General features: G+C 25.5%; 3 protein-coding genes across 4 annotated transcripts in view; 2 read left to right on the top strand and 1 right to left on the bottom strand.

Annotated features, from left to right (window-relative positions):
* Positions 1 to 18,725: 18,725 nt before the first annotated feature.
* On the bottom strand, positions 18,726 to 33,693 carry LOC145836140 (uncharacterized). The gene is made up of 11 exons (XM_082943951.1): positions 33,605 to 33,693; positions 33,040 to 33,236; positions 29,992 to 30,080; positions 29,001 to 29,076; positions 26,823 to 26,947; positions 25,310 to 25,398; positions 24,671 to 24,938; positions 23,959 to 24,164; positions 22,977 to 23,120; positions 22,528 to 22,614; positions 18,726 to 19,062 (listed from the first exon to the last, which is right to left on the bottom strand). Exons 2-11 carry the CDS (start codon positions 33,079 to 33,081, stop codon positions 18,878 to 18,880), a joined length of 1,311 nt encoding a protein of 436 aa, XP_082800077.1. The 5' UTR covers positions 33,082 to 33,236; positions 33,605 to 33,693; the 3' UTR covers positions 18,726 to 18,877.
* An 8,504-nt stretch (positions 33,694 to 42,197) lies between these two features.
* LOC145836040 (uncharacterized) lies at positions 42,198 to 60,457 on the top strand. 2 transcript variants are annotated; one of them, XM_082943830.1, is made up of 13 exons: positions 42,198 to 42,416; positions 44,299 to 44,499; positions 45,726 to 46,016; positions 47,147 to 47,182; positions 47,903 to 47,938; positions 48,208 to 48,363; positions 49,170 to 49,208; positions 49,432 to 49,485; positions 50,719 to 50,883; positions 51,282 to 51,391; positions 54,181 to 54,338; positions 57,271 to 57,453; positions 60,095 to 60,457. In XM_082943830.1, the coding sequence occupies exons 1-13, from the start codon at positions 42,218 to 42,220 to the stop codon at positions 60,165 to 60,167; spliced, it is 1,701 nt and encodes a 566-aa protein (XP_082799956.1). In that variant the 5' UTR covers positions 42,198 to 42,217; the 3' UTR covers positions 60,168 to 60,457. The 2 variants fall into 2 exon arrangements, with proteins under 2 accessions (XP_082799956.1, XP_082799955.1); XM_082943829.1 differs by having other exon boundaries at positions 48,205 to 48,363.
* Positions 60,458 to 63,967: 3,510 nt separating this feature from the next.
* LOC145835752 (cystine/glutamate transporter-like) overlaps positions 63,968 to 72,089 on the top strand; it is a 13,182-nt gene continuing 5,060 nt past the window's right edge. Inside the window, exons 1-6 of the mRNA XM_082943462.1 lie at positions 63,968 to 64,247; positions 64,991 to 65,210; positions 67,586 to 67,739; positions 68,858 to 68,988; positions 69,485 to 69,681; positions 70,522 to 70,709. Coding sequence (XP_082799588.1) covers positions 64,037 to 64,247; positions 64,991 to 65,210; positions 67,586 to 67,739; positions 68,858 to 68,988; positions 69,485 to 69,681; positions 70,522 to 70,709 — 1,101 coding nt within the window. The 5' untranslated portion in view covers positions 63,968 to 64,036. The remainder of the gene's footprint in view (positions 64,248 to 64,990; positions 65,211 to 67,585; positions 67,740 to 68,857; positions 68,989 to 69,484; positions 69,682 to 70,521; positions 70,710 to 72,089) is intronic.

The following is a 72,089-nucleotide window of genomic DNA, read 5'->3' as shown; positions in this document are numbered from 1 at the left end:
TAGATGCTTCTGTAGATTGAGTTGTCTCTGCAGTAGATGCTTCTGTAGATTGAGTCGTCTCTGCGGTAGATGCTTCTGTTGATTGAGTAGTCTCTGCAGTAGATGTTTCTATAAATTGAGTTGTCTCTGCAGTAGATACTTCTGTAGATTGAATAGTCTCTGCAGTAGATGCTTCTGTAAATTGAGTGGTCCCTGCAGTAGATGCTTTTGTAGGGTTTACAGTAGGTTTATTTGGCCAGTTTACCAAAGGTCTACTTTGAGGTTTTATCATAGATTCTTTTGTTAGTTCTTTTATAGATGTACTTGTAGTTTCAATGTCTTCAACAGATGCCCTATTGAGTACAGTTTTGAAATTTTCCTTAACTAATAGATCATGAAATTTACCAGTACTTCGATGAGCATCCAACAAAGAAGTAAGCACTACCATCATAAATATTATTCGAATCTCCATTTTACTAAGTTTCACAAATTCAATAGTTATTTAAAAACGTTGTAAAACATACGTGAGTTCTAAAGTTCAGTATTTTTTATCTAATTGCAATAGTAATAGTTTTAGGCTAGTAAAAAAATTAAAATATTTGTGCTTTATAACCGTTATACTGTATTTTAATAGGACTTTGAAGTTTAATAAAACTTTTTGTTATTTATTATGTTTTCGGTCAACAAATAAAATCCGTCTAAGTAGACAACTGTTTTGCATAAAAGTTTTGTTAATATAAGCAGGAAAACTAAAACTTTTAATTTACATATAAATTAGATACAATGTTTTAGATTCAATTTTAATTATAATGCTTAGATTGAATAGAATGGTTTACCAGTATTATTAATTTTATTTAATCATAATAAAAGTCTCGTAAAATAATTAGAACACCTTTTAAGTTATTATTCTATAATATTCAACAAAATTTTAATGCCTTTGTATTTTATATGGCTTTATTATTTGCAAAATCTTAATGAAAGATAAGTTATAACTAATAAAAAATTAAAGTTCTTCTTTTTGAATAAATACATATATGCAATTCATTAAACATTTTTATTTTATAAATAGCAAGTATAACTAAAAAATCGCTAATGAATAATATAATCTGAACAAGTAAAAAAAATTACAAGTCTCTAAATTAAAAAAGTTTCCGTGTAACTCAAAATAAAGTCTGATACAAAATAAGCTGAAAATGTTGTTTTGTTGTGTATTAAAACAAACAACACTTAAAAACCACGATTAAAGTCTACAAAGCTGTGAAATTAAGTCTTGTTGTGTAGGCTAATATTTGTTTATTTGTATTTGTTTATGACTTTTTTTTATTACTTATCTCATATCACTTGAGCTTTTTAATAAAACTACTTTCAACATTTTTGCGACACGAGTTTGTGATGGTAGAAAGCTTTAGAAACGTATAACAATTATAAAATAATCGATTAAAGTCTACCAATTTACGAGGCGTCAACTTGTGTTTGTTCTGTTACGTTTTGTCACGTTTTAATGTTTCACACAAATTTTGTTTGAATTGTTTCCAAATGTAAGTTTTCAATGGTAGTGAGCTTTAGAGAATGGGTCGGCAGCCTTATATAACTCGCAGGATTGAAAGTCGCTCGTTTGCCGCACTAGATATAGGAAAGTCTTCTGCGAGCCGCAGTCGTTTTACTACAACTGTAGTATTGATGTAGTACACAATATTGATGTTTTAAACCGTGTTGCGATAAAGCAAGCAATGATAGAACACTGGTAAACAGTATGTGTCAAATTAAAAGCTTGAATGTAAGTTGAAACCATGAACGTCATATTGCTTCTTTGTTATGTTTTTCATTTGAAAAGAACTTTCCAGGCCATTGATTTTTGCTTTATAGATCGCTTTGGGCCCGCGAACCGCAGTTTGCCGACCCTTGCCTAAGAGAATATAAAAAACTTCTACTTAATTGTTAAGTTTTTATATAAGATTGATCATAAAAGTATTATTACCTATATTGGTGCTGCACTAAAACTTAAAATTAGGAATATTTAAAGTATTATAGAAAATAAAATCAAAACTGTTATGCTTTACAAAATCTAACAAACACTTATTTAATTAAACCTCCCTTTTAAATCAGTAACACACAAACAAATATTAATAGTACCAGCTACTCACATATGATTATACGAATACAAGTTATTACGAAAGAGAATTAAGAGTATACCAAAATTATAAATATCCCTATAATGCTAATTGCTAAACTTTTTTGTTTGTTTGATTTATTTTCTCTATTCTTGTTTTATTTTAATTTTAGACTTGCTATTACACTAACCGAATTGAAAAAAATTATGGTTGTTTACTTTAAGCATTTACTTTTTAACTACTGATGAATGTACTTTTTAAATTTTTTTAAAGCAAAATATGATGCATTTTACCTTAAATACTTATAGTGATAACTAAAAATCAACAAAAAATTATTGGTTTAAATTAAATAAATTGTTTACGGTTTATGTATATACAGTGAAACAAACATAAAGAGAATTTGTTCTAAGTCAAAACTATAATGAATGAAAACTATTACTACACCATTAGTTTATTCATATGTGTCATTAAAAAATTGTCTTTTTTAATTTATAAACATTAGGAACAAAAAGTAAAAATCTTTTTAGTTGTTTAAATATCAAACAAATTCACTTTTTTCTAAGTAAATACTGATTTATTTTTTACTTTAAATGTTCAATCGTCGCAAGTAAACTTTTTAAACTAATTTAATTTTCAAATTACCTGATATTTATACTGAATATAATAATTTATGTAATTATAACATATCATTTTTCTCGATTTAATCTTAAGCATATCATGATGTCACTTTCAAAGTTTTGCTAAGCAATAGAATAATCTTAAAGCAGTGTTGAAGTTAAACTAAAATTCTTTATTCTGAAATTATTTAGTTGGTTTGGTCTTATAAAGTTCTTTGATGAATTGTTTTTTTTTTCTTCGACCCGAGGACCTTGTGCACAAAAATCCTTTCGGTTTATTGAGTCGCACACCACAGATACCTTTTAAGGTCGTGTCCATTTATGTATAAAGCTAACTATTATTTAGTTTTTTATATATCTAAACTTTTAAGTAATTAATCGTTTCATGTTACAAGCAATCGTAAATTTTTTGAATTTTATTAGTTTTTATAACATGAGTTGTGAAATATTAACAAACAAAGTATTGTATTCTATGTCGTAAACTTTTTAATTTCTTATGTTATAAGCGTGTGTGCTCTATAACATTTCTCATAAGTGTTTAGAAAGTTCTTATAAGCACATAAGCTTATCGCGGATAGTACTGTTAATGTGTTGGTTTTTGATGAAATGTAACATTTGTTTTTATTTGTTGACAAAATGCTTGACTTATATGGACTATTCTTATCGGAAGCCGAGAAAATAAACATAGAAATAGTAGCTACTAATCACGTGATAATAAAACAAATAAAAGTAACTGAAGAAGAAAAAAGTAAATATAAAAATCGTTTGTCTAATTTAAACTGTCAAGTTAAAAACGACTTTTTGAGATAATACAGTTTATATGTGTTTATTTTTGACATGTCTCTAGTTCAAGGGACGGCTAACTTTGGCCTGTGGGCAAAATAGGGTGGCTTCAAACCTCCTCTGCCGTTTTTGAGTAACTTGAAAATCATGCATATAAGTTGTTATCTGCTTATAGTTTAGTTAAAATAAAAACATAATATAATGTGAAGCGACATAATATAAAGTTAAGTTGTAAATTTAGTTGTAAGTAAAGAATGGTATTAACATAATGGTTTGTTAGTAACTTTGTTGTTAAACTTTTTTTTTTTGTAAAATTTTAAATAAGTAGAATTTCTTACTAAAGTGTGTCCAATCCGGCTGGTCTGTAGTTAAAAAATATATAAATTCTGTCGACTTGAATTGCCAGAGGTTTAGTTTTTATAAAACTTATCTTTTTCACTGGTACATCGATATGTTTATTTTAAGATTTAAAAAACACCCAATATTTTATACCTGCTAGTTTTATTGAAGCATGGTTTTTAACGAGTTTGCTGTTAAAAGTATTTATTAATAAATTGTATCAAAAATACTTTATGCTACCTATCCCTGTTTTTAATTTAACTAATGTTCATTCAAAATTGAAAGTAAATTAAAATAACACTTAACTTTTAATATTTTTAAAGGTATATAACAACATGATCCATTTCGTTGGTGAAATGGAATTCATTTGTATTTTTATCGTACATATTCGAACAAAGGATTTCAGAACTTTTAGTTGTCAAAGTTTTTTAATACATTATTGACTTAGTTTTACTTTTGAGTTTGTTGGCATTATTAGTGTTAATATAACTTTGAATTATACTTAAAGTTCTTAAATGAGCAATGATAGTTCTTTGCTTGTATAGATACAAGCAGATAAATTGTTATTATCTTTGCAAATCAGTGTATTATATTATTGTTTATTGAACGACAAAAAAGCGCTAAAAAAGTTTGGTCTAAGAACCTGGTGTACAAAGGAACCTTTCGGTTATCGAGTCGTACACCACATGCTTATAAAGTTTCTAACTGGCTAAAAAACAAATTATTTTTTTAATCTAAATATTTAAACCTTTATTAATACAACAATCAACTAAACGAAATGAAAGAAAAGAAAACTAAACGAAAATTAAGTGAATTTTGTGTTTGAAGTGTACTTGAAAACCTGAAAAAACAACATAAGAAATAAAATATAAATATGAATAACTTTTAATTAACTTATAAAAAGAGATAAACAATACTAATAGCAAATATGTGAATATTTAAATGAAAGGTTACAACTTCTTTAAAGGAGGTAAAAATGTAACACACTGAAAATTTTTAACGTTACATTTTATCAGTATTTTGTGTTATAAGTGTTACAGTTCTTTTTTATCTAATAAACATACTTGAACAGTTAAAAGAATTTTACATTTGAATAGATAAATAAATATTGCATAGTTTTTTAATACTTTCAAAGAAGTGAATTTTACCATAATTAAATTCAAGTTTTATAAATGAAAATATAAAGACAAGTACTGAAGATTTATGCACTTAGTGAAAAAAAAACAACAACAACAACAACAACAACAACAACAACAACAAAAATTACCTATATTGTTAAATATCCCTTTTTGTATTTTTAATGCTTGTCTAAGTCTAAAATTGTAATAAAAGAAAGCAAACAATACTTGCAGACATAAAAATTATTTTTTTTTTCCTTCTGCTGTTTTGAGCTCCTTAGAAAAAGAGATTTTTTAACGTAAGTTTGCTCGAAACAGTTATCTCATCTTACGATCTAAATACTTAGTTTTCTGTTAAAGTATATACAACTGTTATCTGCGACCTAACAGGACTTTTTATTTTATTTGATTCGTCTGTCGTGAGTAGTTTATTATCTTTTGGCTTATATCGTGACGATGGCCTAGCTTTAAGTGCGAAAGTGAAAGTTCAAAAATAGCAGTTAGAAATATATTCAAGTATTACGGATTCCTTTGAGTGCAATCTAATCCAAGCGGATTTTTTAGAATTTAGCATGAATTTAAGCAGTTATATTTTTTCACCATATAAAAAGGAAAATTCAAACGTAAAATACATAAATAATGGGTCTAATCACCACAAAATAATAAGAAAAGGCATAAGTCCAATGATTATTAACAGACTAATCAACCTCTCTAGTAACAAGAAGATATTAAAGATCATGAAAAAAAATTACAACGAAGCACTAACTTCAAGCGGAAATGATAAGCTAAAAGACTACGACAAAAATGATCCGAACTGTATTAAGTAAGAAAAACATAAGGTTGAGAAATATTATATATTTTAACCCTCAGTTTTTCGATTCTGTAAAAACTGATATAGGTAAGAAAATCTTGGACCTTGTTCGTCTACATTTTTCCAAAAATAATAAGTTTCATAAGATTTTTAACAAGAACACAATTAAAATCTCGTATACCTGTTAGTCCAATACAAGAAGCATCATCAATTCACACATTAAGAAGATTTTAGAGGCTGATAACAAAACGTATAGAACTTGCAATATAAAATAAATAAAGCAAAAGTTATAGATAAAGAATACATTGGTTCTACGGAAAATTCATTCAAAATAAGGTGGAAACAACACAAGCACAGCATTCTCAAAAAATTACAATCAACGGCCCTGGCTAAATTTACTACATCAAACAATATTGAATTCTCCGAAATAGAATGGCAAATATAATCTAAAATTAATTTCTCAGTACTCAGAAAAACAGATAATTGTTCAATTTGCAATCTAGAAAGAATGGCCATTGCTGAAGCGGACAGAGATAAGGCACTAAGTGTAAGAAAAGAACTAACTCCGATATGCCCCCACTTTAGATCTAAATATTTTTATTTTAATTTTGATATATATTTATTTGTTGTCGTAATTTGTTTGTTATACCATCTTAGGTTTATCTATTTATTTATTACTATCAATTTGTTTGAAAGTAATATTTTATTTGAAGAGATTTTTTGCTTAGTTTCGTTTTACAACTAATTAATTGACTTTCCTTGTATTTTCTCAACACGCAATTACTTATTGATTTATAATCAATTACTTTCTCATTACCTAATCTCATCATATATATTTGTGTGCTTCATATCATTTTAGTGTCACTTAAAAGCTCTGAAGACCCTTCTGGGTGAGACGGCGTATGCTTAAGTTGACAACTGTTTAATAAAATATATTTAATAATTAAGCTCATTTATATTGAGCACTCTACTTTATATATCTTAAAAAATATGTAACCAATTTTTATAACTTTTAAGTTAAATTTTTCTTAGTTAAGCGAGTTACTATCCAATTCATAATTGCATAAAGTACACATCTGTACAACATAAAGTATGAATCATAAAACATGCTGAAATTAGGCAAAATTATTAGCCAGTTTGGAAAAATTTAAACATTGTTTTTAAATAAAGTTAGTTTTTTTGTTGCTGCAACAACCTTACTTTAGTTTCATATGCACATGTTTATTATAAAAGAAAATTTCATGTTTTAAAAATTGTTTTATTACAACTACGTCATAAATAAAAACTAAAACTTATTATTTAAAAGACTGAAGACTTATAATTCTGTTTCTACTGTTGAATCTAAATACTTATGTCAATGTGAAACAAAGATAAACAAAAATGATAACAAATAAACAAGTCTCCTTAGACTCTGAGGCGATAAAAATGTGCTAAATTACTTACAAACGTAAAATTTAAAAAACATTTCTCATCATCAAATGTCTTCCAACGTTTAAAGTTATAATTTATGTTACTTTAGTTTCAAACTGTACACTATATAGTTACTTATAGTAAAGTAAATTGAACAGTAATATTGATACTTAAGTTTATAACAGTCAGTTAGTTCTTTTTTTTGAGTTGCTAATTTTTCTGTATTTTTTTTTAAACTGTGTTATTCTAAAACTATCAATAGATATTAATTTTTACATATTTGTACTGATAAACAGTTTATGAAAATATTTCAGAGTTTAAATATTTATACCAGCTTTAAATCTGTTTCTATGATATGATTGATTAAAACTTAAATGTCACAGTTGCAATGAGTAGACAAGATAAGGAAGTCATAAGTATATTTTTAAAATTCTAATTACTACAGTATTTTTTGTTTAATAACTCACAGATTTATTTTGCAAAAGGTTTTTCTTATTTCTAAAATTACATGTTTTGTAACATACTCTTATGACCCTGAAAACGTGTATCTATTAAAGTAAACATTTTAAAGCTAATGCTTTAATAATACTAAAAACAAATTGTCAATTTTAAATAAATACTAACTGCACTAAGTTTTTTAAGATTTCATAAGTTTCTTTATTAATATTTGTTCAAGCTGAAGAGTTTCTTAATCAAATTAAACTTATAGCAGATTAGTAAAATTCAATTGTATGGAATCTGAATAGTCTTAGTTTGAAGAAAACAAAAACTCAAAAAAAGAAAATTTTTATAGTATTAAATAAGTTGCTTGGTACGAAAATAATCTATGATAGATATTAAATAACGCCATTTTGCATAAACTAGACTAACGGTTTGTAGATAACCGACTAAAAATTCAATTACAACTGCTTCTAGAGATAGTACACCTCTCATTTAAACAACTTTTAAAAAAAGATATTTTAAACATTATTTTAGAAAAACCGAAAGATGCAAACACAAAAAACTTTTGCATCTTTGTTTACCAAAGTGCTTTTTATTTTAAATTTGAACTGGCTGAAGATTAAAGACAATCTTTTTTGTCTTTATGAAACAAATGTTCCAGTATTTTTAAAATTGTCATTTAAATAAATTATATATATATAGTTAGGCAGGCTTCACACTCCGATGTAAAGATAAGGGTTCTGGAAACATTTTTTAGCAAAACAGAAGCTAATATAGAAGCAACTTTAAGCTCTTTATAGTAAGAGTTAGCATATACACTTATTTTTTTCTTTAGACCATACCAATTTTGTTACACACTTACTGTTATATACATAGTTATTTATCTAAGTAAATAAAGATGTGCAAATTGAATAATCTATTTACAACCAGGTTTCGGTGCACATTTTTACTTAATTAACCTGTTTACATTTTAGTAAATTGAGCAACATTTTTTAAATTAAGACAAATAACTATATTGTTACGTATAATAAATCTTTTTTTAAATATATGACCCACAAAAAAAAATTCAGTTAATCTAGCCCGTTTTTTATAAAAGATTACCGGACAGTGATGTAGTCACCGCTCAACAAACAGACCTCTTATAAAAACCGTAAGTCCTAAAACCAACTTAAAATAGAAAGTAGTGTAAAACTCACTTTAGAGTAAATTATATGAGTCAAACCTGAAAAGTATTTTAATAAAATAGTTACTTAACTCTACTTCGTTTTAATCCGACCTTATTATTAGCAGTATCGGCTTAAAAGCGCTATCTATGACTTTTACTTAAATTTTATGCAAAAAAACTTAAGACTTTTTTTTACCAGTCTTTCAAACTATAGCTTTGTATATTTTAGTATATCTGAAACATTTAAATATATACATAAAGCTTATTTATTTAAATAAACTAAAATTATTACATAGTTTAAACTGATTGTTACTTACACAAATACTTTAACTTACTTTTACTGATGCAATTAAATTACGAAACTTTTATAAGCTTTAGTCTAAAATATTATGTTCAATCAAACTTTTACTTGCTGAAAATGTTTAGTAATTAACTGAAGTACCTAATAATAAGTTAGTATAAAATGCACAGTTGGTTCGAAATATATGTAGAGCTTTTTAAAGTCAATAAACAAGTTTACTACCATGAATTTTATAGCTTAACCACATCTACTTTGGTTTTATTATACTACTAAATTAAAGTATAACTGAACAAAACTTTTTGATTATTTACTATAATTTATATGATATATGTAGTATCATTATTATATTTTTAACTAAAAAATTTAAACATAAGTCACTCATTTAAAAGGTTTAATAATTAATCTCGTTTAGGTAATCATTAGAATAAACTTGCTAAAAACTGATAATATTATAGTGTAAATTTAGTTATTAAACGGTAATTTTGAAATATCTAGCTAAAAATTGTCACGTCATGAAGCATAAAAGTCCGTTTAAAATGTTTAAATTAGAGTTAAACTATACTTATGAATTTGAAGTTGTTTGCTAAACAAAACTGTTTTAAACAAAACATTTAAGATAGTAGAAATGTTACCTGAAAAAATATTAAATAAAAGTACATTACAAAACTACAACAATAATACTAAAGAAGCTATTTATAAAGTTTTAAATTGTAAAAATCTCTCTGTTTGCAAACTTTCGGCTCACGAGTTCTAATAAACAAAGATTTTAGAACTGAGAGATGGTAAGTGTTTCTCTCTCTAGATAGAATTTTGAACCTACTATCCAGGTAGTTCTCAGCACAAACAGGGTTGTTGAGGAGGTGCTGATGAATAGATGACTGTTCACCTTTCGGCTTAACGTCGTCATAAAACGTAGGTCAAACACCTCAACGTTTCCACGTCAGGCGAGAGCAGCATATTACGAAAAAGCTAAACAGGTTTATTTTTAATGACGACGTTAAGCCGAAAGGTGAACAGTCATCTATTCATCAGCACCTCCTCAACAACCCTGTTTGTGCTGAGAACTACCTGGATAGTAGGTTCAAAATTCTATCTAGAGAGAGAAACACTTACCATCTCTCAGTTCTAAAATCTTTGTTTATTAGAACTCGCGAGCCAAAAATTTGCAAACAGAGAGATTTTTACAATTTAAAACTTTATAAATAGCTTCTTTAGTATTATTGTTGTCGTTTATTGTTGTATTTTTGTAATCTACTTATTATTTAATTTCAGGTAAAATTTCTACTATCTTAAATGTTTTGTTTAAAACAGTTTTGTTTAGCAAACAACTTCAAATTCATAAGTATAGTTTAACTCTAATTTAAACATTTTAAACAGACTTTTATGCTTCATGACGTGACAATTTTTAGCTAGATATTTCAAAATTACCGTTTAATAACTAAATTTACACTATAATATTATCAGTTTTAGCAAGTTTATTCTGATGATTACCTAAAAGAAATTATGAACTATTTTAAAATGAGTGACTTATGTTTAAATTTTTTAGTTAAAACCAGTACCAAAACCAAACTATCATAGTTTTGTGAGAACTTCAGATCGCCTTTAGTGATTTGAATTTCTCAAAACTTAGCTCAAATTATACTTCAAGTGTAATAAATCAAAACATATTCTACTATGCATTATAACTTTAAGATTTTTATTTCAAAATACCTGTTTTGTTGTAACTTTAAAATTAACTTTTAGTATAAGCATTTGTTTTTAGCAAAACAGCTAGCCTAAAAGACCAAAAAAAGCATTAGCAGGAGTTTGTGAAATAGTTCAAGGCTTTAAGAGAAAACTTTAAATTTTACTACCAAGCAATTATGTATACTAAAAAAGCTGTAATAACAACAAAAAACTATTTAGAAGAAAAAATACAAGTTTTAAATTTTTTAAATGACTTTGTTGTCATCAATACTAGCCTGAGATTTGAAAATCATAACAAGCCAAAGTTTTTTAAAATCTTGTCTGAATCAATGACAACTCAGTGTATAGTTTAACAAGTGTTGGTTATTTTATACTGTAAAATATGTTTAACCAATTTAGAGTCATAGTTTTGAAAAGTGTTATACAACACTAAGATTTTTAATCAACTTTGTTTTGATATTATAATTTTATAACTTTTTATTTTAACAAAAACACAATTAAATTGGTAAATACTTAAAATACGTACTATTTAGAGTTATATGTGCAAACGTTTTATCAGAAGTACAATTGATAAAAAACAAATTTATTCTAAAACAATTCTCTATAAACCACAATTTAAAACAAATTAAATATCATCTCAATCCATTTTCCAACAAATAAAGCTTAGTTCAATGTAAATTTTAAACTATTGGTTCAAGCACAAATGTTATAAGAATTACAAACAAATATTAGGTTTAAATTTACAATCCAAAAAATCTTTTTTATCATTGCAAAATTAACTTTACCAAAACTCTTATATAATTTTCTAAAAAAAATTCAATATACATATTTATTCTATATTCGTCAAATTCATTGAATTTCTAATCACAATCACTGAGACTTTACTACATTTTTATCGTAACAAGTATTTTTGTACGATAATTAAAAACAAGTAGAAACTTCTCAACAAACAACAAACATTCTTACAAGTACCAACTTAATAAAAATTTAATCACTGTCGCTGAATGTGACTTATACTTTTTAGTGTAACAAGTATTTTTTGTACGATATTTAAAAACAAGTAAAATTTCCCAATAAACAACAAACATTCTTACAAATACCAATCTTATAAAAATATAATCGTTATCACTGAGAACTTTACTACATTTTTATCGTAACAAGTATTTTTTGAACGCTAATTAAAAACAAGTAGAAAGTTCCCAATAATCAACAAACATTCTTATAAATACCAAAATAATAAAAAATTTAATCACTGTCGCTGAAAGTGATCCTGGTGCCTTCGAACTTCTTTATAGCCAGCTGCTTCTTCATCTGCTGACTCGCCTGCCAACTTCCGTGCACATCTCCTTCTGCTTGTACTTGCTGTGCTGCTGGTCTGCTTTCCTGCTTCTTCGGTTGCTTCCCTCCCTTCTTGAACGGTTTCTTCGTAGCTGTAGAAATTTATTATTCATCAAATATACAAGTACAAGCAAATATGTTTTTTTTCTAATTTTATTTATTTAAACAGTCGAGCTAAAAACGACTTTTTGATAAATATAGATTATAAATGTTTATTTGTGAAATAACTCATAAGTCTAAGGGTCTGCTAACTCCGGCCTGCGGGCCAATTAAGTTACGGTACGTTTATCCATTTTTATTCTTTCTGTTTAAATAAGAACACAGTATAAAACAATATAATTTAAGTTTACATGTATGTATTTTATTTAGTTGTGATAAATTGTGCTTGTTTAATGGTTTCTTATTAATGTCATTGTTAAATAATTTTTCTATAAAAGTTTAAATAAGTAGGATGTTTTACTAAAAACTGTACGATCAGACCGGTCTGTTTATTGGAAGCTCAGTCGGCCACAATTACCATAGTTTGAGTTTTCTGAAGTGCTATCGTTTTCACATGTATCTCGATACGTTTTGTTTTGAAAAGTTAAAAAAAAACTATTTTTAAACCGCTAATTTTAATGGACCAAATTTTTAACAAGTTAGTTGTTAGAAAATAAACTTTACATGACTCTATGCTACCGATCCCTATTTTTATTTAACTGATTTTTATTCAAGAAAAAAAGTAAAACTTGAATACAACTTTTATATTATTAAATGTATATGACAACAATATGGATCCACTTCGTTGCTAAAAAGCAATTTGTTTTTCTTTTTTATCCTATAAATACAAACAAAATCAAAATGTTTTAGTTTTTTTTTTGTCAGACTTTAGACGGGGACTTGTCAAAGCGTTTTTATAATACATGATAGACTTCATTTTACTTTTTAGTTTGTTATTATTATCGTTTATTCTTTAAAAACTTAAACTAGTAATCTAAGTTTAGGTCAAAGACCTTATCAGTATTTACATTATAATCTAGAAAAAATGTTCATCAGTCATGGAAAACAGTATATTAACTAAACCAAAATAAAATTATCTGGAAATAAAGATCTTTGTATACTATTTTCAAAATATCAAAATGTGTAATATTGTTTTTATTATTATCATGATTATTATAAGTTATGTTATATTATACTTTAATTTCTATAAAGAAGAATAAAAAATCTAAATTTGTATAAATATAAGGAAAAAAGTTGTTGATGTCATTGTAAACCAGACCAGTGTATTATAACTAAAAGCTTTTTTTGATAAAACAATTTACTATTCTAATTCAGAAGTGCAAAAAGTACATATCAGTGCTATACAAAGTATAAACTATAAAACATGCAGAAATTGTGCAAGACTATCAATATAACCAGTTTAGTACTGTTTAAGTTTTATTTTAATGTTTAAAATAAATGAATGCTTTGTACCTGTTATCTACAAAATCTTAAATTTAATTAACGATGAAAGAACGCTTTAATTTTTGTATAACAACAAAAATGTCTGCTTAAGTTAAAAGGGAATGGTAAGAAACAAAACGCTATAACTGTAGAACTTGTTGTGTTAGGTATAAAGTTTTTTAGTTTCAGTTAATGTCCATATGCACAGATTTATCAAAATATCTTTAAGCTTTAAAACTTTCTTGGTAAAAAAGACTGGTATTTTTTGTTTAAAATACAAAACAATTATAACTATGTTTCTATTGTTGAATAATTAGTAATCTAAAAATTTTTGAAAACATGAAAACAGCAAAGTACAAAAATGATACAAAATAGACAAGTCTCTAAAGACTTAGAGAAAATAAGAATGTAAAAACTAATTTAGTCCCACGTAAGTTTTAAATAAATATATATATATATATATATATATTCATCAAATGTCTTGCACCCTTTAGAGCTTTAATATATAGTACTTTAATTTTAAACTATACACTGTATAGTTATTTATAGCATGGTAAAAATTAATGAATTGGACCTTAATATTGATACTTAAGGTAATGACTGCCAGTTTTTAGTCTTTTTACAGTTTAAGTTGCTAGTTTTTCTATATTTTTTCTTATAAAGTGTTATCTAAAAGCTTTTAATAATTATTAATTTATATATCTTCGTACTGAAAAAGAGCTTATGAGAAAGTTTTAAAGTTTTGAAAGATTTATACCAGCTTTAAACCTGTTTGTTAAATAACTCACAGTTTTGTATTCTAAAATGATTTTATTTCTAAAATTACATAGTGATGTGACATACTTTCATGACCCTGAAAACGTTTATCTTAGAAAAATTTTGTTTTTAGACTGAAAAAATTGTCATTTTAAATTAGCACTGACAGCACTAAGTTTATTTTAAGATTTCAGAAGTTCCTTAACTATTATCTGTTCAAGATCAGAAGTTTATTAATCAAAAAAAAATATAGCAGGTTTTTAAAATGCAATTGTGAGGACTTGAATAATCTTAGTTTGAGGAAAACAAAAACTGAAAATCTATTTATATATATCTATGTCTTTATAGTTTTGTTAAAGATATGTTGCAGGCAGAAAAAAAGTATTTGCTTTCTACGAAAATGATCTAAAATTGCGCCTAGTTTCTGCATAAGTTAGGCTGGTGTATATTTTGTATATAGCCTACTGAAAAGTAAGTTACAGCTGTTTCTAAAGTTAGTAAATCTCTCATTGAAAACTTCTTTTTAAACAGATACTATATTTTTTATAGTAGAAATAAGCAATTTGTTACTATATTATAAATTGATTTTCTTTCACAAAAAAAAAAGAAATTTAAAGGATAATATATCGTTTTTGTCTTATATCTAGTTTAATGGTCCGCAAACTGAAGTCCTTGAGTAAAATTTAATAAAAAAAATTATTGGTCTACTACGTGCTTTTTAGCTTAAAACAACTGACCTTGAAAGCAAACAAAAATAAGAAAGAAAAGAAAGCAACAAAAACATTTTAAGATTTTTTATACTATTGAGTAAAGTGTTCAAACTATTTAGTCCTAACACCTGGTGCAAAAAAAAACCTTTGGTTATCAAGTTGCTCACAAAAGTGTGCTGATAATTTTCTTTTTATTTCATTATAAGTTTACTTTTTGGTAATTAAATGTAAATTTCTTCAATAATAGGGTGTTTATTAAAAAACTTTATTTGTTTGTTGAAACTTGGCTTTTTTATTTTAATAATTTTTTGTTATTGTTGTTGAAGAACCAGTAATGGACAAGTTTTAAGCCCACCCAGAGTCTAACTTCAAATGTTTACTTATATAGTTTTAAAATTAATAATCATATTAGTTTTAAAAACCTAGGTTGTTTAAAACGGTTGTATTAAATTGAAGCTCTACCAAGCATCATTTCTAAAAATTTAATAGACTTCATACTGTGAACTAAAATTATCTTTTAATAACAAAAGTTTGTTTTAAATTGCTGATGAAAAGTCCCTAAATCATGCTTAGAAAAAAAAATTTACACAATTAATTTACAATACCTGAATCTAATAAAATATAAATAATTTGTAAACTTCTTTTTTGGTTGATGTTGATAAGTTAAAGAAATTTATTAAAAAAATTGAGCTTACAAATAAGCTATACCATTTCTGCACCTTCAAAATAGTTTAAATATCAGAATTAGTCAAGTAATATATTTAATATACATATAATATATGTACTTGTATATTATATATAACTTGACTATTTCTGATATTTTAACCATTTGAAGGTGCAGAAATGGTATAGCTTATTTGTAAAATAACATAAATATATACATAAAATGATGGGGACTATTTAAACTTCATCACTTTTTACAAAGCCCGCTTGATGGGCTTTTAAATAGTTTATTAATTTTTATATGTTCTGGATTTTAAAAATTGCATTTTTCTAATAAACTATGTATGTTTATATATAAAAATATATAGTTAGGCAGGCTTTACACTCCATCGTAAAAATCAGGGGTCTGGAAACATGTGTTAAGCAAAACAGCAACTTTATGCTTTTTTATAGTAAGAGCTATCAAATACGCTTATTTTCTGCTTGTGACCATACTAGTTTAATTGCATATTATCTCTTATATACATACTTACTTATTTTTAAATAAAACCTTTCAAAAAAATATGACCCGCGAAGGATTTTTTCAGGTAATCTGGCCCGTTATTTATAAAAGGACCGAATAGTGATGTAGTGTTGACCACAAAACAAACGAGAAACTGAACAAAACAGAAATGCTAAAACTTAATTATACTAGCTGTAAATAAAACACACACTTGATTAAACTAGATGAGTAGAACTTGAAAAATATTTCAACAGTAACAAAATTAACCTGGTTACATAGTTCTCCTTCGTTTAAGCCAACTTTAATTATTGACAGAATTCAATTTAAGCTCTTACTAAAATTTTAAGCAAAAAACTATAAACTATTAATATTTTGTCAGTTTTTAATAATATAGCTTTATATATCAATCATAAAATTATTCAAACTTTTCAAGCTATGATTTGTTACACGTGTTAAATTATAAAGCTATATTTGAGTACATCTGATATAGATATATTTAGAGAGAGAGTGCTTGTTAATATAAAAAAATCAAAATGAGTATATAGCACTAATTGATTTTTAGTAAAAACATTACTTAATTTATAATCCTAACTTGCTTCAAATTTTAGTAATTAACAGCAATAACTACTCATAAACTAAAAAGCATAAAAAGTTTAAAATATATGTAAAGCTTTTTAAAAAAAAATGATAAATGAACAAAACTTCAAGATAACTTTTATAATTTATATGTAATATGTATAAATAAAAACAAATTATACAGTAATCTTCCTTTATTGTACCAACATATGTTTCTGTGTGTTAACGAATCAACACACTTCAACTGGGTTCTGTAAAAAAATAATTACTGTAATGAAAGAACAAAAGCATAGAATAAAGTAGGTGTATACATGTTTTCATTAAAATAAAACTATTTCTACAGATTTTTACAGGTTAATAGTTATTAATAGACAAAACACTTAATGTTAATTCTGACTGTTATAAAACTATAGAATATTTGTAATTATTAAGTGCTTAATGATATTATTTACTTAATAATTACAAATATTATTTAGTTTTACAGCAGTCGGATTTAACATTAAGTATTTTACATATTATTAACCTGTAAAAATTTAAAACATGTATACACGTACTTTATTCTATGCTTTTGTTCTTTCATTACAGTAATTATTTTTTTACAGAACCCAGTTGAAGTGTGTTGATTCGTTAACACACAGAAACATATGCTGGTACAATAAAGGAAGATTACTGTATAATTTGTTTTTATTTATATTCCAGTGAACTTGTTTCACTAGGAACTTTTGTTGGCAAACGACCAAAGCTATATTTTTGAACAGTTATATAATATCAACAAAAAACATCGGCGAAATTCAGCAGAGCAGAAGCCTGGACTTTCGTTTGCCGTGAGACAAGCTCAAGTTTAACAATAGGGTTGATCACGCCTATTCGATCATCAGACCACAAGTTTCGAAAGACTGAGTCTCAGTCTACCGAAACTTGTGGTCTGATGATCGAACTGGCGTGAAGTTATATAATATGTGATATCATTATCATAATTTTGTTAGAATTTCAGATCATTTCCAATTGATATGAATTTATCCGAAACTTAGCTTAAGTTATACTTCGAGTATAGTGCATTCTACTATGCAATAAAACTTTGAGATTTTCTTTTCAAAACGCCTGTTTTGTTAAATTTTTTTTTTGTTACATGCATTTGTTTAAAGCAAAACAGCTAGCCTAAAAGACTAAAAAAACATTAGCAGGATTTTGTGAAAAAGCAAAGGTTTTAAGAATAAATAAACAAATTTACTATTAATCAACTATGTATACTAAAAAAGCTATAATAAGAACAAAAACTATTTGTAGCAAAAATACAAGTTATAAATTTTAAAAAGTGACTTTATTGTCATCAATGCAATACTAGCCTGAGTTTTTCAAAAAAAATTTACAAACAAATCAGAGTTTTCTAAAGTATTAATTTGGCCTGAGTTTAACTCTGATTTAAGTTTAACATGTTTTAGTTATTAAATATATTAATCTAATATATAAGTAAATTGGAGTCATTGGTTCAGAAAACAATATACAAAACTATTATTTTTAAAAAATTTTTTTCGGATATTTTGAAAATAAAATCCACATATTTCAAAATAAAAGCATTATTACTTTGATATGTGTGTAAAATACATACTATTTAGAGTTATTTTTGAGTGCAAAAGTTTTATTAGAAGCACAATTACTAAAAAATCAAATTTATTCTAAAAAAATTTTCTATAAACCACAATTGGAAACAAATTCAATATTATCTTTTTTCCTTGTTCCAACAAATAAGTCTTAGTTCTATTTAAGTTAAAACTATTTTTAAAGCATAAATGTTAAATGACAAAATTTTAGATTAAAATTTAAACAAATGTATTTTTTATCAGTGTAAAAATATACTTTGCTAAAAACAGTCTTAATTTATATATTTTTTCATATTTGTCAAATCATTAAATTTCTAATCACTATTACTGAATGTGTTTTATACTTTTTATCGTAATAAGTATTTTTCGTACGATAAAAACAAGTAGAAACTTCCTAACAATATTTTTAACAAATACCAACTTTAGTCAAACACCTAACTGATGTGATTTAAATTTTTTAGTGTAACAATTTTTTTTTGTACGACAATTAAAAACAAGTAAAAACTTCCCAACAAACATTCTTACAAGTACCAAACTTAATAAAAAATTTAATCACTGTCGCTGAAAGTGATCCTGGTGCCTTCGAACTTCTTTATAGCCAGCTGCTTCTTCAACTGCTGGCTGGCCTGCCAACTTCCGTGCACATCTCCTTCTGCTTGTACTTGTTGTGCTGCTGGTCTGTTTTCCTGCTTCTTCGGTTGCTTCCCTCCCTTCTTGAATGGTTTCTTCGTAGCTGTAGATATTTATTAATCATTTAATTTAAAAAATTTCAAGCACTTGATCTCTCCAGCAGTAAATATTTATTATATTTAATTAAATAAATTAAACTGAGCTTATTTGAAGTCTCACTTGGAATATTTCTCCACTAATTTCCTGTAATATTTATAATGGAATATTATTAGGTGCAGTTTGACAAATATTTCGTGCCAGCAATCATGTTTACAATCTTTAAGTCTTTGAAAACAAGCGCACCAACAGATAAAGAGTACTCTATCATGTATTTTAAATCTATAACTACAATGGTAGAGTATGAAAACAGAAAATTTAATATTTCTGCTAACTACACTCGGTTTTTTTGTTAAAAACTTCAATACCGTCAAACTTTAGAGAATAAGTTTACCGCGTTTTCCACGGTTTCAAATGAAACCAACTTTAAAAGCCTTGCGTCTTTGTTGGAATCATTTTGTATATATATATTAACTAAACTGTACACCATGGTTGCCACTGATCAAGCTGAGAAAAATTTCCTGACTTTTTACCAAAATTTTCCTGACTTTTCTTAATCAAACTCTTAAATTAAACTTATTCTAAAATACATAATCTAACACTTGAAACTATATAAAGCTTTCAATCTAATTTAAATACAGGTTAAAAACAACAGTTTTTTGCTGAATTCTATCATCCAACTTCCAGTACATCACTTAAACCATCTGTGTATGATTGATGTTTGTAATAAACAGCTCTATCAGCAAAATACTTGTACTATTACCTTAAAACACAGCTTGTCTGAAAAAAGGCACGATTTTTTAGCATTTCCTAGCACAAATATATCTAGATAAACAAACGACAAAGAAGGAACTTTTACAATTAAAACCTTGAATCATTAAGGAACTTTCACAATTCAAACCTTAAAACAATAACGAACTTTTACAATTAAGGCCATAGGGGGGGTCCACTTTGATTTTTACAACTTGATCTTATTTTGTAGAATTTAATCTGAGCTATCAGACACTTTTAACCGCTTAAAAAAACTCAAAGTAAGTTTTGAGATATAAGCGATCAAAGAAAGGGCATTCAATAGGTTCCTTATGGAAGGCAAAAACTAAAAATGCGAAAAAAGACTATTTCACTAAAAATCTATCTCCTCCTTCATTTTTTGAGTAACCTTTCTCAAATTTTTACAGAATGTGTATCATTAAACTTTAAAGAGAACTATTGTAGGATTTTTTTTTAATTTTGAGTAAAAAAATAATTATTGTCAAAAAACTACCCTTTTTTTTAGTTTTTTGTAGATAAAATTTTTATTTTTCAAAATTTCAAAAATTCCAACGTTCAGACTCTTCAAAATATTAAAAGGAACATTTTCTGAAAATTTGAAGTCTCTAGGTCAAAAAATGAAGGAGGAGATAGGTTTTTAGTGAATTTTTAAATTTCCGAGAAAATTGACCCCGAAAAATTTGCGGTCCATACGTTTGTATCGGAAACTTTTTACAAAAAATAAAATATCTCAAAAGTTAAATTATATTTTTGAAATCTATAAAAACAGGCTTGTAGTTTGTATTTAAAGCTTTCATATAAAAGCCAAAGTTATTTTTTGTAAAAAAAAAGTCGGACCCCCCCCCTATGGCCTTAAAACATTAAAACAATAAAGAACTTAATCAAATACTGTTTTTTTAAATGTATGTACTAAAATTTATTATTTTTGTTTTTTATTAGCACTTCAACCTCTTCATCTAATGAAGATATGGTTTCCTTCATCTGAACTGCATTCCGCTTCATTTTCTTGGCAGTTAAAATCATTTGCATCATTTTATTTAAATCACTCTCATCTGCTGCCCCTAAACTTGTTGAATAGCATCTTTTCTCTAAATCAAGCCACAACTTGTGGGCTTCATTTCTTTTCTTTGGACACTCATTTATTTTAACTTTCATTTATAAAATAACTCCTCTTATTGTTTAGTATAAAATTTGTAACAAATAAATATACTCTTATTTACTTTAAATACTTAAGTTACTCTACAAAAAAAAAACAAACAAACTTAATCTTGGCATATACCTCTCTTATAACTTATTTTATAAATTTAAACAACTTTGTAAAAATTATAAAGAGTTAAAGTATACACATTAACTTGTTACATAAAATACTAAATTAACTGCTTAGTTATAAAGAACTCAATTATTTACTTAAACAAAAAACACTTTGATTCTAAAATTATGCTAGATAAACTTTATATATATATCACAGTTTAACTATGGAAGTATCCTTGCTACAGATCATTAATACTAAAAAGCTTACAAAATCTGCTTGTTCAATATGTTTATAGACAATTTTTGCAGTTTTGTAATGGATATTTTACTAATTTATACCAGATAAAGGCATTGGAAATAAAATTAAATATATTTGTAAATTTCTAGGAAAATTTTGGAAATTTTTTCTGACTTTAAAGGACTTTTAATTAATTTTTACCATTTGAAGGCTTTGGAAAACAAGGAATTTTGTAAGTTTAAACTGACAAAATCTGACTTTTTTTTTAATTTTATGAAATTTCCTGACTTTTCCTGACTTATTTTTCAAAACCCCCCATTTTTTCCTGACTTTTGTCATTTTTTTTAATTTTTCCTGACTTTTCCTGATTTCCTGACCGAGTGGCAACCCTGGTACACGCAACTTGTTGTAAAATGTAATGACATCACATAATGAGAAAAAACTTTACAAATTTTATTGAATTGCAAACCTATGTGAGACAGTAAACTTTATTTTAAATAATTAGGTTAAACTAAGAACTGAATTATTTTCTGACCAGTTATTTGGCCTTTTATAACAAAATTATTCATTAAAAAAAGATTTTTTTCTGAAACTATTTCAATTTAGTAGATACAACACATTATGTTCTTTCTTAATTTGAAGTCTATATTGTAATATTTGTTACATGGGAATAATATTAAAACTATTCTATATTTTTTCACCTTTATTTTATTGTAAACTTGATTAATGTGAGAATCTTAAATTTATATGCCGAAATGAATAAAATCCTTATTTTTCTAATTCACTCTACATTTTTGAACATCTTTCTTTAAACACAAGGAAATAAAATTTTCACTGAGGGCGTTTTAACTTAGTGGATGAACTTAATAAATAAATTTAAGATAATTTTTTACTAAGATAAAACTTTATACTTGGAAATGACTTTTATCCTTTGACTGTTACCTCACCAGAATTTTAAGAGAAAATAATTTTTAGGATCTGCTAACGTTGCAACGAAAAAACTGATCAATATATTTTCATTATTATATCAAGTTAACTTGGTAATGTTTTTATCAGAATTATTTTCTGTTAAAACTACTAGTTTTTATCTCATGATTCATTTGAGAATAAACCTTGTATTATAACAAACTAGCTTAATAATATTTGATTCTGATTTTTTTTGTGCACTAATGACTTATTTTTGCAGATATTTTTAAATTACAAATAACTCACTAGTTTTTATATCAGGGTTCATTTGTGCATACAACTTTTTTCTTTCTCTCTGCCCGAGACGGTTCTTTTTCTTTTTGGTAACTTTGCCTAAAATATATGAACAAACTAATATTTATAAGCATAAAAAATATAATTTTATGGTAAAATAATTTAAATATAAGTTTAAATATTTGTTTCGGTAACTTTACCTAGAGCTATTTTTTTAGTAAAAATATTTGTAACTAAACTAAAATAATGTTAACGGAGTTAATAGTATATTCAAATATAAACTTATGATAAAAAAAACTTTAAAAATCATTTTCATTGTTTTCAAAAAAAGATTGAGATATTACAAAAATTATAAACTAAATTTTTAAGTAATGCTATAAACAAATGAAAAACAATTTTTGAATGTGCTTGTTGCTAAAGTGTAAGCTTAATACAATTAATTTAAAGGCGTAAAAAATCACCATTGTTAATTGGAACGTCTTTTTGTTTTTTCTCTACTTTCGACGATTGGGCTTTTCTGGTTTTTGACTGAACATTTTTGGCTGGTTGCTTTTTAGTTTTGCTTGGATTTTTTTCAGCTCTAGCTTGCTCGGAGATTGTTTTTTCTATTAAAAAAAATAAAGTTTTGTCCTGTCTTATTTGTTTTTTCAAGGCAAAATAACAACAAAAATAATAACAAATAGATTATTTCTTATCAATGTTAGCAAAGATAAACCTTTATGAAGTAATATATTGTGTGGGTAAGTTGTTATAAAGTAATAAAATAATACAAATAAATAAATGCTACTTAACCAATACAAGTATAAATTTTAAATACAAGTTTAATTAAAAAAATTATTAATTGTACCAAAAAAGTTATACGAACAAACAACAAAAATGCCAATATAAAAAAGTTATAATATTTTTGTATGGAATAAAACAACTGTGGTATATTCGACTAATTTTTGTTAAGCTAAAATGTTTTAACAGGTTCTCCAGAGCTCCATATAATAATCAACATCCAAAAATAATCATACTTTTATCTTAAACAGGGTTGCAAAGTGTTTTTTTGTTAAATTTTCTCCAGGTTTTCAAAGTACACATTTTTGGGTCTAATTTTAGTTTAAAGTTAAGTTTAAGGTAAGAAACGGTGCTAAGTAGTATAAAAACATTAAAAAGATACTGTAAAGCTACTTTATATGTGATTTTTAATAAAAAAACTAGATGAAGACAAATATTTTTATCTAAAGTATAGATTTTTTATGTCAAATCGAAATTTTACTACTGAACATGTTAAAACTGTTTGAATTTCCAGGTTTTTTTTTATTCTCAAATTCCAGGTTTTCAGGCTATCCTGGTTAGAGCTACGTTACTTCTAATTTTCAGTTGTAATTTTATAACAGAGCACTGTATATTTACAAAATTTAATTAAATATTTTAATAAAATAAATCAGTAAAACTAACTTGCAAACTTCTCGAGGTTCGCGTTTGTAAAAAATCCATCGCCGCCGTCGTCAGAGTCGTCTTCACCGGAACTTTCGTCCGAATGTTCGTCGGAAAGTTCCTGCGAGACTTGATTGATTTTCATTTCCCCGTCGTCGTATTTCGACCCGACGTTTTTGAGAACGTCTCCGATGTTTTTCTTCTTTGAGATCATCTCGTTGAAATCCCTGCAAATAAACAAAACATAAATGATTGTTTTTTATAATTTTAAAAACTAACAATGAAAATGTTTGGAAAATATTGTGCTGCAAAAATCTGTTTGTTTAATAACTCATTGGAATTCCTGCAATACAATTAAATAAAAGCAGTTATTGTTTAGACTTTCACATAATAAAATTTTTATTGAAAATATTGTGGTACAATAAAAAGTAATTTGCACACAACAATTAAAAAGAGTAGGTAGTTTTAGCAAAGCGTATTTGAGTTGCAACTTTATTTTTGATAAAGTTTTGCAGGCTTTTCAAAATACTCCAAAGCATTTTCCTAAATTATCAAATTTTAATGTTTATGTAGAAATAAGTTGAACAAATCTGAAAAACATTTCAACACAAATAAGAAAAGGATAAGAAAATAATAAAACAACTTGTCCAAAATATGCAACAATAATTTAAAATGATATAGTTCAAGCAAATTTAAAACTTTTTCAAATCAAAAACATCAAAATAAAACTAACATGTCAACCGATTCATCGCTGCTCTCCGAGTCACTTTCTTCTTCATCAAATTCATTTTCTTCTGAATTTTCTGATCCAACTTTTTCCAGATATCCTTCTTCTCCGTCTGATTCATCCTGATCACTATCATCAGCCGGTTCCGTCGTCTGAACTTCGTTTTTCTCGTTTGTCATTTCATCTTCGTTTGTCTCATTCGTCATTTCATCTTCGTTTGCCTCATCATTTAGTTGAGGTTCATCTGATGAATTTTCATTTTTTTCTGGTGCGCCTGCAATTATTTTTGAATTATCGACTGCAAAAAACTGAACCATCAACAACAGTCCATGCGACATTCTGCGACCTTTTTTTTTGTTTACAAAGTAGACATATACACTATGAACAATTTCAATTATTATTTTTAATTTTGAACATACGATGCAAACCAAAAGAGATTCGATAAAAAGTAATAAAACTTTTATGTTCGAGTTCGTTAGTAAACTGAGTTTTCAAACATTACCTTTATATTTACCAAATCAGAAAAAAGAGTTGTGTAAAATATGTTGTTTTAATTACTTTAATAAACCTTAAAGAAAAAAAGATCAAATATTTAGTTGTAATCATTTGAAAATACATATTAATGTTTTATGTAAAATTACCAACTCAAGTTTTCAGATTGTTGTTCCAAACAGGCTGAATTTTTGTCGTGAATTTCAGTAAAGTTTTCCACTTCTAATCTTATAATTTTCAACCTGTAATTTTTAATTAAAAAAAATCATTAAAAAATTGATTATAAAATCTAAAAACTAGTTAAATTATTCAATTTTAAGTATAAGAAATTTGTAGGCAATCAATTTGTAGATATACAATTAGCATTAATACAGTTTTTATAAGTTATACAGCTCGTATATATACACCTAGTATAAAAATAATTAAAATTACATTGTCTAGTAGTTCCAGATAAAATATGAATAAATCTATGAAACAAATGCATCTAAGTAGTAATACCATAAGTAAGTCCATTAACATTTTTTATACAAGTTGCTTTGTTTATATTAATCATGTAAACATGTAGTATAATGTTTACTTAGAGTTTTTACAATACTGATGATATTTCAAAATTTATTTTCTTGAAAAAAAGATATTTTAAAGTTTAAGCTTTAGGCATTTTAATCAAAGTTCAAAATTAACTTGTGTAAAAAACAACTTGGATAAAAAATGAATAACTGTTTTTTAAACTTTAACAGATTATAAAAAACATTTTGACCAACGAATCAAATAACTATAACTTTTATACTTCAACTTACAGACCAACAATAAAAAACAAAATAATATTATGGTATTCATTTGATGTTTAAAGTTAAGTAGGTATGGTAATTTGAAAAAAAAAATTAGTACAATGAACCTTAGATATAATATTCCATATAGGCTACAAGCTAATATCAAATAATTCAAATTTACTTGTGTTGGATTTTAGATTCAGATACAGGGTTGCCAAAAGTTTTTCTAAATTTATTTCAGGTTTTTTGAATATTTTTTAAGTTTTAAAAAGACAAGTTGTTGGTCCATTTTTAGCATAAAACTAAACTTAAGGTAAAAATAACTGTCTCAAATAGTATAACAACATTGAAAAACAAGTGTAAACCTATTTTAATTGTGTTTTTCAATGAAAAAATATTAAATGAAACAAAAAATTTTTGTCTTGATGATAGATTTTCATTTTCAATCGAAATTTTGTTACTTTGCATGTGAAAATAGTTGAAAATTTAAGATTTTTCAGGTTTTTTGCAAACTATCTCAAATTTCAGGTTTTTCCAGGTTTTTTCAGCAACCCTGCAGATGCCTTCATTTAAATTTATTTCAAATGTAAAACAAACTCACTGCTCTCACTCAACTGTTTAACTTGATAAGTTTAAAAAATAACATTCCATTGTGACCACTGATTACTTCAAAAGTTATTAAATTTTGTGTTGTCAAATTTTAATTAGTTATGCCTTTACGTATCAAGTAATGAGTTTAGCATATTTAAAGCAAAGTTTGTTTATTACAAGCTAATTATCACTTAAAATCATCTTTTATTTGATATATTAATGTTAGTTTTGTAAATGTCTATATACACATAAAATTTTAAAATACATAATAATATTTTTAATAACTTAGATCAACTGAAACTTACTTTTGCTGAATTTTAGAATCTGACGATATCTTATCAAACACCTCCATTGTTATGGGATCAATCCCCCCTATTTGTTTCCAGTTTGAGTTTATTATTGTTTTGAAAACCTCATCCGCATTCAGCCTCTGTTTAGTTATTATAATTACGTTTCAAACAGTTATGATTCTCATAGTTTGATTTTTGCATTAAATTTTAAATTTAAGTTAGTTTGTAGCAGAAGGTTAAATAGATAAAGACACATATAGCTATTTTCATATTTTAAAACTTTTAATAATGGACTAATACTTTATTCTTTAAAATTTTTAAATTAATTGGCTTTTAAAGATCATTAAGTTAACATTATTTTATAAGCTACAACAAAAAACAAACTTCATTTCTACAATGGTTGATAGTTGAAGTTAACAGAAAAATCATATAACTTACACTAAACACTATTTAATTTTTCAATTAGTTTTAGATTTTATTTTGACATAGAATACTGATAAAGCTTTAGATAAATGGTGTAGGTAGCTGTCAAATATACATGATGGCACGTTTTCGCACCAAGAGACGTTTGCAACAAAGGTAACTACTGCACAAAGACTTTTTTGCACGAGTTAAATTTTTTAATTGTATTTTCTACCAACTTATTTTTACTACAACTGTTACCCATAACTCTTACCCTTCGTTGATGACTCCGTTTTCTTATTGTTATTTTATTTTTATCATTATCTTTTTTTTTTACTACCACTGATAATCCTAACTCTTAGCCTTGGTCAGTACTTTTATTACTACTATCTATTTTGTTATATGTTTCTTTTTGTACAAAAATGTACCTTCGTGCAAATGTGTCCCTTCATGCATATTTGACCCTTTGTGTAAAAGTGTCTTTGTGTATATTTGACCAGTCCCAAAATGTTTTAAACCAATAACAAAAAATTGTTAAGTTTATACAAAAAAATCTTCTTTTAATTAAAAGGAAGCTTTAGTTTGGTTGAAACCTATTATTTTGTATCTGATAAATAACTTTTAATAACTTCAAAATATTAAAATTTGAACATATATGTAATTAATTCAATAGTAACAAATTATACAGTATGCTTCTTTTATTACACTGACATATGTTTCTGTGTGTTTAACGAATAAACACACTTTTACAACTGAGCTGGGAAAAAATAAAGAATAGAAGCTAAAGTATGGAAAGCTTTTACTATAATTTATTTAATTTCGACTTAATAATTACAAATATAATATAGTTTTATAACAGTCGGTTTTAACATTAAGTATTTTATCTATTATTAACCAAAAAAACTATAGTTATTATTTTTTTAAGGACACATGTATACCCCTACTTTAGCTTCTATTCTTTCCTTACAGTACTTATTTTTTACAGAGCTCAGTTGAAGTGTGTTGACTCGATTAACACACATAAACATATGTCAGTGTAATAAAAGAAGGATACTTTATAGTTTGTTATTATTATATAAATTCCAGTGAACTTGTTTCGTTAGGATCTTTTGTTAACAAACGCTTAAATTTTTCTTTTGGATAGTTATAATTAATACATTAATGATCTAAACCTGAAAAACGTGAAACTATATTCAATAGAAAATATGTATTTCAGTTCAATATTTTTAACATTTTGCTTACACATGTATAGTAAATAAAAGTTACAAAATCTTATAAAAATTAATTTCAATTAAGTTAAAATTAAATTATTGTCTTTTTAAGTAAACAAAATTTGCAACTTGAAGCTTATGCAAGGTTGTTTTTTAATTAAAAAATAAAAGATTACTCATTTTTAATGCTTGTTTTATTTTCATCAAACAAACTTATTTATTAAAAGAATAATTTTTAGGGATATTATAGGTTTATAGCTGAAAAAACATAGTTGGTTTAACCATAAAAAAAATCAATTTAAATATGGTTTTACAATCAAAAAATTTATAAAAATGTAAATATCTCAAAAACCAAATAACAATTGAAAATATTGTTATAAAAAAACTGTTTTAAAAAGGTTAAATTTATATTTAAAAACTTTAAAAATACAAATAAATTTTAAAGATTGTTATTTTATATTTAACTTAAAGTTACTTTAAAATTTGAAAAATAGTTAGTCTACTGCTTAATGATATATTTTATTCACAAACTAAAAAGTAAACCAAATAAATATGTTTTATTTTTAATTAAATAACAAACTTTATAAATATTTGCTTTGTCCTTCATTCTCAAAGCCCGACGTTTAAATTTTTCTTTATCTGTATCTGAGCTATTTCTGTAAAAGTAACTGTTTTAGTAAAAGTTAAAATAACTTTGTAGTAAACTTTACATAAATGTTTATATGTTCATAACGTGACTTCTGTAACTGAAAGTAAAATGATTTCAAAAAATAATAAAGATCTAGGATTCAATTTTTGAGAAGAAACATAAGTTAGAAGATATTTTAAGGACATGGGGGGTAGACATGTTTTTTTTTTGAAATTTGATCTTATTTCATATAGCTTTTACTAAGCTACAAAAAGCTTTTTACAGATTTAAAAAAATCAAAATAATTTTTGAAATATAGCCTGGTCAAAGTTGGAGGCAACAATAGGTTCCTTATGGGAGGCGGAAACTAAAAGGGTAAAAATAGACTATTTCACTAAAATCTTCTCCACCTTTTAAAAGATCACTACTTCAAACTTTTTGAAAATGTTTCTTGATATATTTAGAAAATTCTGATAGAAAGAATTTTTTTAAATTGAAAAATAAAAATTTTATATATAAATAAACAAAAAAAAAGTTATTTTTCGTCTTTTTGTTATAAAATTTTTATTTTTCAATTTTGTTTAATTTTGTTAAAACAGAATTTTCTTAATATTGCAAGAAAAATTTCATAAAAATTTGAGGTAGTTATCTCAAAAAACGTAGGAGGAGATAGATTTTTAGTGATTTCTAGTTATTTGCCATTTTAGTTTGCGCCTCCAATAAGGATCCTATTGTTGCCTCCGACTTTGACCGGCTATATCTCAAAAGTTGTTTTGAATATTTTAAACCTGTAAAAAGCATCTTGTAGCTTAGTAAAAACTGTATAAAATAAGATCAAAATTCAAATAAAAAGTGTTCATCCCCACCCCCCTATGCCCTTAAACTTTCACACTTTTTTTATGTGTAATTAACGTATATAAGTTTTATTAAGATGTATACCAACTTTCTGTTCAAATACTTGTTAGCATCTCTGTTCAGTTTTCTGACAAACCTGACAGCAACATTCTTTATATCCTTTCTCATTTTGATCATCTGGAAAAAAAATTGTATTTTGTAACAAAAATATACTTTTTTACTATAATGAAGTGTAATAAATAAAGATATTATTACAAAAATATCGTTTTGTTTCAAATATATCTGCACAACTATAAGACGTTTAATTATCATAACACACTTTCATTTTTATTAAAATTATATTCACAACTACCTTCATTTTTATTTGAGCTCAAGAAACAAAAACAATTACTTAATTTTTCTAAAGTTTTAAGCTATTAAACTTAAAACTGGGTTGCCAAAGGTTTTTTGAAAATTTTCTCCAGGTTTTCTGAATTTCTTACAAGTTTTTAAATAAAAAGATTTTTGTTCTATTCTTAGCTTAAAACCAAATTAAAGGCAAAAAACTGTCTTAATTAGTGTAACAACATTAAAAATATATAGTAATGCTATTTTAATTGTGTTTTATAACATTGATCTATTTATTGATAACAAAACAAAAATGATATATTTGACTTTTTTCAAATCTAAATTCCATTACTTTACATGTAAAAATTAATTAAAATTCCACAATTTTCCAGGTTTTTTGACAACCCTGTTAAAAAAGGTAACACAGTAATCATATACTTTTCATAACAGTAATTTCATAATAATTAAAACTTTAATATGCCATTTGGGTTAATGCATCAGAGCAAAAGTCAGCAACTCTAAACTATAAATACATATTTACAGACACTTTTGGCAACAATACTTTTTGTTTTAAAGTAGTCTTATTTTTCACATAAAAAAATTAACTACCATTTGCTTTTTCCAGATTTTTGAAAGTTAAACAACTTTTGAGATAAAAGCAAATTTAATTGTTTAAGGGCATCGGGGGTCTACCTTGTTTTCTAAAAGTTGATCTTATTTTGTAGTTTTATTTGAGCTGTGAATTATTGTTTATTGCTTAAAAATCAAAGTAATTTTATTACACAATCAAAATCGGTGTGCTAAATAGGTTCCTAATGGAAGGCCCAAACCAAAAACATAAAAAAACTACTTCACTTTAAAGTCTATGTTTTACTTCATTTTTCAACCAATCTTTTCCAAATTTTCACAAAAACTCCATTTCTAATAATTAAATCAAATGATTACACGGTTTTTTTCTGTTTTTGATAAATGAAAATTCTATTAAGAAATTCACTTATACTTTTTTTATCTAAAATTTTTATATTTTTATATTTTTAAAATTGCAATATTCAAAATATTTTAAACTATAAAAGCAACATTTCTTAAAAATTTGAGGTCTATAGCTCAAAAAATGAAGGAGAAGATAGATTTTTAGTGAATTTTTAGATTTTCAAGAAATCTGACAATGAACCAATTGCAGTCCATCAATTTGTAGAGAATTTTTTTTTTTACAAAACATTTACATCTCGAATTTTATATTCTATAGAAACTGACTTATAGTTTATATTTTTTGTTTTTATATAGAACCAATTTTAAAATTAGTAAAATAAATGTTGGACCTCCCCCCTTATGCCCTTAATAAGTTCCTTTTTGAGCTCACATACCAAAAAGACGCAAAATATATAACCAAAAAGACTACTTCATTTGATTTATCCTGCTCTACAATTTTTGGCTTTTTTTTTCTAACTTTTAAACTTAGTTACATTTTTAGGGAAAACGTAAATAATGTAAATCTAGTTTATATTTTTCAAAAAAGATAAAATATAGATTTTTTACACTCTAAGTATTTTTTTATAATTTAATCAAACATAGTTCTTAGTATTAAAGGGATATTTCCTAGTAATTGTCAACCAATTTTTCAATATTAGAAAAAATTGTCTTGAAAACATCTTCTCTAGAAAATTATATGAAAAACTTTATCTAAACTGAACCAAACATAAAAATATAGTTGAAAATTTTTTGATTGTGTTAAAAATATCTTACAGTTTATACTTATAAGGTTTCAATTTAAGGATCAATGTTAACATTTGTAATAAAGTATTAAATCTAAGGTCTTAAAGCTAATACACTAGAAATCCATATTTTCTTTAAAAAGAAACAAAACATACTTTATCAACAATAATATTTAAGGCCATAAGGGAGTAAAGCTTTTTTTTACATGCTGATCTCATCTTTATGATCTTCAACTTGGCTAGCAAATGCTTTTTACTGTTTTGAAAAATTCAAATTCGTTTTTGAGATGTGAGGACACAAAGCTGAAAAGCTCAATAAGTTCCTTATGGAACGACTGAACTAAAAAGGCAAAAAAAAGAATACTCATTAAAAATATATCTTCTCCTCAACTTTTTAAGCAATCTTTCTTAAAATTTCTCGCCATAATAGCAATTAAATAATATAAATCTCTACTATATGATTTTTTAACATAGGTATAAACATTTTTATATTGCAACAATTTTTTATCAGTCTGATTTTTTTTCTGAAACTAGCCTTACTTATAGCAAATTTTTTTTTTACATAATGAGAAGTTTTTTATTTTGTAAATACAAAGTTTAATTTTTTATATTTAGTTGATAAGATGTATTTACTGCATATATCAAAATAAATCAAAAATAATTTTATAGTAAACTACATATTTTTTGTACTAGAAAAAAACTATACCTTGTACACAATTAATAAATTTGAAATATTTAAATAGTAAAATCTATTTAATGCTTAATAAGAAAAAAATGAGCTATATATTGTACTTTGTCAAACTAAAGCTAATATTTCTTAAAAGTAAAAAAAACATGAAAGTTTAAGGGCATAGGGGGGTCCAACATTTTATGCCCTTAATATTAAAGTCTTGTCCAGGACAACATGTTAAACTGTATCCAAGTTATTACTCCAAAAGGTTTTTTTTGTAAACCAGGTTCTTCTACCTATTTTTTTTGAGCTTTTTTTGTTGTTCAATAAATAATATATATATATAGCAATAAAAAATATATAGAGTAAAGATGAAAAAAGTTCTGATTAAAATTTTCATAAAATTTAACTTAGAAACTATTCTTACCTCATTGTTGAGCATGTTGTGTTTAGCACGATTAACAGTCATTTTTATTTAGTATATTCTTCTATGTTTTACTAATATAGACTATGTTGTAACTATTTATGTTTTTTATAACAATTTAACAATATGCTAGCATGTGGAAGCAGCTAATATTATGGTATTCTTCTCTTAACGCTTGAATGAACACATTATTCACCAATCTAAACAAAACTTTCTTAAGATTTATAATATATGGTAGATGGAAACTTCAAATAAAACAAGAAGTTAAATATTTATTTTAACCATCAATAAAAAACACTTTTATCTTAATGTAAAGGTAGACATAAACTTTTAAAGGAAAACAAAATATTTGTCCCTTTTTACTTTACTTTAATAGCAGTGAAACTTTTTTAATGTCAGTACTAGGTATATTTAGTGTCTATGATATAACAACTTTTTATTTTGGCTTTGAAACTTTATAAACTAGTAGTAAATTATTAAGCTTTGTTTTTATTCAAAAGTTCAATATAAAATTGTTTAACTAATAATTAAAAGCTGTATCCTGTAATTTAAACAATTAATGCCTAACTTATAATACAATCAGGATTCGGGTGGGGGTGCTTCACTAGTCAAGTTTTGACGACTCAAATTACAAAAATTAGCATTCGTACAATTCAAGTTTTTACACCTTACATTGAAAGAACTCACATTCCGACAATTAAAATTCTGAAAATTCAAAGGTCGACATTTTAAGTTTGGACCACTAAAGTGCGACAATTCAGCTGTAGTAATAAATCAATCTTAAATATCTTAAATAAATCAATCAAACAGTACGTGAGATCTACAAGGAAGAGTTTCAAAGAAATATATAGATAATATAAATTTTAATTCGATAAATTAAATAAAAGACATAGAACAAAACTATTTTTAGGATTTAAAAGACAGCAATACAGACTTTAACATAAAATCAGAAATAAAAAGAAAAACAAATTTCAAATTCAATAACAGATTTGGTTTAAGAATTTGGAACCTAGAAAAGATTTAAATTGATAAATCAGATAAAACTAAATCACTAAACTCATAAGCGGAAGGCAAAATACATGTAGACACTATTAATATCTCTTTGTATTTTAGTCAAATTTAACCTAATAAATCTAAAATTAAAGTAAAAAAAAGCTGCGCACACAAACAGTTAATTTTTTTTTCCTTTAATATTTAAAAAATATATTTCATAGAAATTAACTAATTAGACTATTACAAAATGCACAAGTTCTTTAGTCAATAATATAGCTTATTCAGCGAAAAAAAAAAGACTCTTAAAATATTAGGTCCTAGGACCTGATGCGGGAAGAACCTTTCGATTGTCGCGCCACACACTTTGGATAGCATTAAACGTCTTGTCCAGGACAACAATAAATAATAATTATAACAAAACGATAGGCAGCATATTTTCAATCTTAACCAATAGTACTTTACAAGTGTTATAGATATTGTGATGTTAAAATTTTTTGTACCATTCTGTATAACAAATTGATTAAAGTAAAGTTTTTCCGAAATTGATATAAAATCGAAATACTTCAAGGGTGAAACATATTTAAGAAACTGTGGTTTTTTGTACAATTAACTAAGTACAATATGTTTATTTAAACTTTAATTGAGTTATGTTAAATATATATCAAAAAGGGTTCTGCTTTATCAACATTTTTATTTATTTTATTAATATAAAATGTTCATATATTAGTGTACCGAAAAATACATTATTGTCATTTCTAACAAAACAAATTAAAATAAACTATCCTATAGTTTTTTAATAGTATAAATGTGTACATTACTTAACTGGTGAATGTGTAAGTACATAAGTGGTTAAGTGCTTTCTTATGTATAAATTAACATAAAATTTCTTACAATTTCTACTTAGCTTAACTGTATTAACAGTTGTATTTAATATTTTTTTTCTTTTAATTTTCAAAGGAAAATAGTTTAAAAAGTTTGAAATATTATCAAAATAGTTAAAAATAATAATTTCTTTACAAAGATATACTTTAATTTGAATAAGTATGTTTTAACAATCTTAGCCAAACAGATATAATTCTTTTAGTATAATTAGTACATATTCAAAAATTTGCCACCCGCGAGCTTCTTTTCAGGCAGAAATATACATTTAAAAAACAAAAATTAAAGATTTTTAACAAAAACTTACAGTTGGGCTCTTAATTCAATAAATAATCTTTATTAGTGCTCTAATATTACTTAATTTATCATGTTTTTGATCTCTAATAACTTTTTTTACTGATTACTAGAACCTTTTTTAAATAAATGCGACCCGCAAAGGATTTTTTATAAATAGTGGGCCCGCGAGCAATTTTTTCTCGGAAAATCGGCCCGCAAGTTACATAAGACCTCTGCACTAAAACGAAGCATAAAGCAAAACAGTGGTAAGTTTTTATTTTAACGTTTATTTTTATTTAAAGCGTTTTGTCATAGTTATATAAGCTCTTTACAGTCAAAAAGTTTAGCAATACCTCTATAGTCATATTTAAAACAACAGTATTTTATTTTTACTTCAACTATTTATATAAAGTCTAACTTTTAATCTTACAACATATTTAGCTTCGAAACTTTAAAGAAACATATATCGAAAATAAATGAAATATATAAAAGTGTTTAATCAAATGAAAATAATTTTACTCAATGACTTAACTAGTTTATAAATGTTTTCGCAGCTTTTACTATTTCAATTTCATTATAAAATTAAATCAGTTTTATCAAAATACACCAACAGTTTTTCTAAGGTATTCTAAGATAGCAATGTTATTACAACTTGCACTTTATCAATTTACTTGATTAAAGTGTATTAAAAGATCAAATACTAAAAAACATACATCATTTATCATCAAATTATTTTTTTAGCTTACTAATTTTCATTGGTGTTAATGAGTTATTTTATAAAATAAAATAAAAATCTGCTGTAAAACAAAAAAAATGCAAAAGTTACTAAGCCAAGCTTCATAAAGAGAAGCTAATTCATGTTTAATAGCAATAAAAAAACTTTGTTGTTGTAAAAAGTAACAGTCAGGCTTATTGTTTAACAACTAGTAAACACCAGTGCTTTACTATTACATATCTTATCATGTTTTTGAATTAAAATCATGTTTATTATTGGTTCCTAAAATTATTTTATATAATTACGGTGACGACCGGCAAAGTATTTTTTCTGCACAGTGCGGGCCATGAGCTACTTTTAAAGGTAAAAAAAAATCCTGTTGCTAATAAAGTCTGCCAAAAACTGAATTTTAACGAATCACCTTCAACTAATTAATTAAAACCTATAATGGCAAAGTCTACTTAGTCAGACCTCAGATAATTTTTTTTAAATATTTACTTTGAGAATCTACAAAAATTGTATTTAGCTTTTTTTAAACTTCCACATAACTTTGTAATTTAACAAAAAACAAGTTTAAACAAAAGTTCAGATATACTACCTATCGTTAATTTTTTTTTTATTAAACAAGTTTATTAAGCTATATTCAAAGTCTTTATGTATTGTAGCTTATATTTATTAACTTAATATTGGTTATTGTTTTGTGACTTGTAGTATGGTACAAGGTTTACAGTAGTGTCTTTTTTTCTGTTTTTTGTGTTTTAAATACAAAGCACAGTTTAGTTTACGCAAATACTCTATAAAAAGTGTCTTTGTAACACCTTTCAACATTTTAGCTTTTATTATGTTAGCAACAAAGTCATTTGGTTTATTTTTGTGATAATAAGTTTTAATAAAATTAAATATTGAAATGATGTTATTTTGTCTTAAATTTTTTAAATGTTATTTTCAACCTTTATTTTTTATCAATACTTATTTATTTTTCAAGCTAGTATAGCATACTATTTCTAAATGCATTAACCTAAACATATTTCAAACCAACTCTATGATAAATTATTGGTTTGATAAAATTTTTCAAACACAAGATTATTCATGGTAGATTATAAATATTTTTTTTAATTTTTCATGCATGCCTTTTTGAGTGATATGCACTATGTGGTTAAACAAATACGATTTTATAAATCCTGTTAGTGTTATTTTTTAACAACATGACAATTATGCATAGAGTTTTTAAAAAGTCGTTATAATTGTTTTGCAAAGCGTTTCTTTTGAATTGAAAAATTTACAAAAGTCAATGTGGTTTTTTTCTTTTGTAAAATTTACTGAAAAGCTCCAATTACTTTTGAAAAAGACGTAATTGCATTGTACAGTAAGTTTATAAAGAAAGGTTAAGTAAAGATTATACAAAACATAAATCATTAAATTAAACCAGTCAAACTTATAAACATTACTTCCATGATTTTGTTACTCAGACATTTAAACGAATTGTAAAAATACTAAAAAAATAAAAATACAAGTAGCATCTGTTTTAATTGTAGTATATTTCATTTAAATAAACGAAATATATAATTAATAAAAAATAAATAAATCAAATAAGATCAGTATAAAAAGCTTCACCCCAAAGATTTACAAACGACATATTCTAAATAACAAAAATGTTTTGTAAGCATAAGGTTTTTAATTTTAGTTATAATTAAACCGCATTTTTACTAAATAAACTTTTAATAAGCAATATTTTATATTACTAAGTTCACTCGATATTTCAATCACTGTTTAAGTAAGTCGTAATTTCATTGCTCAGCAAATTTAAAAGGAAAGATAGGCAACGATTAAAGGCAATTTATAGCAGTAAGGGAAAAGCTCTGAGCAACACCTTTCTGTTTTCAAAAAACAATTTTTAAAGTTATAAGTAGTTTATTTTAATTCTTATTCCTATTTTTGTAGTTCAAACAAACTGTGAACTGCGAAGATGAGAGGTAATTTAAATCATTAGAGGCAAATTTATTAGCACAACTTTTATGTTTTTACTACTGAAAATACTTACTTGTAAAAACAATTTCAAAAATTACAAGTAGTTTATTTTAATTCTCATTCAAATTTTTCTACTTCAAACAAAATGTGTACTGCAAAGGTGTAGCCACAAAAATTACAGTTTTTGTGAGAAACGAAATGAATTTCTCACAGTTTTATAAGACACATACCCGTTTGAACTTTTAATAAGTTTATTTTGAATTTTCGAAAAAATTAGTTTTAAAGTGCTTGTGTTTTGTCGATTATCAGAGAACAATAGTTTGCATTTAAATTGTTTACAAACTTTTCAAGTGTAACTAATTGCATCTTTATCGTTTTTTGATTATTTAAGAATGTTAACTTTGTTACGGCTTCAGATAATAAACTACAATTATAATTAAAAATTTAGACCGTTTATTTAATCTTGAATGCATTTTGAAATAAAGCAATGGTTAGAAGTGTTTTAAATGTTATTTTTGTTTGTTTATTGTTTAAAGGTTTTTAATAAACTTTGTTATCTGTTTATGTCTTTTTAATGCTTATTACAAACACCTGTTCTTGAATTTAGTCAGTTAAAATACTTTGCAAGTACTTTTTATTTATTTATTTTAAAAATTGTTTATTACAAAAACCTTTTATGCATATGGTCTACTCGCAAACATTGCAAGTTAATAATAGATAGTTGTAGTTTTGATATTACAAACATCACAAGTCTTACTTAATTTATTCCACACAATTTTAATTGTACAAAACTGTTTACAAAACATAAACAACAGATAATTTATACAACTTTAAATATGTTTACAAAACAAACAGAAACATCAGCCATCTGGGCAACTCAACCAAAAGGATCTTCACTCGTCACGCGTGAGCGATTTTGTGCAAACTTTTACTTGCAGTCTCGTCGTAATGACACTTTGTAATATGCTGTTTTATGTAAAAAAGTGAGAAAGGTGCAAAAAAGGCTCCGGCGGGTTCTTATTTGCTGGAAAAGTTGGGGCATTGTTAATGATGCTGCCTGTTGTAGTGTGCTGAGTCTGGGTAGAAAGTTTTGAGTTTATTTATTAAATTTGTTTGATATGTTTTTTTATACAACTCTTTATGGCTTTGTTTTAAGTTTTATGTATTTTTTTTAACTAATAAAATTTAGTATTCAAATAGTAAAATTCTTATCAGTTGGACTTAAAAATAAATAAAAGCATCAAAATTGGTAGGTATAGAAATAAATTAAAAGCTTAAAAATTAAAGACAGTTAATCTTATTAACGACTTTCTTCTCACTTCTACTTCAACTGGTAGATTAAAACTTTCTTCTCAGTTTGAAGTCGCCCGAGGTTTCAGACACGAAAGTGATTAATAGTTTTGTGAGCAGAAGTTGAAAAAACACTTAAATTATTTATTTGTATTCAGTTGTCTGAGGTTTACACAGTTTTTGTTAGTACAAATATAATGTTAGATGTTTATTAGTAAGTATATCCAGTTTTTTTGAAAACTATATTTTTTGTCTAGTGTTTTTTTGATTTAAAGTCTAACAAAATTTTGTAAACTTTTAATATTATTTTATATATATTTTTTGTATATAATTTTAGGTTAAATATTTTTTATTGCGTATAAAATTAAAAGTAAGAAGCTCTAAAGTACAGCCTAACTTGTACAAATGCTTTTATTTTTATTCTATAAGTTTTAATGCGACTTAACAAAGGTAAATGATTGTTTGCATAAACAAACTTAAGTTTCTTTTGTTATAAGTTCCAACATGGTACAAAGTTCAAATAATTCAGCAACACTCAACATTGTTTATAGTGCACATGTTTTAACTAACATTTTGCAGTGATTTTCTCTGTATGATATATATAAGTTCACCACATAATGAGCTCGTAATCACTCATGCGTGTTAAGTACAATTTCAAGTATCGAAACTGTTAACTTGAAACAAAATCAGTTGAAAGAAGTGTTTTTTGAGCTTTTATTGTTTTTTGTTTATGAAACTATCAAGGGAAAACAACTGAAAATATAGTTTGTTTAGTTTTAAGTTACACAGTTTTCAATTAAAGCGTATTGAGTACAGTTTCAAGTATCCAAACTGTTAACATGAAGCAGAATAATTTTTTTTTAAGTTTTTGTATAGGGTTTCTACAGAACATATGAGAAAAAAAAATTAAATATATATTTTATGTTTAGTTGAAAGAAAGTTTAATATTACACAAAAAAATATGTTCCTGAAGGATTAAATAAATGAATTTAATGAGTTTTAACTTAAATAAATGAACTAAACAAATTAAAAACAATTAAACCAAAACAGTTGAAAACATTATTTTTTTATAGATGTTTTTATATGTAACTTTATACATAAAAAATGTAACTTTACAAAACCTTTGTTTAGTTTTAAATTTCACTAGCTTTAATACGTAAAGTTATGTTACAGGAAATTATTTATTTGAAGATTTCAACATTAGTTAAAAGAGTGTTTATGTAGCTTTATGTTAGCATTTTTTATAAATTGAGTATCAAAAAAGTTATTAAAAACTTAGTTATACATTAAGTTTGAAAATGAACTAGCTAAAAATACAAAGTTAATGAACCAGAATAGTTAAACTAGTATAAATAATGTGTTTACTTATAAGAAAGTTGGTTTTAAAAAAATGTCTTTTGAGCTTTTCTATCTCATTTTTTAATAATACAAAATAAAACAAATGAGTGTATTTTTATAATTAGTTTTAAACTGATAGCTTAATTCAACATACGAATATCATTTCCAATCTGATTAGCTAAATGAAACAACACAATTATGCTATATTATTTAAATCAAAATAACAATTAATCATCCATTTTTTGTTGTTTCTGCACAATTAATTTTTCAAACACTTAATCCAAAGTAAACTTTTGTTAACTTTTCAAACCTGATGTTTCAAACTTTTATCTCCAAATACTGACGTATAAATTTGAGCATGCAGCTGATAAAACTGCTTATCAGTTGTTTGAGAGTCAGCGCTTTATTAGTTTTCGTTTTTTTTTTAACTTGAAGTAAACTTTTGACTGCTCCAAGTCACAGATAAACGCAGAACAATGTTTTTGCAAAACAAAAACTAAAAGGATTTGATCGTACTATTTGGCTAACAAAACAAAAGAAAATGTGCGTATGATAAAAAGTTACTCCAACAAGCGAAAATTTAATCTACTTTAAATTTATCTATGTTGGTTTAAACTTATTTGTTATAAAAGTTTTGCATTTTTTGCATTAAGATTTATAACTTAAATAGATTATTATTTTTTTTAAACACGTGGATGAATAAAATGACTTTAAGGATTAAGTTGTGATTTTAATCCTTTAAACAACTAAAAGTTATAATAGAAAGTTTGTATATATATATCTAAATAAAGTAGTTTTAAAAAATGCATTACATAATAGTATTAACTAAAATCCCAATTACTACATAGTGCGTTTTAACTGTTTAATAATAGATAATTTAAGTTTTAGCAAAAAACAAAACTTATTAAGCGCTGGTGTTTTTGTGCAGACAACTTTTTGTATTAGTAAACAACAAAAATTTTTTTGTATTTTATCAAGTTTTTTAATTTTTGATGTATTTTTACTAGTTTTTATTTTCAACGAAAACAGCATATTTATGTAGAAACTTAGTTGATTTTTCAATGATTGTTTTTAATATTTCACTGCTTTTTTGATAGTTTTTCTACTCAAAACTACTTTCTTCTAAACAACAAGTGCGACAAGTTAATGAAAAATTAAGATATAAATGTTTTTAATACTACCAGCTTTCAAAAGTATGACTTTTATTGCTTTTAACGAATTCCTGGTTCAAATTCAATAAGCTTGCACAGCCTATTTAATTGTTTTACCTCTTCAGCCTAATGTTAGTTTAATGCTGACTTGTTAGAGACAAATTCAAAAACCTTTACCTTTGAATTATTTTTTAGTAAATTGTTAAATAAAACTTTTATTAAGAATCTATTTTCTTTTTCTAAACATAATCGTAATACAGTTGATTCAGTAGCAAAAGTTTATTTTGTTTGATTTATTTGTATTTAACAAACAGTAACTTTGCATTGATGAGCACTGAAATAAATGTGGTATTTATGTATAAAAATTAAAGTTTTCTATTGGAAAAAAAAATTAATTACAGTTTAAAATATACTTAATTTTTATACAACTATTGAAAAAATATCAAAAAACCGTAGCACATTTAGTCAAAAGCTAACAAGCTTTAATCAAGGAATTAAAAACGTCTATAATAAAACAAATATTTTTTGTTCACACAGCACATATTTAATAAAACAAAAATTCCTGAGCAAAATGAACGACATCGAAGACCTGCTGCGGGACCACTACGACCACTATGACGCCACACCGGAATCGAACGTGACGTCACAACTCAACAACGCGACGTCACAAAACGTCACCGGGTACAAGGGAGAAACCATGTTCGACGTCGAGACGAAACTGGCGGCGGAGATCAATTCGGCGGGAAAGCTGGTCTACGCCGCGTTGGGCGGTGAGTGTGACGTAATTTTTTGTTTTGTTGTGACGTCATAATAGTTTTTTTCTTTTTGTTGAAACTTTGGAAACGTGTACTGATGGATTAGTGTTAAATGTTTTATTAGTATGACGTAGCAATGTATATATCAGGTTCAGTCCCAAAAAGGTCGATATAGTATGTTTAGTTAGTTTATCAAAAGATGTAACAATGCCTATTTGTGGACGATTTTGGCTACAAGTAGGCGAACTAAGGGGGTAAAAAAGTGTTTTGCTAACTAAAAATTAAAAAGAGATAACTAAGATAGATTGGCGATATTTTTAAATTTCTGATAAGTGGTGGTTTTTTAAATGTGATGAGAAACCCCGACTTTATAAAATAAATAAAACCCTGTGCTAGAACAATGAACAAAATTATGAGCATATTCGCGTCCATAGGAAGGATGCTTTATAAAACCTACATTTTTTTACAAGTTATAAATTCAGCGTTCGGCGGTAAGCATGTCAAGATTTACTAAAAGTGTTGCTACACTAAACTTAAATGTTTTCCTTTTTACATTCGGTACAACAAATAAAGTTAATCTAATGAACATCCTACTTAACGTACTACTTAAAAACTATTTAGTTGCGCATAAAAAATTTAGCCTGACGTAACACTTTGTATTGGTTTGACGTAACAATGTTTTAGTGAGTTGTGTTGGAGTCGCTATTACTTCCTTTGCAGCTGAAAATGAGAGTCGTGTGCATCAAGACTTGATTGCTTAAAATTTGTATTTTGAAGCAAAAGTACATTGTTGTATACTTTTTATGAGTTAAATGTTTAAAATATTCAAAGTTTTCATACAATTTTATTACATTAAATATGAAAAAAATCCCATTTTAAACAAGATTTGTTTCGTAAATTTTAATAAAAAAAATAGTTAAATTTATTTAGTTGTTTAAGTTTCTCTAAATAACTTTTTAAAAATAGTATTGCCTTAATATTAACATATGCAATGTGCATAGCTATTTAAAAAATATTTCTTACGAAACTTATATTATGTAATTTGGAATTTCATACTTCTTTTGTTACACTTAATTTATTCAATTTTGCTTATAAGTCATTACAGACTGTAAGTCTGATATAAACTTGTATAAAAACATTGATTACCAACACTTTTTATTTACGGATGTTAAACATAAACAAAAACAAACTTTTGTTTTCTGTTTCCGTGTCTTGTTTAAAAGCATGAACTTATTTGACCCCGTTGTTATGTTGAAATTAGCATTTGCTTATTTAGCAAACTATTTTATTATTGTATTGTTGTATAAGCAAGTCAAAACAGTTCCGTTTACGAAATATTATCTTAATACACTTAGATTGTTGGACTGGAATATGTTTTTATTACTCTGCTGACCTGTGTTGTTAGTTTGAAATATAGATACGGCGTTAGTCTTAATAAATAAAATAATTTTAAATTAATTATTCTACTCCAACGAACTTGATTATCCCGATCTTTTATAATATTAGTTATACTAAAGTCTTAAAAGTTCATAAAACACATGCAAGCTTGCAGTCACTTTTATTATGAAATTAAAAATATTTATGTTCGCTGTTTCACTAGTTCATTTTATAGAAACGTAGTTAGTTTTAACAAAATAAATATTTTTTGAAATTTGTTGTTTAACGAACTTGGTTCGTTTTGATATTATTTTATTTAACATTAATAATAAATAATATCTTAATCCTAAGTTAATAAGTGTTTAAAAAGAAATTATAATAGTTCTATATTAAAAAAAGTTATGTTACGTGGTATATTAAGAACGTACAAGCTTCATTAGCGCTTATTAAAATTTAAAAATATATAATTCAACGTTTGTAAGTTTACTACTTTTAGTAATAAATTTAGTTTAATCTCTAGTGACTGGACTCTTCGCCAACTTGTTTGTGATAGCAGTGATACTGATATGGGAGCGGAACCGTTCAAACAGGTCCGTAACCCAGCTGTTCGCTTTGAACCTGGCGTTCGCAGACCTTCTGTTCGTGTTCATAACGCCACTGTACTATGTCAACAACTGGCACGAGTTCTGGGGTGGATATCCGCTCTGTTTCGTCAATAAAGGTTAGTGATTTTTTTACTAGGTTGTTTGCCTGTTTTAGTTATACCTAAAGACATTTTATTGATATATCTTATGTATGCATGATATGTCATTTTATGGCATGAGTTCTTTGAGGATATCCGCTTTTTTTCGCTAATAAGGGTATTTGTGTAAAAACACTGCTATAACTAATAAGCATAAATCTATATTGTGTTTTAATGTATATGTGCTCGATTTGTAGATTTAATGCAACTTTGCTTTTGTTGTTTACACGTAAATTACGACAAAAAACTATATAGAAATTTTCACTAGCAACAGTGAGCGAATGTTACTACAAATATAATTTGTCAAAATTTTAACTTAACAATAGCTTTGAATTTAATAAAAACTTTTGTACTAGAAAATTTTAGATATTCAAAAAAAATAATGCACTCTTAAAGTTCGTGATGATTTTAAACTAAAGTGTCTTAAGTGGGCCTTAAAATGTATTTACACATAAACTAATATTTATGAAAACACTTCGTACTTACAAAACTGTTTTGTTTTTCATGCTTTAAGTAAAGTAAATCACTTACAAAAAATTACTTATACACAAAATGTAGGTAATTGATAAATTTTTTAAATAATATTTTAAATTATGGCAATCATTTACTGACAAAGGCTATGTGTTGCATTTCTATACGATTATTTTCTGGTATTTAAAATATTTGATGCACTTTAAAAATAATTTCTTATTTCATAAAGTTTTTGAAAAACACAAAGCTCTTACAGTTAAGTGTTTTAAGTGGGCATATAAATTTAATGCCTTACAAAGTTAAAGATCGGGAAAACATTTTGTAATCAGTCTATATTTTAAAATATAGTTATTTTTAACTAATCTTTGTTTTTAAATTGTTTTATAACAACAAAAACAAGTTCTTGGAAAAAAGAAAAGGAAAGTTTCACACAATTTATTGTTTGACAACGTAATTTGTAAAAAACTTCAGAACCACTCATTGTTTGAAAAATATATTATTCAATTAATGTACTATCGTGTTTGTAAAAAAAAATTAATTAGTTGATTTGAAAAATATTTTATTTAGATACTGTACAACAATACTATAGTATTTGTATAAAAAATAGCCTATTACTTTGACTTGATCAACTGTCCTTGACCGTCATTATAATTATCAAAAATAAAATTAATCTTTGTTACTATCTCTATAAAATACGTAATGCAGTAAACTTTAAATACAATGACGTCACACAGTGTTCCACGTCATCAACTACCACGCCAGCATCATGTTCCTCACCGTCATGTCTCTCGACCGCCTCCTGGCGACCGTGTTCCTGATGCGCATGCGCGTTCACCGCACCCGCAACACCGCCACCTGGTGCTGCGTCGTGGTGTGGGTGGTCGCCGTGGCAACCGCCTACCCGTGGATGGCCACCGTCTCGGTGGAGAAGTTCAGCGATGGGGTGAGCCACTGTTCGCACAGGTGGCCCAAGAGTTTCGAAATATTGTTTGACGAGATTGACACGTACGGGAAAGATTTCACTGGTGGGTGTTTGTATTTGTATTTTATTTTATTTTATCATGTTTCTCGCATATTGGTGGGTGTTTGTATTGACCGTTTTTATTATGTTTATGCGTTTTTATATTATGAGTTTAACTTTAATCGGCCTACATTTTGTTGCACCGTGAAACTGACAGGGATTATTATGATGAGGGTGTTAACATTTGTTTTGATAATTTGTATTTTAGCGTTCAAAATTGTATTTGCAATATCTTTATTGGTGCACACTAGGGTGCATCTTTTGCCCTGACCTTAAAGTTAAGCTCAGCGTGGCATATCAAATAAAAAGACAGCACTACAAAAAATAGCTTCCATTCTTTTACCACTAACTACATTTTTCTAAAAGCAACCCCTATGTACATTGTATGGGAACTTAGAAATTCAGCCTTCAAGTTTTAAGCTGAAAATTTTTGTACATTTGTAATTAAACGGTGGCAAAAGCTAGGACGCTAATTTTTCTCTGTCGTTGTGTATGGTATGCCACGCAAAAAAGTTAGACTAAGCTCTACTACAAAACTTTCATTTTTGAGGGGTAACAGATGCACTCTAGTGCAAGTTTTGTTAACGCTTTTGAAAAGACTTACTGATTGTCTAATATAATGTTTAAACTTTGTTTGAAGTGCTCGATACTTTGTAGGCAAAGTAGAGCAACGTGTATTTCGTATAAAACAAAACCTAGTTTACAAATGATTCCTCAGAATAATTAGTTTGAAGCGAAGTTAACGTGTATTCCAAATAAGTAATACGACGTATGGTCTACAGTCGGACTTGACATTGAACTTTACGTTTGAAAAACTATATACTGAGTTATTTTAATACTAACTGTATATCATTCAATAGTTTAGTTTCTACTTTTAAGCAACTTACAAGGACTATTGTAGTATATAATTAATAGAATACTTTTTTAGGTATTCAAATTGAACCGGTACTGTGTTGTTATTAAAATTATATGATTTGTAATCTAAAAGTACTACACTGGTAATATTAAAATATTTCGTTCATAATTGATCTGAATAGAGTTCAATAAACTTATGTGTTCCTTTTTATTTATGATTTTTTTTTTGTTACTATTTATTCATAGTACTAAGATTCAATAATATACTTTTTTTTACAGATAGAGAACAGGACCTTCTACACGACTTTATAAACTGTAAGTTTTATATTATATATATTTTAAACTTCTTAGCTTCAAAATGTAACAACTTTAGTAAGAAAAATTGTTGCTTTATAATTACTTTCAAACTTAATTTCAGAACTTCAAGTGAAAAATTATAACTCGAACTGAAAATTTTTTAGTCAAACAATTACTTTTTTTTCAAAATAATTCATGCTTAATTGTATTGCTATTTATCTATAATAATTTAAAAAACGTTGTTTATTTCTGTCACGAAATTAAAAACTTTTTCAGCTGTTTTTATTTTAATTTTTTTTTTTTCCATTTTGATTTTTTTTTTGATTTTAAATATTCTATTGTATCTAAATCTTTTATTTAGAATCTTTTTTATAATTGGTTTTCTTAATTCTTGCTTATACAAGGCTGCTTGAAAATAATAAAACAACTTAATACTTTTATTTTAAAACAAAAAGATTCCATTTTTCTAATAATAATAAAATAAATTAAATCTTGAATAGTCATTTATTTATTTCATTTATAGATTTTTTTTATACAGTTATTTGCCTTAACTAAAAAATACTTCTGAATTTACTGAGATGTAAAGAGCTTATTTATGGATACTTTTATAAATCTCACTTTAAGTTTATTCTTTTACAAGTAAACTTCGATTAAAAAAACTATTACTACCTGGTTCGTTTTTTTATTAGTGAATATTTTACAAGAAATAAAAAATATAATCAAAAAATTTAATTTCAGCTCATCGAGACGTAGATTATGGACTTTACGATCTTGGTAAGTTTTCAAGGTTTTTGCATTTTATTTAAAATTTACTGTTTCATTAAAGTATTTTAAAGTTTTAATGGACCCTGAAAATCTAAATTTGAATAAAACAGTGACACAATAGTTTGTGGACTCATAAAATTTTCTAAAAAATTAAAAATTGAAAACGTGAGAGTTTAATTCATATAATACAATGTCTTAATGTTTTAACAATTTTTATCACTGAGTTTTATTTTTTTGTTCTAAACAGTTTTGTATTGTCAATAAAAAATTCACAGAAGAAGAAATAGAGGTAGAAGATGACTTGGAAATGAAAGAAGAGCTAATTGAAAAAGAAAAGTCGATAATCAAAGAAATTGTAAAAAAAGAAGAAGAAAAACAGCCTTCTGATAAAAATAAAAAAGAAGTTAAGATGTGGTGGCAGAAAGATGAAGAAGGTTGTTAATTTAAACAAAATAAACATTAAAAAATAAATAATTTAAGTAAAAGTAAATAAAACAAAGTACAAATAAAAAAATTCATCTCTAACCTAAATTTCAGGCCGGCTTATGTTTTGATTAACTTACACTCCTCGATATCAGAAAAAAATTTTCTAGCACTTAATATAGTTAACCAATAATTTTTTTTTAATGTAACTTATAAAATAGAAAACATTTTTTTATCGAAACTGAGTGTTTGTGTTACTTAGCTTTTTGTCCGGATAACTTTGGTAACATTTTCATAGCTGTTTAGAGTATAAAAAATTAAGTCTTTTAAACAACTTTTCTAATGTAGATGAAACAATTAACATGAATAAAACTTAATACTGTTGCAAATTATCAAGTATGTTAATTTAAAGTTAGCTTCATAATTGATTTGATTGTTTTCTTTGCTTGTGCTAAAAGTTTTGTACCTTACAAGTGTACCTATTTAAAAAAATTAAAGCTTCAAATTGACTTCAACTAAACTTGATAGAACTTAAGTATTTCTTATCAGTCATTTAAGTTATTATTTTATTAGTTAAGAAACACATTTAGAGCATTAGTACTACTTTGTTGTAGATCGAACATTTTACCAATTTTTTAGGTTAGAAAAGATATATTCGGTTAAAATTTTGTTTTATTCTTAAAACTTTTATTAAAATACCTCTTGGTTTAAAATGAGTTTATAGCATAAATCTGTTTTAATTAAAAAGCTTTTAATATTCGGATTCCATTAAAAAAATAAAGTTAAAAAATAAATTTAATTATATCATTATCTACAGTGGCCAAGCTATACGAAAATAAAGCAGAAAACTTTACAGGTATCTAGTTTATTTCTATGTTATTAAAAATAATTTATTAATTTCAAATGCTTTCTTTCAAATCAAAAACGTTTTAGATGTTTTTATAACAGAAACAGTGATTAATTTTTTATAAAAACAATATTTAAAACACTGTACACTTCGATAATTTTTACCTTTAAGTATGTTAAGAAATTATTTCTTAGTTATATAAAATTTTTATTAAAGTTAAATTTATAAACAGTTAACGACGATTATGACGACGATTACGACGACAGCGGAGAATTTGCCAACAGTTGTGAGTTATTTTGATTAATAAAAACTAATTAATTCTTTTTGATAAATAACTTATTTTAATATGATGACAATATAGCGAAGAATAAGCAAAAAGTTGTGAGTTATTTTAAGTAATAAAAACTAATGAAATTTATTTGATATATAATTTATTATATTATGATGATTATGACGATAATAGCGGAGAATATAACAACACTTGTGAGTTATTTTAATTTAAAAAAACTAATGAAATTAAATTGATAAATATATTATGATGATTATGACGATATACCGAAGAATTTGCCAACAGTTGTGAGTTATTTTAATTAAAAAAAAACTAAATAATTCTGTTTGATAAATAACTTATTACAATATGATGACAATATAGTGAAGAATAAGCAAAAAGTTGTGAGTTATTTGAATAAATTAAAACTATTGAAATTTATTTGATAAACAATTTATCATATTATGATGAACATGACGATATAGTGAAAAATAAGCCAATAATAAGTTAGTTATTTTAGTGTGTAAATTCTAAAAAAATCAACAACTGTTAGTGTCGTTCTATGTTAGTTGCTCTATTTTAATTTTTTAAAAACAAAAAAAAACTAAGATCAACATAAAGCTAGCAATTGGTACAATCTTTCTTAAAAACATATAAAAATATACTATACTTTGTGTATTTTAGGTAAAGTTTTATCCGCTAATACTTACTAATACTTATAAATACTTTTCAAAGTATTAGTAACCACCACTAACTATCATCCTATCTCTATATACAAAGTGCTTTAGATCGTCGTTTTATTATTGTACCTGGGGAGCTGCTTAGCAGTGAAACCTCGGTTAACCGTTGTAGGTAGTACCGAGGTTAGTTCTGAACGTAATATCACTTTATACAAAAAGATATATAAAGTCATAAACCGTTTGTAGATTGAAGACTGCAAGTTTTTCGGTTGTGACTGACTGATGAAGTCAGGACTGATCTTAGTCTACCGAAAGCTTGTGGTCTGATGATCGAATTAGCATGATCAAAACTTGTAGACTTGAGCTTCAGACGTTGAACTGTTATTTTATGCGTTATTTTTACTTGATTTCACACTCATGCTCCACAGGAAACCAACACAGTATTTTCTAAAGAAACACTTTAGTTATTATTTTATTTAATTTTTATTTCAGACTCATGCACAACGGAAAATCAGCACAGTATGTTCTACAGGAACACGTTGAATTATTATTTTATTTAATTTAATTTCAGACTCATGCACAACGGAAAACCAGCACAGCATGTTCTACAGGAACACTTTGAGACTTCGCTTCATCTTCCTCTTCATATTTCCCGTGCTCATCATAGCGGGATCGTATTTGGCCATTTTGTTCAAAGCCACCAAGTCCCTGAACAGAATGCAGTCCGCGCAAAGAAGTTAGTACTTTTGTAAATTAATAGAACAATTTAAGCTTTACTAAGTATTATAAAGTTAAGAAGCTTTGAAAAGCATTTAAAAATTAAAAATTATTGAATATTACAAAAACGATTAAGAAAATACGGTTTTAAAACTGCGAAAGTTTAAACTTGACATTTGTAAGAACTGTTAATAAAATATAAAAATCCATGATTTTCAACAGCTAATTGTAAACTATTCATTTAAAACAATTTTTTGAAATATTTTATTAAAATTAGAAAAAAATTATTATTTTGCAAACAACAGACATGAGAAAACACATTGTGTAAAATTTCGATTTTGACTAAATTTTGATTGACCATGAATTTTTTACTACTATTAAAAACTTATACATATTGATAACTATATCTTATTACAGACATGCGAAAACACATGGTTGTCACAATCTTGACGATGGTGGTTGCCTTCATATTTTGTTGGACGCCAACTTTGGTGTTCGGTATGGTGAAGACTTTCACTGATTTAAAAGTAAGTTAAGTAATTTAGAAAATATTTTTTGTATGACATTTTCCCACTTTGGTATTCAGTATGGTCAAAACTTTTATTGAAATTTTATAGATTGCCATTAATACTTAATAAATATTTGAAAAAAAACATTATACTTTTCTAATTGCACCAGTACTAACAAGAATATATGTACAACATAAAACAAAATATTTTTAGTTTAATATTTCGATAAGTGTATCAGTATTAATAAAAGAATTAAGTATATTTCATATCGTTTATTTTTGAATGCATGAGGTCTCTTATGTATTACCGTTAATAATTTTGTCCAGAAAATTAAATATTTTAAAGTAAAAGTTTTATTACTTTAGATAAGTAAAAGTTTTATTAATTGTAAATTATAATAAACATAAGATAACATTGAAAGATTAATAATGCTTTTACAGAAAGCATAACATTTCAGCAGATAAAACTAAAAGTTTTCATTGACAAATTAGTAAAGTTCATATTTGAAAACTATAACATGTTGCTTAAAGTTTAAAGGTAAAGAGAAACTGCTTATCATCAGTTTGTTTTACATCTAAAACTTTTTATGTCTATTAAGAATAGTAACATACTGAACTTTTTTAAAAAGAAATTAAGATTAAGATTTGTTACTTATTTTGGATGTAAATTGTACCAATTTTTAACTATGCATATTTTGTTAAGCCGTACTGCCAAATATGGCTCATAAATAAATCTAGCTAAAGTCAGCTTTATTGTTCACAAAACGTATTGAAACCCAAAAAATAGTACAAATAGTTTACAGCTTGTTTTCTAAGCACCATGTAAACAAGTTTATTTATAACTTGTTTTTAAACTGTTAAAAAACAACAACAAATGTTTTATAAACAAAAAACATCCGAGCAGCTGACAGTTAATATTTTTTAGTTTTAAAGCAGATTTATTAAAGTTTATTAACGAGTTAAAATTTAATCAATGACATATGTTGATGTTTATAACAGCTGATAAATTTTCTGTTGTTGATATTAACATCAAAATGTTTTCATTTGTTTTTGTTATAAACATTGGTTAAACAAATAGTAAATAGTTTTAAATGTTATTAACTCTTTACTAGTTTAACTAATATATAGTTAATTCTATATTACAAAAATTATAGGAAAAAGTTTTGAAATGTTTTTACTTACACAGAGTGTAACTAAATGTTTTTACAGTTTATTACAGGCAAATTTCATTTTAATTTCTTAATTTAAAAATTAGTTTATGATGAATTTAGTATGTAAATAAATGATAAACACATTTTAATCTTTTGTCCTTGTAGTAAATCACGAGTACATACTTACAGTCTATTTAGCATTTAGAGTATCATATTTATAAATCTTAAACTCTAACTCCTATTTTCAGTTTAGTTTTCTAAGGTATGTATCTAAGTTTTCTTACCGCTCTAGAATTAGTTTAAATATTCAGCCTAACCTTTAAGCACAATACTGGTTCTTTTAGATTGTATTTTAATGTATTTTGTATTAATTTTGAATTTTAAAAACTAGTTTATGATGAATACAGTACGCAAATGAATATTAAACCCATTATAAATCTTTGTCCATGAAGTAAATCACGAGTACATACTTACAGTCTATTTAGCATTTAGAGTATCATATTTATAAATCTTAAACTCTAACTCCTATTTTCAGTTTAGTTTTCTAAGGTATGTATCTAAGTTTTCTTACCGCTCTAGAATTAGTTTAAATATTCAGCCTAACCTTTAAGCACAATACTGGTTCTTTTAGGTTGTATTTTAATGTATTTTGTTTTAATTTTGAATTTTAAAAACTAGTTTATGATGAATACAGTACGCAAATGAATATTAAACCCATCATAAATCTTTGTCCATGAAGTAAATCACGAGTACACGAAAATCATCGATTTAGCATTTACAGATCGTTTTTTGATCTCAAACTAATTTACTCATATTTTTATTGTAGTTTTCTAAGGTATATACCTAATTTTTCTTACAGTTTTTATTATTTTATACATTAAGCTTAAACTTTAATTACAGTAATGTTATCTTTAATGTTAAAATATTTTAAATATATGTTTTATATTTTGTCCAGAAACCATAATATAATTACATACCTACCAACGATTTAGCGTTTACATTGTTAGAAAAAAAAACATCATAAACTATTATTTAAAGCATTTATAATATTTTTTTTAGATCTTAAACTTTTACTCATATTTTTATTGTAGTTTTCTAGGGCTTTTCTAGTTTTTTTCTATCTAAGTTTTCTTAAAGTTCTTATTGTAAATTTATTCTTTCAGGACACTTTTTTACAAAATAAGTTTTGGTCAATGTAAAATAAAATTTTGAAAGAATAAATTCATTATTTCTCCTTCAGTAGTTAAGATCTCTTTATTTGTTTTCTTAAAATCAAAACATATAATATAATTTTCATTATTTTATATATTAAACTTAACTTTTAACTACTGTAATGTTATCTTAAGTGTTAACACTTTAAATATATATGTTATATTTTGTCCACAAACCATACTATAACTACATACTTATCGACGATTTAGCGTATACATTATTAGAAAAAAAAAATTGATACCATAAACTATTATTTTAAGCATTTATAATATTTCACACATAAGTCAGTACATGTTATTATTTGAATATTATTTTTTTCACACATACGTCAGTAAACACTTGTTGGTGGATTGATACAGACTAATATTACTACTTAAATGAAGTTATTAAAGTATTATGTTATATATGTTCTAATATCAAAAATACACTTTATAAAATATTTCAGGCATCAGTCAACACTTGTTGGTGGATGCAGGAAACGTTTGACTGGATAGCGTACAGCAATTGCGCCATTAACCCCATACTGTACTGGCTCGCCAGCAGGAGTTTTCAGCAGAAGATAAGAGCAGTGCACGAGTATGTGACCACCGGCAGAAATTTGAGGTTTGAATTGATATTCAACATACTTTAACAGTAAAAAAGTTAAATAAACAAACGATTTTTAGTTGTAATGTTTTTGATCTAGTAGAAAGTGAACTTTTTTGTACACTAAGTGTATAAATGTGTAATCAGTGGTAGAAATTTGAGATTGTTTTTGATTGTTTTCAAAGTTTATCATTAAAACTTGGGCTGTGGAAATAAAAATTTTTTAGTTTTGTTAGTTGGTTAAAATTAGAGGTTTGTTTTTTATACTGTAAAAATATTTTATCAATAAAACAGCTGAAAAAAAACTATACTCATAATGTTCAGTAATCTAGTATAAGTTTTAGGTTTGTATCTTAATTTCGTAAAAGTGTACTTGAAAATTTTTTTATTAAGAATGCGTGACCTTACCAAAACGGTATTTTTAAATAAATGAAAGAATAAAAATTGTACCCTAATTAGTAATTAATCACTGTTCCAATACATATTTACTTTTTTTTTCTACATACTAAATCACTAAAAATAAGTACACACTAAATTCATAACTAACATTTAAAAAACCATACTATTAATAAGTTTTCAACGATATGAAAAGTATGACTGTATACAAAAAATTAAAAGTAAATAGTTTTCATTAGATTTATCTGACATAGATAACTATATTTAAAAACAAACCATTTTGATGTTACAATAAAACTTAGTTTAAGTACACTATTGGGAAATGAATCCGTAGCGGTTACAACCAATTAAATTACTAAACTTAATTATTGTAAAAAATTTATCTTTCATCTACTAAAACTACAACTAAACTGTTCTAATACTTTTACGATTTTTTGAATGAAACATTGTTTTGAAAATAAACATCAAAATTTTTGAAGTAAGTCAATTATGAAAATTTTACGAAACACACTACTTAACATATGTTTAACTTTGGGAAAACCTTATTTATTAGCTATGCAAACGTTAAAAAATACCGACTATATAAATTGTGTTATTGGCTTTGAGATATTATTTTAACAAAAACAATGTTTCACTTGCAAAAAGATCGTAAAGCTGTTTCAGCCAAACGAACTTACAGTTAAATCATATTATATGATTCATACAATTAAGACTTACGTATAATAGTATCGTAATATTTTATTTTTTCTCAAAGTGGTAAAACATTATGTGAAAACAAAACTACATACTTGTATGTAAGCACAAACTGTATTTTTGATGAACCAGGCTATTAGTTAAACTGAAAAACAACTTTTCTTCATTTTAAAGTTTATGAACCTCTAGTTTAGTCTAAAATGTTTTATACTAACTAAAAATTTATCATCTTCTTTAGTTTTTTTGACATTTACATTATAAATACTTCACACATACTAAGAATGACACTGGAAAATTATTAAAACTTAGCTTTCATTTTAAAGCACCAAGATTAATTGTGCTTAAAGGTTTTGCAAAAAGTGTTTATTAATTTTATTTTAAGAAACACTTAAGCTCTATAAGTCAAAGTTCTATAAAAAAATCTCTTATATTTGAATAGATCACATGTAAAAACTGCAATTATCTAAAAGTTAATTTGTTTTAATATAGAAGCTAAAAAGTTTGTTTATATACAAACTTTTTTTAAATTGAAAACCATGTAATATTCTCTTTTTTACTGACAGAATAAAAAACAGTTTAACATAATCTTCTTTAATATAAATATACTTTAAATCACGATTTAAAATTTTCTCATGAACTTAAAAGCAAGCTTAAACATTACATCTTTATTTTTACACTCTATTGTTGCGATTTGAAAGTTAAACTTAATTCGTCCAAAACAAAGCACATCAAAGATACTATTGTTTTTTATTTTATTTTCGCAATTATCTCATTAACTTTCTAAGTACTGCCGTGTTATCGTGATTTAATTTTTGTTTCCTGTGTTGACAACTGTTTCTAGTAAATAGTTGTAAACCTTTGATAATTTTGAAGTCGACCTGTCAAAATAATGATAAAATAACAAAGAAAAAAATGTAACGAACATAAAATATTTTTGAACAATTGTTTAAATAAGTTTCAAGTACGTTAATTTTTTTTGTTTACTTTAAACTGTTTTATTGGTTTATTAGAAAGTAAACCCTTTTAATAAAAAAAATTCTTATTTTTCTATCTAAAAAAGTCAAAGCAGCTTATTATACCAACTTCTAAACTTAAACTGTTATACTAGTTAGTTTTTATGTATTTTATTATATTGATTAGGTTTAAGTTCAAAACCTTACATAAAAAATTATAACTACATATATTATTTTGTAAACTGATTTTAAAAAATATTTTAGATCGATACTTTTTATCATGCTAGCTATTAAACATATGTTGTAAGTATGAAGTAGTATTGGTTAGATTGAAAGTCATAAGTTATATGTAGCATAATTTTTTAACCAACTTTTTTTTAAGTTTGTTAAAAGTTTAAACCAGGGGCCGGCAGTCTTTTATAAATCGCGTGTTAATTTATTTAAAAAAATTGCTTACCAGCCGAACTGTACAGAAAAAACTTTTACTGCAGGACGCTGATACTTAAAATAACTAAAGTAGGTAGTTAACCAAAACTGTGATAACATGTGCAAAAACAATTCACTTATGATCACTAATATCAAAACCAAAGCCTAATCGTAATTTTTCACTTTATTTTTTCAAAGTATGTTTTTATCTATAAAGTTCACCCCGAATTTCGCTTTGCGGGCAGCAGCTTGCTGATCCATGGTTCAACCTTGAAATAATACGTCATATATTTCTATATGACGTACTACCTTATACGTCATATAGTAATACGTATAAGTATATACGTAATAAGTTAGATCAATCTTGTTTGTACTTCCCATCATACCTTATGTTTTAATTTCATCCAGGACTCTAGTAATACGTCATCATGAACGTATTTTTCAGGTCTCTAGTAATACGTCATCATGAACATGTTTTTCAGGTCTCTAGTAATACGCCATCACACGAGGGACGAATCAACGAACAGAACGTCGTTGTCGAGGTTTCAGCCCTCGGCCAACAGAAACCCGACGAATGCGAACAAGAATGAGGACACGATGCCGCTGAAGCCACTCAGCAGTAACAAGAAAGTCAGCAATAAGAAGGATGAAACTTTGAAAAACAGGTTAATTATATTAATTTTAATAAAAAGTATTTTTAAAATAAAAGCTTAGAAATATAAAGTTAAACAAAACAAACAAAAAGTAATATGTTGCAAAATTCGCTTGTATTTAAGCAGGAATAATTAAACTTATAAGTCTGCTTAAAATTTGAATTCTGTAAACGTAGTAAACAATCTTAAAAAAAATAGTTTTTTATATACTAATCAAAACTAAATTGGTTTTTTTTCTTATTCATTGAAGTAATTATTATAAGAATCTATGGTATCTTAAGTATAATTGATAAATATGATTGATAATTTCAAGTTAAATTAAAGTTTATTGAAAACTAGAGTCTCGAAATTCGTTGGCACTTTAGTTATTAACAAAATAAAATTTATAATAACTTATTTTTATTTCAACCTTTTTATCATAAACTTCCAAATAACTCATGCGTATAGCTTTTAATAAAAAAACTATTTTAAATCAAAATTAGTATAAATTCAAAAGTTTAGATTTTTTAAATGCTCTCCATACCCATGAAAGGTTGCTTACTTAACTATAATAACACACTCAACTCAAATAAATACACTTAAATAGCTCCACTAACACGTGATAATACTGGAAAACAATTTTCAAATTGTTATAAATAAACATTTATGTAAACATATAAGTTTAATTATAAGTTTTCTACATGTCACCAATAGTTCAATCCACTCAGTAGTTCAAAAACTTGCTGCTTCAAATTTAATTAAGCTTAAGTCTCAAGTAGAAGCTTAATTCTTATACTAGAATTTGGACCTTTTTCATTCAAAACCTTCAGCTAATTTTAAAAACTCAAAATTTGTTAGTATTTAACGAATAACTTTACTATCTAAAAACAATTTTTCATCAAATAAAAACGCTCAAATCATGTCTTATCAGTTAAACTCTTTAGTTCGCAATAAAACTGTGAAATTTTAAAGTTACCCGTTTTATCGGCTGCTGATTTTAAGTCACTGAGATTAAAAAACATATTTTCTAAACATTTAAATTTCGTATTCCTTAACATAATTTTAAAATATTATTTTCTTAATCACTACTGCATGTATGTTTAAAACATCGTCTGACTTTTACTTTCAAGCTTTTTTATTGATATAACTATTTTGTTATCTAAAAATATTTTGCTTAAAACACCTACATTAATTAAATATTTTTATTTTGTTTAAAGTATATATTATTGTATCAAAATGTTTTATGCGAAAAAGTTTGTCTTGTAAAATCGATTGTTTATAAGATGTTACTTATTAAAATTTTTATACACATAATTTTTGTTTATAAAAAGGATATTTTAATTTTTGCTGTTATACGCAAAATATTATTCAAAATGAAATCGTAATAAATTATTTGTTTTTAACAATAGTTTTAGTGCCTTATAAATGTCAAATTCAACCCTTGAATTGGTAAAAACTATGAGAAATTTTTATTAAATTTTTGCTTATTACTTTGAACTTATACTTGTGAGTTTATATCTAACTTTTAAATTTTGTACAGTTTTACAACTGGTTATAAGTTCTTGTTAGTTTGCACACAAAAAAAATATTTTTTGTAAATTTTTAATGAATTTATACAAACTTAAATTGCCTGTTGTATATTTAAGCAGTTAAATAGTATTGTGGGGCAGTTGTACCTTTGATTGCTTGAAATGTTTTTTTAGGTTTTTTAAAACATGTACAAAACTTCTGCGTTTTTAAATAGATTAAAATTTTTAAGTTAACATTAAACTGAAAATTTTACTAACAAGTGTTGAAGCTACTTGATGCAGTATAAAATTTTTAAATAGTCTCATAAAGTTTATATAATCAAAATATTTTATATTAAGCTTGTATGTTTCAAAACTCTTTCTCCGCAATTACTTTATTAAATCATTATACCTAAAGCTCATTGAACATTTAATAATATTTCTAGAATAAAAAAAGGAAAACTGTTTTATAATATTCAACTCACATAACTGTTAAAAAATTACTTTTGTTTTTAATTACTAAAAAAAGAGCCATAAAAAATGTTTCTTTAGATATTTCATATGTACTTTATAAAAAAAAATATATTAGCAGTAGTCGATAAAATTTCAACTATAATGATAAGAGTAATAAAGAAATTGTAAAACATATGAACAAAAAGTTTTGTTTTGTACATTTGATGCTTTATTGCTTATAAGACTTCCTAAAACTGTTTAAATTTTTATCTTTAACACCTGCATATGTGATAAAGCTGTTGTTAGATTATAAATAACAAGTCTTTGTGCAAATATCTTATAAAATTTTAATGTTTGGATTTTTCAATAATGTTTTTTTTTTTATTTGCCACTTAAGTTTAAAAAAATCTTCAAAGCAAAAAGGCAATACTTGTTGCCAATAAAGTCAATAGTCCACATTTTTGAATCATTTATGTCATAATACTATTGTTGCAAATTTAAACTCAAGTTTAACTGTTAGAAAAATATGTATTTTAAATATTTATAAACAGATCGTTTCGAACTTAATATTTGTTACATCTCACACTTCTATTTGAAAACTCATTATAACAGTATTTTATTATTACTTTAGTAAGTGCACATACAAGTTATTATACAAAAAACTATTAAAACTTAAATAAAACCATAGTTTATTAACATATAACTTTTTTCAGTGTGAAGAAAAATAAGGAAATAGACATCGAAAGTCAGAGAACGGCCCTGATTGGTTCAAACGAAAACGAATAAGAACCAATTTCGCCCAATTTGTTGTGAGATGAAAAATTGAGGGAAAAATGTCGACTGTTGCTAGCTTTTCTTTTATTCTATAATATTTATTACTGAACTATAAAAAGTTACTGTTTTCTTGTAAAAGGTGCAACTGTAAAAAAGAATTTGTTAGTATCTTGTAATTCTTAGATTTTGTACGAGTAAAGTTTTGTTTGTGTCTATATTTTAAGTGATCATTTACTGAAGCTACTTCGTTTTTTAACTGGTTTTTCCTTTACTGTAGGTTTACAATTCTTGTCATACTAGCACTCTGGCTTTTTTCTTTGTTGAACCTTTTTAATAAAATCATTTATGTTAGCAGTTTTGTTATAAGTTAGTGGGCATTAAAGTATGAGTTTACTTAATATTTGTAAACCTACATTGAGATGTTGCTAATATTATTTATTTTCTCTTACTGTTTTTAAAAATTTAAAAGGGTTTTTACTACATAACAACTGTAGAACGTAAAGATTTTTAATAATAGCTTGAATATACTTTTTAAAACAGTTCTGGAGTAAAAATTAAATTATAAATTAAGCTTTCATCACTCAAAGGGATAAAAAAAACAATAGGGTAGAGCTCTATCATAAAACTGTAAATTAATATAGATTACTTTAAAAGTAGAATTTTTTAACAATACTTTAAAACGTTTGTTTTGGTAACAGTGAAAAGTAAAATACTTAAAACATACCGAGTAGATTTAAACTACTTATAAACATTATTAAGAAAAAAAATACAGGCTTTTTCTTATTTTTATTTAAAAACATATAAATTTTAGATAAAACTATGAAACAAAAAAACTTTTTATTGTGTTATAAACTTTACCAACAATTTAATTTAGTTAACAGATAGTTTAAGCATTCGAAACCTTAGTGTATACACATACAAAATATTTGTGGAGTTTTAGAAATAATTAAACAGTTTAAATAATCTGAAAAAAAAAAATTCTTTTAAAAATCGGAATAAAGTGTTCTAACGAAAATGTTTAATGTTAAATTATTTCTAAATAAAAACGGAAGTTTTAGTTTAAAATTGAAGGGTATTATAAAATGAGTAAACTCTGACAAAAGTGCTATAGCCTTAACTTGTTTTTAAATAAAAACAGAATTTAAAAATTTTTATTTCAAAAATCAAGGGTAGTTCTTATAAAAGGGTGGGAAACGGAAAGCACGCCTTGGTGTTTTTAGTTTTAGACAATTTATTTAAAAAGATTTTTTTTGTAACATAATGTTTTTTGTAACATAATGTTTTTTGTAACATAATGTTTTTTGTAACATAATGTTTTTTGTAACATAATGTTTTTTGTAACATAATCTTAATTCGGTGATCAGTACGATCTGCTGTTTGTTAAACGATTTTTTTAAATTTCATTGTTATTTTATAAATTCATGGCCTTGAAAGAATTCTTACCATTCTATCTCGCAAAATAAACTGTTTACTAAATGTAAACCGTAGGTTGAATTGCCCATCCTTATCGTATGCACTTATTTTCCGTATAACTTCTCACATTTGTTCAAAATTAAATGTTGTACTTTTTGTTTTGATTTTTTCTTCTAAAGCTATATTTACGCTAAAGTTACTAAATAGATCATAAAGCTAAAGTTTTTTTAAATATTTTAAAGCATTTTATGTTTATCTACTTATATTACTTTTAAAAAATAAGACTTTTTACATTTATACAAAACGTATTTAATTTTGGATTAAAAATTTATTACTAAAATTATTAGTATATTTTATACATAAAACATTTACAGAATTTTTTTAACTATTAATAAAATATACATACAAAATAGAATAAAGGTTTAAACATATTATTAAAAATTTAAAGTTTTCAAATTCTCCGACTTAGTGGCGACTTCGAATGAAGTCCCTTGAGAATTAAAATATTCAAAAACTTATACAAAGTAGTCAATTTAGCGAAATGTGTTTAGTGATAATTAAAACTTACTATCCATATTGTAACCGTTGTACTAAAGATTTTTATAATATCATTTTATACAAAAGTATGCGACAAAAAATTACTTTAAGTGAATTGGTACAAATTTATATATAAAATATAAAACTAACAAAAGATGGGAGTGGTGCAACTAAATAAATATATAAATAATCAAAGATCTTACATAATATAAAGATCTTGAAATAAAGTTAATTTAAAGTCTTAATCTTTTATCTTTACTTGTTTCAAGTCTAGCGGAATTTGAAACTAGGTCTTTTGTTACAAGTAACTATAAAATTAATTGAATAAAAAGTTCTAAGAGCTTGTAAAGTTTAATTAAAAACATTATGCTAACTTTTTAGAACTTAATGCTTTTTTAAGATTTTTGTTTAACATAAGAATTATTTGTCGTAAAATAAAGTGAAACTCTGTTTTTTATTTATAAGTTAAACACCATGTCTTATCATTTAAATATGCCGTTATCAGACTTCTCTATAAAAATCTTACACAATTAGCCTAATAAAATTTTAACTAGAAACACAAAAATGTTTATTTATTTGTAAAGTTTATTAAGAACTCTTTATTTACATAAATCTGGCAACACTGGCGCACTGTATTTTGAGAACGAGTGGAATTAATAAAAAATTAATGATGTTTTATACGACAAATGAAACTAAACGAACAAAAACATAATTTTAAACAATGAGTATAAATATCAATAAACTATATGATAAAAACATAATCTATTAACTATTTAGTAGTTTATAACATTGCGTACTGAAAAGTATTGAGCAAACTAGCTGCTAGTATTTAGAGAGCAGCAACATTAGTATGGTTTAGAACTTTTTTTTCACAAGTAATATTATGCAAATTGATAAGGTTATAGTACAGCAGTACATTACTAACATTTAAACACCTTTCTTTAACCCTTTTTACTCAAGTTTTTAAATCTGAAGCCTTAACTTACACATAACCAACCTTACAAAAACATATAACAAATAAAGAAAAAAGTAAATAATACTTAAAACAAATAAAAATAAAACTCTAGCCAATCAGAAACGCCTTGATTTTCGGCTTACAGACTACTCAGATAGAGATATATTTATTTCAAAACAACAAAGAAACGCATATTTGTCAAAGTTATTTTTGTGTACTGTCGTGTACTGTCGACTGTCGACAGTTAGACTTTGACCTGCAACGATTGTTAGGTTGTTAATTAATCAGCGATTCTTAAGTTAATAATTTCCATTATTTGCTTTTGATGTTATTATGCCTAAACTAAGTCGTAAAAATAACACAAATGTATAAAAACACTTAGGTATAAATAATTTTTATACTTCTTTTACAATTTATTAAAAGCAAATTATCTATACACCAAGTTTAATTGTTAAACTTACTACTAAATATGTTTACTTAAACAAAATATCTTTTTAAAAACAATTGAGATTTTGTTTAATTAAAAAATAAAATAAGGTACAACATTTTAAGCAAAAAAATGTTCCAAATAAAGCTAATTTTCGTACATCTTTTACTTTTTAGTGTTCATTATTTTGTTAGTAGTACATTAGTTTGGTAGTAAATAAAACGTCAAATACTCAAAAAAAGTCAAGTTAAAACTTTTAATTTGTGGATATATTTTCTAAACTTTTAATCACAATCTTGATATAAGCTAAAATAGCAGTTTAAAGTTTTTCGCATCTCTGTTATTTGAACAAAAACCAAAATGTAATTTCAAACCAAAGCCTGCAAAACGTGTTTGCAAACCACACATAATTTAAATTGTAAACAGTTTGCAGTCACTGCAAGCATTCAAAATAACACTGGAATATATAAAATTAAATAAGTTATTTTACTAAAAATGTTATACGACCAGTAAAAACATAACCAAACAAATTTGCTCTGAACATTAAAAATGACGTTAAGAAACCAATATAAAAAGCTGAAATCAGTGACTGATGAGGATGAGACAGAAAGCTTCATTGGCAAAGAAGAAAACCCAACCCAGGAGAAGTTTCAGATGAAAAGATCAATTGATGTCGTGACTGGGGTCTCCATTGTGGCCGGTAGCATCATAGGGTCAGGGATATTCATAATTCCTTCTAACATACTTAACTACTGCCAAGGTTTTTTAAACTAATATTTTTATTTTATTTACGTTTTACTTTAAAAAGCTTTTTTTTTTGTTTTTTAATTTTACTAAATTTTACAAAACTTTTTTCTTGCTGAAGATGAGTTTAAAATACTTTAAGTGAAAAAGTCTAGTTAAACTGGAAGTTTTGCAGGTTTTGTTGATACATTTTAATGCAGTTGTCAGTTATATTATAAAGAAGGTGTACCACATTTGCTTTTACCCAGAAAACCTTTATAACTGGAAATTATAGAGTTTCAGACATTTTTTAGTCAAAAAACAAATAACTATTTTGTTTTTTACTTAACTTTGTATTTTGTTTTATAAATTAGATGTCATAATGAGCTTGCTTATCTGGGTCGTTTCAAACATCTGATTTTTTTTTGGTTGTTTATTTTAATAATTAGCTACTGTAAAGTTCTCTGAGTTAAACATTAAAAGATCAAAACTTAGTGGTTGGATATACAAAACAAAGTTTATTTTAGTATTTATTTTACTTTTACAAAGATGATGTCACATGAGTTTGATAATATGGGTTCTTCCTGTTTTTTTTATAATTATTTAATACTTTGATTTTATAATTGATCTCTTTGAAAGCTCTATGAGTTGAACGTTGTAAGATGAAAACTTAGTGGTTTAACTCAGTGGTTTAAAAATATCATTTTATATTTGATACTTATTTTATCACAAATGCCAAATAATTATTTTTTATTTTTACTTTATTTAAATTTTGTCAAGGTGACGTCACTATGAGCTTGATGATCTGGGTTCTTGCCGGCATTGTTGCCATGCTTGTTGCATTCTGCCATTGCGAGCTTGCCACCCTGATACCTGAATCTGGGGGCGCCGCAGTTTACCTGAAAAAAGCTTTTGGGGACTGGATATCCTTTGTGTACTTGTGGCTGTTCCTGTTGACCGTGCATGGCCAGTCCATGGCAATACAGTCTATTGCTTTTGGGTAAGTATGAACTAAGTTACTTTAGATTTAAATGTTTTGATTACTTTTATGTTTTTTAATACATTTAAGCATATCTACTTTAAGTTATTTGCTTGTATGTTTTAAGTATTTTCAAAAAATAAGTTTTATAGATAATTGTTAGAAAAAAAAAAAGTTACTAATATGGTACAATTTTCAATATCTTTATAGTGTTTTTTCAAATTTTTGATAAGTTTACTTATAGATAGCTTTTTAAATTGAGATATAGATTTTTAACAAAAAAATGTGTTTTTAATTTTTTTTTACCAGGTTTCCTTGTAAAAACAATTAATCTAATAATTAAAAGTTTATAATCATATGAAAGCTTTTAATTGAATAATATACTGTCATACAAGGAAACTATGTATCAAACAAAACCAACATAAATGGATAGTTTTAAGTTTTATCTTGAAAAACCTAGAATTTGATAATTTTAGGATAACATACCTGGAGTTTTAAACAACTAACTTGAATGTGTAGAAGAATAAAAACTAGATTAGTTAATAAATAACTATTATATACAATAGAAAAAGTATTATTCAGACTTTATTTATTCCAAAACACTTTCAAAATAGCATTACATTAAGATTTAATGTATATATAATGATTAAAGTATGTTTTTTGTAATTTTGTACTTTTCAAAGCTATTTCTACGTTTTTTTACTAAAAAGGCACAAAAAAAGTTGTACTTTTAAACCTGGAAGAAAATTTTGGAAGAAGTATCTAAAAGACCAGTGGCAAGCTTGTATAACTTATAGTTTTAGGCCATAGGGGGTAAACCATGTTTTTTTACAAGTTGGTCTTATTTTATAGAGTTTTTTCTAAGCTTCAAGACGCTTTTTATCGTTTTAAAAAATTCGTATTATTTTCTGAGATATGACCAGTCAAAGTCAAGCCGCATAATAGGTTCCCTATGGGAAGGGAAAACTAAAACAGCGAAAAAAGACTATTTAATTTAAAATCTACCTCCTCCTACATTTTTCAAGCAATCATCTTCAAACTTTCACAGTCTAATCTTTATACAACAACAAAAAAACGTTTCTTTGAAATTTAATTTTTTTTTTGTAAACATTTTTTTTTTTTGAAAAAAAAGCATTTTCTTTTTAATTTTTGTTATAATTTTTTTATTTTTTAAAATTACTAAAATTCTAAAGTAATGTTTTTTCCTTTTATTATAAGGAGTGTTTCCTAAAAATTTGAAGAAGATTGCTTGATAAATGAAGGAGGAGATATATTTTTAATGAATTCTAAAATTTCTGAGAAAATTGACCTAGAAAATTTGCGGTCCATACGTTTATATTGGAGAATTTTTACAAAAAATTAAATATCTCAAAAGTTAAATGATATTTTTGAATTCTATAAAAACTGGCTTGTAATTTGTACTTAAAGCTTTCATATAAAAGCAAAAGTTAATTTTTGTAAATAAAATGTTGGACCCCTATGGCCTTAATTAATTTATTTTTGTAAAAAGTAAAGCAGTCTTATTTTACTTGTTCATGAAAAAGAAAAAAATTTAGGTCAATGTAATCAAAAGTAGTGCATAAGTTTGTAAGTTAATATAAGTAAACTGAAAACAGTCAAAGAAAGTTATTGTTTGAAGCATGGAATTTAATCTTATGGCACAAAAGTCATCATTAAAAGATACTTTACAAACTGTAGAGATGTATATTCTTTAGCTTGTTTAAATAACTTTAGGCTAAAATTTCTTAAAACACAAATAAGTTGTGTAATTGTTTTTTTGGTCAAAATGTTTACCTAATTCAAAGCAATATGTAAATTGCCTCAACATTTAAGCCTATAGTAGAGGTTATAGTTTTTCAATTAGCTCTTATATGAAAGCTTGAATTATGAATATAAGTAATTTTTATGAAGTATAAAAAGTTCAATCTACTTCTAAGATAAAGTTATATAAGAAAATTTATTAAGTAAACCTATGGCAACAGTTTTTCATTTTATTTTTCTGTGATGTTTATATTCACTTAAAATGTATCTTCTTTTTTGTTTTTTATGAGCTAGAAAGTTGAAATTTGCAGAATCTATTTCTTTGATAGTTGAAAAATAAATTATGAACATAAAAAAATTTTTTTTTAATTAGTGAAATAAAATTCTACTTTTCAACTCCTACTTTTTAAACTCAAGGTGGGCCTTAACTAACAAAATTTCAAATATTTTAACTAATACTTTTTAAGCTATGAGTTAGAAATACTAAATATTTATTTGCTTTTAACTCATTAAATAATGAAAAAAGACAAAATTTTGTGCTAATATTGTTGCATAATGATTTTTGTATACAAAAAGTTAATTTTTTACTACCTTTAAACAAAATTTTATAGCTATCACTTTTTTTTATTATCTAGGGCATACGTCACAAAGAGCATATCGCAGAGTTTCTTTGTGTTGTGTGATGACAGTGACTCAAATGAAATTTTCCACAAAATACTGGGAGTTTCAGTTCTTATGCTGCTGGCTTATGTGAATATTGCCCAACTCAAACTCGCTTTGAAATTTCAGGTATGTATTAGTTTTTGAAGTTAGATCAGGTAGTTTTTTATGAAAAATATTTATGTTTTAATATTTCACAACTCAAACTTGCTTTGAAATTTCAGGTATAATTAAGTTATTATATGTTCAGCAGAAAATATACTATTAAGTTACTTAGAGAATTTTTATAAAACTTAAGAAAACAATGTTTTAGTGTGCTAGATTCTGTAAAAATATCTAATAAAACATTCTATCTTAACTGAAATGAAGTTCTTTATAATTTTTCCATTCGTTGTTCTCTTTTGTTACAAGATTACTTTGGCCAAATCAAGCTTGTTTGAAGTTTTTTGAAAAGCTCAGGCTAGTGTTTTTTCTTAAATCTCAAGCTAGTGTTTATGACTAAAACATTTATTAATTTAAAGTTCAACTTTTTGTTGATATTATTATAATTTTATATTTATTCAATTTCGATAAACAGTAAGTTTTTGAGTTTTCTATTCTTACTACTTTTTTCAATTTTCTCATAAACTCACACTTATTAGATATAAGTCAGGCTGGCTTTATTTGCTTATAAGAGTGGCAACCTTAAAAGTATAGGTTTATATATTATTTGAAATAAAATGACATCCTACCAAGTTTTTTTTTAACAGATATTAAAACAAACTATTTTCTTTTTTCAAAAAACTTTAAGTATATCTTGGTAGTAATGCATTTAAATTACTTTTAAACATAAACTTTTTTCTAAATTACCTTGGATTACTAAAGATTTTGATTTTTTATAAATATTTTAAAATATTGTCTTGCATAAAATTTCAAAGTTCATTATCAGTGTTCAATAAAAAAGAATAAACTATATTTTTTTGCAAAATCATCGATTTAAAAACGCCTGAACTATTTTTAGATAATATTTTTATTAAATTACTGGAAAATGAATGATCTAAAAACTATTATTTTCAATTAGTTTAAAAGCTACTTATTTTACTTTTAAATTTTGTCTTACGAAAAATAAATTGTTTTATAGCATCAATTAATTGAGAAAGACAATAAAAAAAGCATAAAAGCTTATTAAAGCTTCTATAAAAGTATATTCAAAAATACCCAATAGCAATAATTTAAATATTTTAAATAAAAATATTTATCATAAACAGGTGTTTTGCACACTTGGAAAGGTGGTTGCTCTGGTGTTAGTTTCTTTTTTTGGTTTGTTGCAGCTTTTTAAAAACAAAAGTCAATTTGTTGAAAACATTAATCACAAAAGAACTGTAGATGAATCATCCAGGTTGTATATTTAATTGTTCATTAGTTTTACTTTTTATTGATATAAAATGTTTTTGACAATTTTTACAAAGCAGTGTTGTTTTTTATAAAACTATAAACAAAAAAGGTTTTCTGAAACATTTTGATAGTTTATAATTTTGTGTTTTTTTTTTATGAACAGTTTTAAATGTTTATACCTAATTTAAATTTAATGACATTTTTGAAAGTTTTTAAAGGTATGTTTTTTGTTTGTATAAGTTTAAATAAAATTTTAAAAGTTATAAATACAAATGATTCTAAATGTAAGAACTAACTTTATTACAAGTTTATAAAATTTGACCATTACCTCTGTTTCTTGAATTTGAAAAAAATTATGTTTTTTTAGCTATTCCTCAGTAGTTTCATATATATTTACCACAATTAAATCATCGACAAAGTTTTTCAGTGAGCACCACTACAATCAATATAACTTGCTATAATATCATAAAAATATAGCAACATTTTTTATTGTTTTTCAGTGAAAATCATTTAAGTCTGATACCATCAATTTCACTTGCAATATTCGAGGGCTTATGGGCTTACGACGGTTTCGATTCGATTACGTTAGTAACCGAAGAAGTCAAAAAGCCCGCCAAATCTCTACCCAGGATAATTATATACAGCGTGGTTACAGTGATGGCCTTGTACATGTTCGTATTCGTGTCTTTCCTATCTGGTCAGTTGGTTTTTTTGTGACTGTTAGTTAAAAGTAACTAATTAGAAAAAATGCCAGAATTTTTTTGTTTTATTGTGGTTAACTTATATTAAAACTCAGGGTTGTCAAAAAACCTGGAATCCTGGAAAAACTTCGAATTTAACAGTTAGTAAACCTGGAATTTGAGAAATTTTCAATAAAAAACTGGAAATTTTCTAAAATTTTTACATGTAAATTAGTTAAAATTTCGACCATAAAAAATCTATCGTAGAAAAAAAATATTATTTTTTAATTTAAAAAACATATTTTAACTAGATTTTCAGTATCTTTTAAAAGTTTTTATACTTTTTAAAACAGATTTTTACCTTAAAATTATTTTCACACTAAAATTTGACAAATTAACTTGTTCTTAAAAAAGTTGAAAAAATTTAGAATATCTGGAAAATTTCTCTAAAAACTTTTGGAAACCCTGAAAATTATCAAATTTATGTTTAATTCTAAATTAAGCTTTTTATTATATAGTAATAAATTTTCTGTTAAAGTGAAATGAACATTTTTAATCTACTATCTGTTAAACAATTTTTTAATACCAGTTCTGACTGTTTTACCACATTTCCCTGTAAACTAAAGTACTTTGTAAAACTTAAATAATAAGTATTTGATAATTTGATGTTACAAAATAGTTATGACACAGTCCTGGTTTGATAACTATTAACAACTATATGCACAATTAAACTAAACATTGTTTTTTACAAAAATATCATTTAACTGAGTGTTTTATAACACTCAAATAATAATATATCAGTTAATAATGCATTGTTATACATATGAACTTACGCATTTATTTGTTAAAATTTTCAGTGTTGAGCGTTGACGAAATAAGAACAACATCGGCCATAGCTGTGGACTACTCGATGAAGATCAACCCTTGGTTGTCGCAGATAATAACAATGTCGGTGTGTCTGTCACTAGTGGGCAGTATCAACAACACTTTCATAGCAGCGGGAAGGTTACCGCTAGTCGCCGCAAGACAGGGGTTCATGCCCAAGGTTTGTGTTTCATTTGTTTTTTATAAATGAGTAGAATTGTATTTAAAAATAAATAGATAAACCTGTCTGCTTTTTGGTTTCGTGCTTAAAATATCTTAAAAAATATAATACAGATTATAGTTGTGTAAGCATTCTGTTAGTTGCTAATAGACAGCGGTTTATGCCTAAGGTTTGTGTTTAGTGTTTTGGTAATAAAGGCTCATTATTATGCTGTTAAAAAAAGAGTGATAATAAAATAATCTCAATTATTAGAGTTTCATACCTAAGGTTTATGTTGTTTATATTAGTAGTTTAAAAATTATCCTTATAAAGTTTTAGGGTTTTATGTCCAAGGTTTGTGTTTGATTTATAAAAACAAATAGAATTGCCTTAAACAAGAAAAAAATAAAATTGGGTTGCCACTTTACCTGGAAACCTGGAAAACCTTGAAAAACCTAGAATTTGACAATTTAGGCAAAAAAAAAACCTGGAAAAACCTTGAATTTTAACAATTTTCACATGTTCAGTAGTAACATTTCGATTTGACTCAAAAAATCTATCATATAAATAAAAAATGTTTGTCATCATCAAATTTTTTTTTATTTAAAATATTTAAAGTAGCTTTACAGTACTTTTCAATGATTTCATACTATTTAACACAGTTTCTTACCTTTAACTTAACTCTAAACTATAAATAGACCCAAAAATGAGTACTTTTAAAAACCTGGAAGAAATTTGGAAAACCTGGAAAATTTTTTGAAAAAACGAGTGGCAACCCTGATATAATCATCTTTATTACAGTTTGAAATAATAGTTGTGCATTATGCTTGTTGCTAGGTATCATGCCAAGGTTTGTGTTTGTTTGTTTAAGAAAATTAACATAATTTATTATTGTTAACAAAAGTAGAAATTTCGAAAAGTAGTAAATAGCAAAAAATAAATAAAACTTCACTGATTGATTTTGTTATATTGCTGACTGCGTGATTTAATTGAAGCTTATAACAGGGTTGGTATGTTTTGATTACCAAGAAATAAAATAAAGAGTGATCAAGTTTCTAAAATTTGAATAGTTTGGGTTCTTCAGAAATTTTTTGAAGTAATATTTGTAAACAATTTGTTACAAACCATAGAATATATTGAAGCAAAATAATGATATGCAGAAGTATTTTTTAATGTTTAAAAAGTACATATGGAAACTTTCTTCATTGAATTTAAACATATTAATGGTTTATTTTTATATAAAAAATATCACGTTTTCTTTATCTAATTTAATACATAATATTTGTGTTTTTTAATGCGATATAAATCAAGTTAATTTTGTAATGAATTAGCACGTTTTAATCATTTGAAAATAATTCAACCATGTAGTTATAAGTAGCAAATGATTATTTTATTTAACTA

Source organism: Thalia democratica, chromosome 5, assembly GCF_965202585.1.
Source record: "Thalia democratica chromosome 5, ktThaDemo2.hap1.1, whole genome shotgun sequence".
Lineage (NCBI taxonomy): Eukaryota > Metazoa > Chordata > Thaliacea > Salpida > Salpidae > Thalia > Thalia democratica.
The sequence above is the reverse complement of the archived record's forward strand: the minus strand, read 5'-3'. Positions and strand labels throughout refer to the sequence as shown.

Coding starts and splice junctions, on each gene's coding strand:
- LOC145836140 (XM_082943951.1), bottom strand. CDS start 33,081: ATGACTGTTAATCGTGCTAAACACAACATGCTCAACAATGAG. Junction 24,165..24,670: donor AGCGATGAATCGGTTGACAT/GTTAGTTTTATT, acceptor GTTTATTTGCAG/GGATTTCAACGAGATGATCT. Junction 19,063..22,527: donor GAACCCTGATATAAAAACTA/GTGAGTTATTTG, acceptor AAATATCTACAG/CTACGAAGAAACCATTCAAG.
- LOC145836040 (XM_082943829.1), top strand. CDS start 42,218: ATGAACGACATCGAAGACCTGCTGCGGGACCACTACGACCACTATGAC. Junction 44,500..45,725: donor GCTCTGTTTCGTCAATAAAG/GTTAGTGATTTT, acceptor GACGTCACACAG/TGTTCCACGTCATCAACTAC. Junction 50,884..51,281: donor AATGCAGTCCGCGCAAAGAA/GTTAGTACTTTT, acceptor ATCTTATTACAG/ACATGCGAAAACACATGGTT.